Below are 72,089 nucleotides of genomic sequence, written 5' to 3'. Positions count from 1 at the left end.
TCCTAATGATGCAATAGTCAGCAGTTTATAAATGCAGTCTCTGCTCTTCTGGAACACTTAGCCTTCATGTTGCTTCCAGTCACTTTGAGCTCCAAAAGAAAAGTAATTCAGAAGGAACCAAACAGATAATGTGCAGCTTACCTGGTCATCCAGTGCGCACAGGAAATAAAGTATGTTTTATTCAGACAGCATGTAATGCAAAGCCATCAAACAATTTCAACCTCAAATCTTTTATAAGACAGAGGTATGACTGAGCAGCAGTGTTGTAAAACCCCATTTTCAGAGGCTTAGTACTATCAGATGAAAAATACCATTTGGATGCGATTTCCAATGGTTATTGTTAGCCCAAAGAAGACTTGAATTATGTGTTTGTGAAAATAGTTGTTAAAATCTATTCATTTATCCTAAGACAAACCATTTTTCAGCTGCTTTTCATCTCCTGCCTTCAATATTCCTCTCCCCAGTGAAATTACGTAGAGCATCTGTCCAAGAAAATGCCAAATACATCTTGATAGATTAAGTAGAAATAAGAGGAGGAGCTCACCCAGCACAAGGAGGTAGCTGGAAGCATGAGAGAATTGCTTATCCAAGCTGCAAAGAGGAGGTGAAAGAAGTGATTTTGGTATGTTTAAAGTAAAATGGTCACAAAACAAAGTAATAAGTACTTGAAATTTAATCCATATGCACAGTATTAATTTTCCTGAGAAGTGTTTAGTAACATACACACTCCTGCCAGTTCTTATGATAGATATGGTATGTATGTTTTACCATTAAGTATAAGTTTATAGAGTTATACAAAAATAAATAAATAAATAAATCCCAGTTTGCTTCTTTTTGCTGTTGGCAATGGTGGTTTCTATGCTTGCAGCTAGAGAAACTTAAACCCTAGCACATCAAAAGCAAGACAAAAAATAGATTTTTTTCAATGCAGTTTCATGGTTTTCAAATTCTGAATGATAACTTTGCAAATCTTGTCAGTTGTAGGTACTACATAGTATATGTCCCTGTCAATACTAACAGAAAAGTTACTCATTTTATGCTAACTCCATTTGGCTCACCTCCTGCAACATGAGAAACAAAAGCAATGTCTTCTGCTCAAAGGAGGGTAGGTACAAGATAACTGACTACTAATGTGATCATTCCAGTCTGCAGTTAGGCACTGTGACTTTGGCTTGCCAGACATTATCAAGACTGTCATTATCCTGATGGTTTGTCTCCGTTGGAGTGAAGATGAGATGGCAGAAAAAAAGAATATTGAGACATGAGAAATTGTAGTCAGATATCTTATCTAACTAGGTTCAGCTATAGCTACAGTCAGGGAGACACTTAGAGGAGAGACACTTAGATGAGGGGAGAGTATCCCTGTAAAGTAATCCATTTCATCATGAAGACAGTATCTAAGATATGCAGCTCCAGAGCAATTTCTTGTGGATAACCAGCTTAGAACCATAGAACCATAGAATGGTACAGGTTGGAAGGGACCTTAAAGACCATCAAGTTCCAACCCCCCTGCCATGGGTAGGGACACCTTCCACTAGACGAGGTTGCTCAAAGCCCCATCCAGCCTGGTCTTGAACACTTCTAGGAATGGAGTTTCTCTGGGAAACCTATTCTAGTGCCTTACCTCCCACATATTAAAGAATTTCTTTCTAGAACTTGAAGGAGACACCTATTTTCACATGGCAAGAATTGGACAAAGTGAGAGCTAGTCAGCCTGGACAAATTTTCAGTGTAATTTACCTCAGCTGGTGTATGTTGAAGTCTCTAAACTGCCATGACACAGTGTTATCTGGTGTGGTTAAATTTTGTTCAGGTATGCATACACATGTTGCTGTTGTGTAATTGCAGCATCATTCTATCCAACACAGACCCCACAGAAATACATTTCACCAATCTTATGAAAGAGACCATTCCAGTAACCTGACTGGACTGGCATTGAATTTAAAAGGAAACTGGTACTTGAGAAATAAGAATAGCACCTAGTGATTGTGAGACTCTTTCATAAATGGTTACCCTAACTAAACAAGATCTGTGTTGATTTGAGTGGACTGAGAATATAGCTGTTCCTACAAGCCCAAAAAAAAACACTTAGCCAAGACTTTTGGAGGTACTAAAAATGGACTTCTGAGCAGTTAAGATATAATTAAGCATTAAAGATCATTTATACTAGAAAGCAAATGAAGGTACACTGGAAACCTGGAAAGTGGCCAGCAAATCTTTACTATTCCCATGAGATATTAAGAATCGCTTTTAGATTCGTAAGGCACATACTTAAGCCAGTGAAAAAACAACAGGTAAAAAAATTGTTGGTGACTTCTAAACAATATTCAAATGTCCATAAGAAACCATGGTTAAATCAGTGAAGTTTCTGTTGTCTCTTTCATGTTTTCCAGAAAATGATATTCAAAAGATGTAGCTTTCTATGTCTTCTACCTACAGAGCTGAAAGTGGTTGTTAACTGACTCTGCACTCCAAGTTAGAAAAAACCTTGCGGCAGAATGGAAAGAAATCTTCCAAAAGCCTTCAAAATTTGCCCTTAAAGCTGTGGAGAAAGTGAAAACAAATGTTTTTCTTTTCCTTGTAGGACTTTTCAAACATCTTTGCCAGTCTCTGTCATGCACTCAACAGTGCTGCATGTTCATTATCAGTGAGAAAATGTTAATAAATTACAAGTTAGTAAATATTACTAAATTGTCACATTAATAGTAAATGAGTATTCTATATGAGCAATTGCTTACAATTATAAAACAGTTCTCTCCTCATTTTCTAAGTTGTAGCATTGGCCAGTTTTGGATATGTGAATAAACTTCAGGTAGAATACTTTGTTACTGATTGCTGTATTTTTCTCCAACTTTGTAGAAATCTAATGAGCTTATGACAGGACTGTTGTTTCTCTCCTGACTCCCAGTGCAATTGGAGTATTTTAATATTCAGTTTCTTTTTGTAATTTAGACTGATACCATTACATCAAGGGCATGTATGGGTCAGTAGAGCATCTGAAGCTAATTTATAGCCCCAGGAAATGACTGACTCCTAAGGTTTCATACTAGTGCCAAATTTCTGTAACACTTTCTTTTTCCAGCCACCTTCATTTATAAGGATTTTATAATATGTTGTAGAAGGTCATTAATTTTAACCATTGTGTCTATTCAGCAGGTCCAATTATTGGTTGTGGCAAGTTTAAACTGGTATTTTACCAGGAGAAAATAAATCCTTATCCCTTGACACTTACAGCATTATGATCTTACAGACACAGAACAGTAAATTCTCACATGACTCCAATCCTGCTCTCCATATAGACATATCCTAGAATTCAGTTATAGAAAGAGTCCAACTTGTGAGGTAGCATCTTGGCTCCATTAAAATCAATGGAAGAATTCACACTGGCTTCTGTAGTGATTTTACTAATACATTTCTTTATCATTGTGGTAGCTCTTTATGTGCTGCAAGACCTTGTCCTTCAACAGTCCTAGACCACACACTGTTTTAAGAATATTAGACTGCCTTTCCCAGATTAAAAAAACATTGCATATTTGTTCTTTTTAACATTTTTTTCCTATCTCTATTAGCCTACTGTAGCAGCATCTGTGCTCATAGAATCATAGAACCAAATTGTAGAATGGTTTGGGTTGGAAAGGACCTTAAAGACCATCAAGTTCCAACCCCCCTGCCATGGGCAGGGACACCTTCCACCAGACCAGGTTGCTCAAAGCCAATCCAACCTGGCCTTAAACACTTCCAGGGATAAGGCATCCACAGCTTCTCTGGGCAACCTGTTCCAGGGGCTCACCACCTTCATAATAAAAAATTATTTCCTAATATCTAATCTAAATCTACCCTCTTCTAGTTTAAAACCATTTCTCTTCATCCCATCACTCCACTCCCTGACAGAGTCCCTCCTCAGCTTTCCTTTTTGTCTCCTTTAGGTACTGGAAAGCCACTACAAGATCTCCTCAGAGCCTTCTCCAGGCTGAACAGCCCCAGCTCCCTCAGCCTCTTGTAGGAAATGTGCTCCAGCCCTTTTGTCATCCTTGTGGCCCTCCTTTGGAATCATTCTAATACATTCATGTCCTTCTTATACTGGAAGCTCCAGAGCTGAATGCAGTACTCCAGGTAGGGTGTCATGAGAGCAGAGTAGAGGGGGAGAATCACCTCCCCCAACATGATTTTGGTGCAGCCCAGGACACAGTTGGCTTTCTGGGCTACAAGAACAAATTGTTGGCTCATGTAGAGCTTCTCATCAGCCAGCACACCCAGGTCCTCTCCAGCAGCCTCCTCAGGGCTGCTCTCAATCAATTCCTCGCCCAGCCTATATTTGTGCCTGGGATTGCCCCATTCCAGATGTTGGACCTTGCACTTGGCCTTGTTGAACTTCATGAGGTTTGCACAAGCCCACCTCTCAAGCCTGTCCAGGTCTCTCTGGATGGCATCCCTTCCCTGCAGCATGCCAACTGCACCACACAGCTTGGTGTCATCAGTAAACTTGCTGAGGATGCACTCAATCCATCTGCCTGGGATGTTAAAGAGCAACAGTCCTAACACCAATCTCTGAGGGACACAAATCATTACTGATCTCCACTTGGACTTTGAATGAAGATCGAAGGAAGTGGATCGTCTTAGAAGGTATAAATAAAAGGCAGGGAAACACAAAGGATGACAGTAGGACCACAGAACACAGCTAAGCCATGGCACACCTGGTTGACTCATAGGTTCCTGCTGCCTATTACATCATAATCAACTTTGCACTTTGGCCAAAGGGCACTATACTTTCTTTCTTTTCACCACAGTACAAGCCTAAACTTTTGTAATGCTTTTTCAGCTCCTATCTGCAGTATGTGATTTAGTTTTTAGTTTGTCTCAGATCATATGTACACTTTGAGAGTCCATTATCATAAATATTTCATTAGATGAAATAACCAGGAGCCTATACTGCACGTTTCTGATGAGTTAAAGTAGTAGCTATTTGAAGAGAAAAAGAAAGAACTTACTGAGATGCACCTTTCTGCACATATGGAAATATTTAGTTACTCGTTGCCACATAGGTGTTTTCTACAGATTTGGCATAATACACAGTAGTAGAGTTGCGACATTTCATAAAACCTGTAAGCAAGTAGTTTAAAATATTTACAGGATATACTTTTAAAGCTCCCAGGAGCAGGTAGGCCTGATCTCAATATATCATTTGTAGGTTTTTTTTTTGTTTGTTTCTTTGGGCGTTTGTGTTTGTTTGTTTTGTTATTTTTGGTTTGTTTGTTTTTTGATTTTTTTTTTTTTTGTAATTATGATTTTTTAAGCAAAGTATAAATTTGAGACGAACTGATGTCATAAAGATGGCCAAGTAAAGAATTAATTTATATAAACTTACATACCACATATCAAGCATCTGGCTCTTGCTGTAAAATGCATAAAAAACACCTAAAAACAGTACTTATGTGGGACACTAGAGATTCAGTTATCAAGCTCTACAATGATTGCTGTCACTTTATTTTTAGCTGCTCTTTATTATATATTCTCCACTGAGTACTTTTTCCCCAGGTAGCTGGAATTCCAAGATTTTTGGTCATCAATCAAATCTTAAAGAATGATAGAAAATAAAGAAAGACTCTTTAGGCAGCTAACATATATCTCATTTCCTGCAGTTCTCACATAAAATTTCTTTAAACAGATAAACGGATTTAAGCAAGGGAAATGGAAGTGAAGAGTTACAGCTTTGGTCCTACAATGACATTTCTCTGTGTGAGATCTTGGCAAGAGTGGAGCCTAGCTCATAAAATATTTGGAACAAAAGGATACAGAATTGTCAGTAAAGTTAGGGCAATGAGGTAAACTCTGTAAAGCTGAGTATTCATTTAATAATGCTCATATTTTAAAACGTGCATTCTGAATATTCTCTAGAGATTTAAATAGTTGCCAGGATGTACATCATGATAAAATCCTCCTCCAAGCCACCCCCCTCCCCCCACCACACACACAATTTTGTAACTGAAACAGAGTAATTCATTTGTTTATGTATTTTTTCTAATAATTATAAATGTAGGTAAAATGTAATTTGCTACAAAGCCTTAATTTTTGTTGATTATACCAAGTAGTTATATTATTCTAACTTTGTCTTCTATTATTTTATGTATGCTGCACCTACAGGGTCAACTTCAACCAATATGGCCCAGTATAATATTGCTTCTTCATGCAAGTATTCCTTTATATAGTAATTCTTTTCAGAATTGTGGTGCCAAAACAAATAAATTGTTTTAAGAACTCATTACTTCCTAACACAAAATTTTAAAACTAAAAAAATAAAAATCTTATGAGAATATATGTTTGAATTTTAAACGTGTAAATGTCTAATATGACAAATCATTGTCATATTGCCCAGGCAGGGTACGTAGTTATGTTTTTTTAGTGATTTACATTCTGTTGTACATTCTACTTCTGTTATTTTTGTCCAGACTGTGATCCTCAAAATCAATGAGCTGACTACCCCTTAAACATGGGAATTCCAAAATACCTGGATTTTTCAACTTCTACCACTGAAAGCTTAGAGATAACTTATTTCTAGACATCTCTACATGCTCAATTGTACTCCATTCCTGCCCCCCCAAAATTCACTATTTTTGATTCTCTGTAGTCCAGAATCATGATTTATAGCCTGGGAATTGTCCAGTGACCCCAACCGAAACTTCTCTCTTTGTCAAAAAAACACTGCAAATAGAAAAGTTTTCCATCAACCACTCTGTTGAATTGCAAATGAAAACTAATTCCATTTAAAATATGGAAAGTTTAGCGTTCCTTAATTGGCATTTCCCCTCTCTCCCCCACAAAGCAACAACATAAAATCATATTGTCAAATATGTCCCCTAACAGTGTTATCATTTCTTTGGGGCGAAATGAAGTAGGAAGAAAGTAGATACTACCCTAGTACTGACTGACCTCAGCTCTGACTGACTATAGACTCATGGTCTTTGCACAAAGTAGGCACAATCCAATATGATACACAGCATTTCTTCAAAGGATCATCCATTTTAAATATGTTTCAATCTATCTCATCTGCATTAATCTTCAGCTGCTGTGGCCATTTATAAGGGGAGTCTTCAGATGGTGATTAGATTGCAGGGAATCTTCAGATGATTGCTTACCTGACAACAGGCCAGAAGTTTTTGAGGTCATGCACCTAGATTTTCTTAGTCCAGCCCAACCTGGCTGTATTCTTCATTAATCCATCTTTTCTACTACATCCAACTACCACTGTATCATTGAAATGGAATCCCTAAGGTAGGGAGGAGACGTTTGGACAACCTTTCTGAAAACAGCCAAAAGAAGCATGAGAGATTATGCATTTGTTCTGCTTTAGTGACCAAGACTCAGAATTTAAAATAACAGGCACATTACCTTGTGTCTGAGCAGGCTTTGTAGGTGCATAACTGCATGGTGATCCAATGGGTCACTGTATTTGGAGTATTAGTACAGAAAGTTCCCAAAAGAGTTTGTCAACTTCTAGTTGTAGCTTATACTGGCCTGGTTAATAAAAGTGTTGCCATGTCTTAGAGGATATCCCATTCTCTCACACTGTCTAGGTTTTTCACTCAAATTTGGAAGCTGTTTCTTCCTTTTGTATATGGCTGCTTGATCATCCTCATCTCCAAGAGGTTTGTTGCCATCCGTACTAACCAACCTATGCCTCAGCCTACCAGTGTGTATACATGGATGAACCCATATCCATTTTTTAGTAAGAGCATGAATCATGGCTTGAAGAAGAGTTCTATTTCCAGATGGACTTTCTACCTAGAAAGTTTATTTTTCTCCCTTTTCAGCTTTTTTTATTATTATTATTCTTTTTGTTCCCTGTCCACTGTCAGGTATTGTATAGGGGTAACAACAATAGTCTTTAAAAAAAAAAAAAAAAAAAAAAAAAAACTACCAAGACACAACTTTAAAAAGAAAATGAGAAAATGCAGATTATAGTGGCTCACAAGCTGCACAAGCTAAACATATGCTTACAATGTTATGCTGCTGATGCTGAAAAAATTAGTAAATAAATCCATAGATCATGTTGAAATATATAAGCAGGAGGGTGGCTTGCAAAAAGCATATGTAGTAAGGCAAATAGAGACAGAATACCTCAAAAGAGCTTCCTTTACTGAAGAGCAATCTTAAAGAAAACTTACTCCATATGTCTGTTCTCAAAACAGAAGCTCCTACTGGTCTACTGCTGCTTTTTCTGGGAATAGTCTTGGGAGACATCAAGCTAAAATTGCCTATAGTTTCAGCAGATCTTGTTAACCATTCTCTGAGTATACTTGATTTTTAATTCTTGAAATGCAGTTCTTCCTTTTGCCAGTTTCTGTGACTGATGAATTCTTACTGTATTTGTCATCACTCTTGTCCAAACTGCTCTCACCTTTTGATTCTCAGCCACTTCTAACTGACTTAAATCTTCTGCAGATGTAATCTGTCAATATTCTGTACCTCAGATGAAGTGTTTGAACCCTTGATAGTTCCTTTTCTCCCACCTGTCATCCTGAACAAGCTATACTTTTTATATGAAACAGCCACTCATCAGAATTATCTCACCACGTCTTTGCTATGCCAATTCAGTTGCAGTTCTGGCCATGTATTAAGCATCCCAATGCCTTTTGCTTATTTCTCATATTTCTTGCATTACTATTCAGGCATTTAAGTTTGGTGTGTAAACTGAGCAGGAGAAAGAAGACGGAAACAAAAACAATGATGACAACAACAGCAACAAACCAAAAGTAAAACCAAATGAAAACCAAATAAAAACAAAAACAAAAAGGACAGTAGCTCGATCTCCCCTAGTTTTAGACCTTTTGCCCTTCATGCTGCTGTATGAACTTTCAGCTGTTATTTTCTGCTCTTAAAATAACTCACTAGATTATCAGACAGCAAGCCAAGTTGTTTTTCTCTTTTCTCATGGGGCAGAATACACCCTCGGCTACACACTAGCACACGTTCAAGAAAGACAAAAGCTTATTGGTGACACCATGTTGCAGCATTTATTTCCAGAGCTCATTTTTCATCAATATCACCTGTGAGGAGCAAAGTGAATATCTCCCATGGTCTCAACCTTTTTCCTAGAGTCTAGTAACAAAATTCAGTGACTCCTGAAAATATGCAACTGGTTAATGTGCAACTGGGAAAAACAAAACAAAACAAAACAAAAACATAACATACATATTTATAATGCATGTATCATGAAATAAGTGCATAAGGTATATTCAATAATATAAGCCTATTCAAAACATACACAGTGTCCTTTATGTTGTATATGCATAGCTTGTTCTGCCATTTCCTACTTTGGAAAATGTAAAAATGCAAAGGTAATAAACATGTTTAGTATGGTAATGTGCAATGGTACATCTTGTTAAAATAATGTATTTTCAAAGACAATTTCAGATCTTTCTACAAAAATAAAAATAAATGTGCAATATTATGCTGACAGTCGAAAGACTCTTTTATATGGAGGTATTCTCATTCATCTAAAAATTTTATATATTCTGTGTGCAGTTTATACTAACAGAAGTGATAGCATAGTGGAAGTTGGCCAGTCTAATACCACAGACTTACTGTAACACCTTTGTATTGAAAGTCCTTTATTCTGTAAGGGCAATTTTGCAAATGTGCTCTGTAGCAACATTTGCAGATTTAGATACTTTTGTTTATAAGACAGGAAAGTTAAGCAAATAACTTGTTAATGAAAGTTAATGTATTGGTTGAATGGATATATACACAAGATATATACAAAAGGTATATTCAAGGGAGAAGTTAGTAAATTTTGAAATTTTGGTCCTTAATGTTGTGAAAAACAAGATAGTAATGGGTTTGTCAGGGTGTTAGAAGGGGACTATAGTACCATTTGTATCTCTGATTTGGATCCATTCTGGAATGGCCAGAAGGTCTTCATAAAATTTAACAACATATCACAAAGGGCATCAAAAAGAAATCAGAAATTTCAAGGCCCAAAGTATTGGTTTAGATGTGTATTTTTTAACTTAATAACAAGGATCAATAACGGATACAAAAGAGAGATTCAAGTATCATTTTCATTCAATATAAATGAACCAATGTTAGTTTAGTTTAAGATAGTGCCCTGCCAGAAACGCTCCCTGCAAAGATACAGTGGATGAGTAACCAGCTGTATAAAGTCACCTGCTAGGCTAACAGAATTGCAGGAATTTATCCATGTTGGCATTTAACTATGCAGATTCCCAGCCTCCACTTATGATGACTCTTGCTCACTTTAACAGTGCATGCTTCTAACCCATTAAAGCTAACAGTCGCAGATGGTTTTGCAGAAGTTTTTCTGTTATACTGGCTACAAAAGCTGGTTTGGATTGGAATCAAGCTGTTTATTGCCGAGTATGATATAACACACTGATGGTGGTGAATCAATTAGGTGTTTCTGCAATAGCCTCCACAGCAAAAATAGCATTTACTGCCAAGCAGTAAAATGATTAAGTAGAAAATCTGGAATTTATTTTTTTCAGGTGACTAGAGAGAACATTACATCTTAAAATCATCTGGAGTTCCCAGAAAGCAATTCAAATTTATGGCAATGTAGGTGGGGGACTCATCAGCTGATGGGGTTTAATGGATGAATTATGTGCTAGTTCTAGTAAATCTGGATGTATTGTCATATTCTACACTCCAGTGACCAGATTGTCACATACTGTTTGCATACCTTTCCTCTTCCTCAGGCACAGGCATGCTTTATCTTGAGCACATAGCTGATGCAACAACAGCATGTGCTTCTCTCTGAGCTAGGCTACTTCACTCTTTTTCTGTGGAGAGCAATCCAAAACCCAGTGAAGTTAGAAAGATTTTCTTAGAGCTGCAGTACACACTCTTGATATTTTTTTCTACCGTGTACACTCAGTAAATTTTATCTATATAATTTAATGGTTTTGTGACAAAATAATTATTTGTTTAGTTCTTTATTTTTCATTACTTCAGAACAGAATGAATTCAGTCCAGATTCTATCAGTGTAATTCAGTGTTCGGCTGAGTATTGGGTTCAAAACTTAGTGATATTAAGAATATTTGCATATTATAGAAATCATAACCCTGAAGCCTTTGTTACCAGAAGAAGAAGAGAGAGAGAGAGAGAACAGTGACCCTTCCTTATGCCATTGTTATACTTGTTATATAGATTCTACTAGTAGGATACAAAATTCAAGCCCACTCCATTTAAATATTTTAAAATATTTCAGAAACCATTAAAATGCTATCTTACACGTTTATAATAATTCCATATGAGACTCAAGAGGTTCTAAGGCATGGATAAAAGTTGTCACTCTTTATGTCCTTTGTACTGCTGAAGAATTTAATGGAGTTAATTAGAAAGTAAATAAACAAATGATCAATCAAAATTGATTTCTTAGATATAGCCAGCATGTAAAAAGAAAGCCAATTAAGAGCCCTAGATGGCTAGCAAAATGAGAATGCATAAAGAAAATCTCTTAACATATGTCCACTTATCCAAATGGGATCTCCATGATCTCATGATTTAATGTAAGCATATTGATTAAGCTTAATGATATAAACGTACGCCTATTACTTCTTTTAAAGATCACAGAGCACTTTCTCAATGAAGATGTGATATAGAGATTGATTTTTTTTTTTCCAGTTTGGTCAAATTTGTGGAAGAGATCAAAGGGAAAAAAAAAAAAAAAAAAAAAAAAAAACAATGCCATTTGCTGCATACATATTCTCTCCAAGCACATCTACCACATTTCCCTCTCCTGAGCCCACTATGTACTTGCAGTCTATATCAGTCTATATACTCTATTCTTTTCGTATGCTGGCTATTTGACAGAAAAATTCCCTTGGCACAAAGTCTTAGTGCAGCAGCCAGATATACTAGTGAGTACTAATCTGCATCAAACATTACTTAGATTCAAATAAAATTCAACTAAACAAGCTTAGGTTCCAAATTCCCTTCCTCCTACTCATTAGTGGCCTGATTCCAAACATGTTGATGGAAAAACCCTCAAGAGCTTTAGTAGTCTTTGGACTGAGCTGTCAAATAACCACATTATAAATTCTATTCTTTTTTTACAGTCTCTTTCCTCTTGACCCAGCAGTAGAAAATCAGGCTATTCAAAACGTTTACCACACACAGCATACATTCTGTGGTGAGAGTGAATCTACATTTCAGATACAGAACCCCAGGGTAAAAAGAAGGGATAGAATTCATAGTCCTTTTTGAATAGGTGAACCAGGTCTTAGTTATACCTTCCCCCATTAGAGAAGATGCAGTCTTTCTGGGTCGACTCAACTCCCTTAGCCAATGTATTTAGGGAACTCAAGGGCCTCTGGAAGATGATCCAGACTACCTAAGGTAAGCATCCACCTTTTTCCCTTGGCAGTATATGAAATCTACTGGAATGTTTGTAGTGACTGTATCTACATGGGATCCAAGCTATCCTATCTAGTGGTACTAATCCATTCTAAAATTACATCTAAGGTTTACATGGTTAACTCTTTCAGTAACACAAAATGATTAAGACTTTCTCAATAGTTTTGCAATTAGTAGACTTAGAGAAATAGACCACAGCTGTAGGACCTCCACTTGTGGGTAGTCATGTCAAGCCAATGTCTCCAACATCCTAGTATCCATGGCATTCAGATAGGAGCAATCCCTTTGCTGTGTACTGTTCACTTTTGGACTCATGCGTGTTGTAGTATCTCCTGAAACTGCTCTTTGTGCATTTAGTGTGGAAGAGTTATAGAGCCTAACTTTCACACAAAATCAGGCAGAATTGGACACCCACACAGCATTTGTTGGAAAGTTCATTCATTGAAAGGCTGATGGAATAAAAGTTTAAAAACCTACTAGGAGCAGGACAAAAATTAAGAATTTCATCTACCTCATCTAACAACCCTGAAGAAAAGAAAAAATATGGGTGTTCCCTTTCCCGCATCCCTGATCTATGATTCTTATATTCCTGGTAACACAGACTAGCCCATCAGATGCTCCATGTATCCTCGCATCAGTGACTAGCACAATTTCCTGGCAATGTGAATACCTTCTAAGCTTGAGATATACTTAGATTTCCTCTTCTCAGACAAGTGCTTCATTTAATGTCATTGTATAAAGTGTGAAATATCCCATCACTATTAACTGAGATGCTTATGCAGTACAGAAGCACCGGAAAATATGTGAAAAGTATCCTGTGTCTGCATCTGGTCTATTAAGAGCAGATTCAGCCCTGAGCTGACTGGGGAGGCTGCACACCTTTAAAGGAGTGTCTACGACCATGGCAGAGAAAAACTGTTCCCCTCAACATGCTCCCCTTCTCCCGTGTTTTGCAGAAGCCTAGACTAAAAGGTCACAGTGTCCCTTCTTAGTTTCTAGATATGAAGTTCTTATGTGAGCATGCTGTACTCTTGTCATTTCTGTTATTGACATCTGTGCTTATAGGAGAATTTTTCGTGGAACATGTAAAGCCATGATAAGTTATACAATACATCAAATTAATGTGAGACAAAACATCAGGTGTCACACATTCTCTAAATGAAAAGTACACATGATGTTGTTCAAAGTCAGGTCTTTTGTATTTGGTTTTGTGTTTTTGTTTAGTTTTGTTTTAAGAGAATTTAAAAACTGCCACACTGTTTTCTGTATTTATCTCGTTATTTTGTCTGTCTATCTTAATATTTAACCTAAAATGGTATGTACACATCTTGAAGGTGTACATACATTTAATGCCAAGGCTGCAATTAATTTATTGTCATTTCTGCTGCCATGATTATGTTAAGCTTTGAAACTGAAATTAGGATATGCCAATTAAAAGCTTGATCAAGTTATAATGTATCAAATTGTAGGTCTATAATAAATTATCTTCCTTTTTTGTAACTATGTTTAGTGGTTCATAAACTACAGGGCTTATTGTAATTCCTAATTATGAAAAGGTTACAAAGTTTGGCTTAATCAGCCAGTGTCACAGAAAATTTACTGCAGTAAGTTATGTCCAGGCTGTATTAGTCTGCATATAAATATATTTCAGTATTCCATGAGAAAATGTTGTGGTTTTGAAAAGTGTCTGTTGTATAACAATTTATTTCTCCATTATTCTTAATCTCAGTGGCCTTCCCCGTGTTGTTGAAGAACATATTATTAACATTAAATTTGGCTATGATATTCCATTTGAAGAAAACACACCAGTGGCCACCGTGTACATTTTGAACTAAGCAAGGAAGTAAAAATTTGGAGCTTTGCTCATCTGAAGTTATGGGAGAAACAAAGTTTTCTCTGCTATCCCTAGATTGTAAGAGATGATCAGACTCATACTTCAGCTCATTCAGTGACCACTGGAGAGATTCCCTTGTTTACCTTCAGCACTGAACAAATGATTATCTTTACAGAGGAGGAGTATTACAGCTTTCAAAATGCCGTCCTTTCCTAAACCATTACTAAACTCAGGACACTGGATTAAATTATCAAATGCTTACACTTTTTGATACCTTTATTCTCATGTTTGTTTTTTTGTTTTGTTTCGTTTTGTTTTGTTTTTGTTTTTTTTTTGTTTGTTTGTTTTGTTTTACATTACTGATACATACGTCTAAGGGACAGGTTTGGAGAATGAAATTCAGAGTACTACTAGAATGTAGACTACTGAAACTAAAACCAGTTTCCTGAAAGCCCTCTCTCATAACTGCTTTTGAAATTTGAAATTGAATTTCTGAAACTTCTTTGTTTGTGACTGAATATACCCAGAAGCTACTCAGTTTTGGCATGTCTTAGAACTAATAGCCAAGCTCAAAAATGTCTTAAGCTCCAAAAAGCTACCTAATCCTCTGACTAATGTTTTGGAGATACTTCATCTTGTAATTATTTACTGAAGATAATACACTGAGAGGCTCAATATCCCTAAAAAAAAATGTGCCAATAGTCTCATTTTTCTTTTAAATCAGAACCAGAAATAAAACCACACTCTATGGAAGTCACCCACAAAATGCAGAAGATGCTTTTGCAGGGATTTAGGTACATGTCTTCTGTGCCTATGAGAGCATTCAGAGCCTTCACTAGTGATTATCCTGACATATGAGGGACAAGGGAGGAAGAAACGGAGGATAGTTTCACTATGAACTGTATTGTGGGATAAGAACTCCCTTATCTTGAAGAAGATCACAAAAGCAAGTTTAACTCTAAGTTGTCTGTGCTTATTGTATTACAGCCAACCATTTTCAATAGCATGTGCAGACAAACAGCCAAACAAAGCTCTAGAACACATACTAGATCCTCCTGAGGGCATAACGTCTTTGGATTGATGGAAGAATTGGTTTAGCTTACCACTATCCTAACATGTAAAGGAGGATGCCTATGGTAAAAACAACAGCAGCAAAGCCTGCTCTATTTCAAAAGATCAAACCTCGCTGTGTCTTTTGCAAGAAAGTACCTCTAGGACTGGATGCTAAAGAGGGTGTTCCCCTAAAATAACCCACCATTCTCTTTCTCCTTCATTAATTATGAAAAGCTACATGTAGGCTTTACCCTGGCATGATGACTACTGCAACCTAAGGTGCCTACTTCTGCCCATGCAGTATACACAAAGGTTTACTTGGGCTTTTCTGATGGTTCTGGATTCAGCCTCTCTAGCACACCAAGGCTTGAGACCAGACTCAGACATGATTCTCAACAGAAACTGCTCTGCATAAAGAGTTTGTAAAAAGCATTGATATATATGTCCTGCCAGACTTAAAAGTTCTTCAAGGAAGCAACTGAATTATAGAATTTGCCAGTGGCTCGTGATTAGTAATGAAGTTGTTTAATCATTAAGAATACAGAAATGTATGAAATTCTCTCATATGAGGCTCTTTTCAACTGAACGGAATTACATGGGTCATAGGACAAACCCTTTGGTATGAAGCAAGCCTCATTCTAGTTCTAGTGCCCTACCCAGTAACACCAGTTACCAAACAAACTTGTGGATCTCCAAAGGAGACAGTCCAAGGATTATTTCTACCCAAATAGTCCTTGGTTTCTTACATTCTTTACTGACAAACAGAAGACAGTCATTTGACATCACACATCACAATAGAAAAATCTTGTCCAAATAGGACACTGTTTATAATTAACTGTTTCTAATAAACTTAATGTATAGATTGGCCTTTGTGTTTTATAAGCGGACCTCATTCAATTTAGTATAATTCACTTTTTTTTTTTTTTTTTTTTTTTTTTTTTTTGTTAGAGTAGAATATTTACACCTCACTTAATAGACAGCACTGGAAAGTTAAAATATAGAAATCTAGTTTATTTTGAACTATTTCAGAAGTGTGTAGAATAATAACATCATTGATTGCTTTAGAGGTGAAATAATCCCTCTAGGATTGTTCCAAACAGAATATTTTGTACAGTATACTTTTCCTGTTCCCAGTAGCTCCCCCCTTTCTATTCCATTCTGCACCATTAAGAGGACAGCACACATTGGGCAGGAGGGGGATCCACAGAGGGCAGTTCAGCATACAGCAGCAAGCATGAGACAAGTTTGAAAAACATGGCCAACAAGTGAAAGAACCAAATTAGTGAAACCAATGAAAGAGAGTATACTTCATACAGTTCTTCAGATATGTGAAAGGTTTCTGAATAGGCTTATTTCCCCCAGTAGGCAGATATTGCAGTATATAAGGAAAAATCACCATTATAGAAAGTAGGTGACAGTGCTGGAAAATTAATTTGCTTTTCAGTAAGATTTTAAATCTATGGTACAAATGTTCTACATTCAAATGTTTCTAAGGCTTAACAGGCTACTGTAAGGCTAGTAAGGATAGCATCTTAGTGCTGATAGTGCTGATCCTTCAGCATTTGTCATATTCTTCTAAAACAGCTACATAGTTTAACAACCATATTTGTTCATATTTGCTTGTCCTACTTTATTCCATTTTAATGCAGTAGGAGTTATAAGAATATTTTTAGTTGCATAGAAAAATTAAAACTAATTTAAAACTAAGTTCAATATTCTATATAAGTAACTATTGCAATCTAAGCTGCCAATATATTTGAAAGGAACTTGAGATATCATAACTTTAAATTCATATTTTAACATTACAGTATGAAAAAGTTATGTTTTATCTGACCTGCTATAAAGAAATTGGGATGTTAACATTTCTTTGAACTTTAAACTTTCTAGAAGGAGTTTGAAAAGCTGTGAGAAGTACATATTCTGAATATTTCACAGTGTCATTTCTTCAAAATAATTCTGATTTCCAAAGGTTTGTATTTTAAGTAGTCTAAAGAAGAAAAAATAAAAATGCCCCTGAACAGAAATAAATTACCTTCTTCTAGAAGTGATATGAATTATCATTACTAGATTTATATATAATCTGAATTTCTTATTAAGGAAGTTAATACCCATCAGCAAAGTTAAATGACTGCAGAGCTATACAAGCATGTACTACTTGTTAGAAGTTTTTTTACTGTTCTTAAAATAAATTTTCACCACAGGCTTGAAGAAATTCAGAGAACTCAAAAGAAATACTTTCCAGTTTCCTGTAGATAAAAAACTAAAAACTTATTAACTGCTAAGACTTATGGATTTCACATCAAGATGGAGTTTGAAATGCAATTATGATTATGATTGCATTTTATCTTTGATGGCAGTTGCCAGAAACTACACAAATGGAGATTTTCTAGTGAAGTACTTTTCCTGTTCTCATTATTCAGAAGATGCTTTCAATGTTTTTCCTTAGGACCGAAGATCATACTGCAAGTGCTTAAAAATATCTACCAGTACCTAATAACCAGTACCTGATTATTTCTTCTGACTAAAGAGATCATATGAATGTTGACATGATAACATAATGATATGCTATCATTAACTTCTCTTAAAAAAAAAAAAAAAAGGAATACAGTCTGCCTACAATTTCAGTGAAGAAAACAATATGGCACATTGTGTCCAGCTAATTCAAACTCTATATATCTTTGTGTATATAACTTTACCTTTTCCTACCATGGTATAATATACCATACCATGTGGTATACTGTTGTATTTTAGGGACATGGTTTACCGGGTAATGTTGGTGGTTGGGGGATGGTTGGACTAGGTGGTCTTAGAGGTCTTTTCCAACCTTAATGATTCTATGATTCTGTTCTATAAGAAAACAAAGCACATGGTCTATTAACTTCTGAGTGACACCTACCTCATTTTGAGTTAGCCTTTTATCCTTGTCCTATTTGCACACATGGAGAACTCTGATTCTTGCTTTATTCTTTTGCTTGAGAAGAGCTGGCTGTCATAAACCAAAGCTACAGAGTATTAGCTCTCAGTCCTCCAGGCCCCTCTGCTACCAGAAGTGAAAATGTGTAGACCCCTTGTCCAGGAAGAAATATTCATATCCCTCAGATCTTTCAAGGTGATCTTTTAAGAAATAATTAAGGAAACACTTATAAATTCAAAGGAGAAAGAGATTCATAAAACAAACATGCAGGACAATTAGAAGGACACATTTGCTTAACAGGTTCTACGGTCAGATATCAAGCATACATGCTAGAATGAGGACCTAGAGGTACATTGGAATTTATTGCTTCAGCCACTCAAGTGAAGATGAAAAAGATTAAATTGGCATAACTTTATAGTCTTTCTCTTGGCTCAGATAGAAATCTTTCCCTTCATGAATTTGTAATCTCTACTACTTCTTTCATTGTCATTGGTGCTTGTTACATCAGTCACTGGAAAAAGAATGTACCTGCAGCATAGTCAGGACAATGGTGTGACCACAAAGAACAAAGCATTGTTCCCTTATAATGTGGCCAAGGACATACCCAAAGGATTTGATTGGAAATATATATATATATGATATAGATATATAAAAATATATAGTATAGTATACATATTAAAATATATATAATACTATATATACTGAAAAGACTCAACTACATGTATATCTTGCTTAGCAAAGCAACTGAACCCATGAATACACATTTGACCTTGTTCACATGCATAAAATACTTGTCATACTGGTTTCTATCAAAAAAGGTTGCCTGAGTAGAGTGTCTGAAACCTGTTCCACGAATGTTCTGATGCTGTGAAAGGTTAAAATTAAGAGGCCAAATCATAGATTTGGTCATAAAGAATTTGCTCACCTGCACTGACACTGACACTGTGGTTCATTGGATTTTCTCATCACTAGTACAATATTGTCATGGTGAAGATGTGGATTCATTAAACTTGTGAAGAGGTTGAACATGCTTGTGCGCTGTGATTTTTGGTGTAACCTGAAGATGTTAGCTTGCTGACACAATCTGGAGCCAACTGGTCAGATAGAGATTGTGCCCCAAAGCTGATCTCATTTTCATAAAACAGTGTGAGTAGTAGGAGAGATGGCTAAATAAAATGGATTCCAACTCCAGGTACTTTTCTTAGAAGCTGTAGACCTGTTTCTCCATGACCCTCTTAATTTCCAGGTATGCTCTGATTTGTCTAGCAAGAAGTGCTGCCTATTTCTGTAAGAATCAATATTAAAATGAAATAAGTGAAATAAATAAATAACTTCTCTGAAGGAATGTCTGTGAAACTCCCAGACAGAGACATAATGAATGAAAAAATAAAAAATTAAATTAAATTAAAAGAGAGAGAGAGAGAGCTGGCAAAGGGGAGGAGATGGTTTTCAGACACAGCACCAGAGTGCTTGGCTCTGAAGTTATATTTTATATACATATATATATATATATAAAATATATATATATAATACGTATATATTTGCTGTTGTGCAGGAAAGTATGTAAATAAATGCTGAGGATATTTCTTTGACTCCGTGTCAGCAAAGAAAACAGCTTCATCAAGTCTCAAATCATGCCTTTCCTTGCACATTCCTACAAGTCCATTGGCTGTAAGATCATAAATGATCTGAGGCATAAATGAGTCACCTTGAAGGAAGAAAAAAAAAAAAAAAAAAAAGAGGAAATAAATACCTAAATGACATTTTATATTTCTCTCAAAATGTTATGGATAATACAAAAATGTTTCTTTTAATGTCTGAAACCTTTGCTCTTAGAAAAGATCACTAGAAAACAATTTATTTTTTACATAATGCACTCTTGCTTCTAACCAACAGTAATATGAAAAACTCACATTCAAGCAATAAACAACTGCTTACTGTAAAGAATATTACCTCAAGGAATCTACAAATGAGCCAGGATGTTTTGAAGTACCAATTTATTAGCTAAAAATTGTAAGGGCACAGAGGAATTTGTTAACATTTGGTACTGTAATTTCCATAAATATTTCTCATCCTGTATGCTACTGGTGTACACTTCAGAACTAATAATAGCTCTCTCCAATTAGATATTTTGCAGACATAAAGTACCTGGGGAGCAAAACAGATTTATTGTGTAACACCAGGATTATATTGCTTTTGTAGTCTTATGCACATTGGAACAACAGGCATATCGAAAGAAATCAAGCAAGAACGTAGAGTCAGAAAAGCGTAATCTGTGCTTTTGAATTCAAAACTATTACCTTTACCCTAATTCCTCCAGTTTTACTTTAAACATATCTACCTGGAACATTGCTATCTGGGTAGGAGAAGCTTATTAAAAAGTTTTTTATTATCCTTTTTTTTTTTTTAAATTCAGTATTCAAATTCATTGCTACCCCTGACTCTATGTGAAAGAAAGGGTGATGGCTGGACCCTGCACTTTGACATGGCTTTGCAGTGGTAGTGAAATGTATTAATTTTGTCTGGCAGGTAGTTGTCAACATGCACGCACAGTTTCCATCTTTTAAACATTTCAGCCCAATAAAAATACTCATGTGTCAGGAATTATTCTCAGGTCCACAGGCAGAGATGACACTCTCCTGTTCTCCTCCCCAAAGAGAATGGCTTCTTTATTAAACTGACCAAGCTTGAATTAGCTTCTGGGTAGATCTTTAGACTACTTCACTTCGCTCAGAAATAAAAAGGATGTAGAAAACTGTTTCGCAGCACCACCTCGTGGTATTGACTTATTATTGGTGTAGCCCTTTGAAGCATCCCAGCTGTGTTGTACAGGTAAGAACAGAATAGTAGCAGGGCACTGGATGGAAGCAGTGCAGAGTTTTATCACTGTTCATAGCAGTGCCTTTTCATGGGGAAATGGGAGAACAGACTAGGCATTTGAGGCTTTGCACTGAATGTGCCGTGAAACCACAAAGCTTCCTTCTGATTTGAAATGCATTTGCAAAGAAACAGGGTGTCAAATGTTATCCTTTATGAAAATGTAGACGTTTCAACATGATAAAGAAATTCTGATCAAGAAGGGCGTGACGTTTTTAGAGAAGTACAATCTGGACTCTTTCAGCACCTTTGGGTTGGGGGGGATACATAATAAGCAACATAAGCACCTGTGAATTATATATGAGGTTTTCCTTTGGCATCTAAAATGCCAGAGCATGAGAACAACAGACTAGAACCAAAATTATAGAAACTTCATTTTCTCTCAGAGAAAGTTTGTTTTAAGGCAAACTACTATGAGGGGAAAAAAGAACTTGTAACAATAAGCCCAAATAAATATGCATCTGTTAAGTTAATATACTAACCTTAAATAAAGTACAAGGCTTTAGTTAAACTTCAGCCACCGGGAAAATTCTAAGTCAAACATTTTGTTGTTATTGTTGTTGTTATTTTAAATTAACTTTCTTCTTAACTATTTTCAGGCAAATATATTCATAAAAATGAATTATTTACAAAAAAAGTTGAAAACTCCCTCATAAACAATCCTATAAGATTTCCATATGACGTGTAAGGAAAGGTCAGTACCTAAAAAAAAAAAATCAAAACCTGCAGGAGTCAGAAATGCTACGGAGGAGGATTTGTGACCTGTTTCTGCAAGGGAATGAGGCTCCCAGCACCTAAGGGAGGGAGGCAGTCTCCTCTCCCCAGTCAGCATACCCTTACTGTCATCTGCTCTTCTCCCTTCCCATTCCCACCCCTGAAAATTTCCAACTTTGCCTTTCTTAGAAAGCGTCTTTCCTTTCTTAGAAAGTAAAGATGATCATGACATTTATTCTGATTTATCCAACATCTCTACAGATTTGGTTGACTGGGAATAAATTAATCTGTGCTGCCCAAGGGAGTTTACAATAAGCATGACCTAACCATGGGCACTCTGGGGAACTCTATCATCTCTTCATGCTCTTCCAGTTGTCCTGAAATACTTATAACTCACTGTATGAAAAAGAGGACAAGAGAAAGAATGAATACACAGAGTCCAGAGTACCAGTCTCTGCTCCAGTTAAATCTTAATTCAAAATACTTATTCCTCTTATCTCTCTATTTCAGGTAAACATCTCCCAAATCAACTGAGAGCCATTCTTTTTCTTTCATTACTTGTCCCAAACCAGCCATAGTGAGTTTTGTGCGGCTCAGAGCAGCTGAGATTGCAACATGTCACTGGTTATGAGACAAAGCTGTTAGTCATAAACTACCAGAATTTCAAGGATTTCCATTCTGTCATTGTATCTGCAAAGTCTGAATGTATGAATACGTACCCAAACTTTGTCCAAAGGGATAAATACTACACTTCCTAACTGTGGCATCAGGTTTCTCATGGATTAGAAAGGTAATAGATCAACAGAGAGCAGTTGTTTACCTTCCTGCAAAATAATTTAAAATATGTTATTTGCAATTAATTCCCATTTGAGTAAGGAGCTATATGTCAGAAAAATATATGAACTACTTTAAAAGTTGTTTCATTGTTGCAGATCATACCTGTAAACTCAATAAGTTGTTCCTATGGCTTAGCTACAAATTGATGTCTTATTACTATTGTAGTTTTTCTCTAATTTTGTCTTCAGACTATCAGTTTAATTGCATTACTGTTTGCTGGAAAAAAAGCTTTTTCTTCTTTTTTTTTTTTTCATTTTGTTGATATTCATAAACTGATGACATGATAAGCTTCTAATCTTTTCCTTGCTAAAGAAAATCTCTCCCCTTCACCCCAGATCTCTCCCTCAATGTGCTCATTTTCTGGGTTTAAAGTTGTCGTTCTGCTGTTTTGAATCTTCTGGATAATGACTATATTGTAAAAACATGAAAAGGGCATAATGCTCCTTGCACCAAATCAAGATAGTATCTCATCTCCTTCTGTTCTTCTTGTTATTAATGTTAGTATGTCTAAGGACTGCATTGGCTACTTCTTTACACTCTTTCTTGAAAGCTTGTCTCTGTTTTATTTTCCACAGTGACCCACATTCGTCTCTCCCCACCCCCTAGCATGCTTCCCAAAGATTCTCCTTCCTGACACAGATGCCTCCACCATCTAAATATGACCTACAGTCCATGTTATGGGTTAGCTGTCTCTACTTTTTCCTGATTTACTTGGACTTATCTTCACAGAGTACTCTGACTGATACTTTGCTTCCCTCCTGTGCCTACAGAGTGCCTAAAGCATGCTGATCCTTCCTGCTGGAGCAGTCACCACTTCAGCTGCCTATTGCTTCCCTCTTTCCAGAGGTTACTTTTCTCACAGATGTGCCAGTGATATGCATATTATTTACCTCTCTAACCTGGTTTTGCCAGACTGACATAGATTCATTTAATTTCATTTAATGGTAAACTTTTTTAGCCCCGACCTTTTGACAAGAACCAGGGAGCAGTGAGCTCCAGTATAAGTGCTTGGGGCAGCTAAAAGCAACTAGGCTGGCTACATTGTGGGCATGAAAAGGCAGCTGGTGGCAATTTGAGAAACTCTCCTTTCTAGAGCTATAAAGGGGTATATCACCAAGGAATATAGCCTTGAGACTTCTGCTTGTCTTTGGATGTAAAGCATTTGGTATTTCCCAACTGACTTTTTTTTCATAGCAGCCTTTCTCATGTGTCAACTCTACTGAAACAGTTTGTGTTTCTCATACTCCTATGTGAGCTGCACTTCTCTGAGTGGGTATAGAGGGATCATATGTTTTTTAAAGGCAATTCAAAATGTTTGGGTAAGGTTTTTTCCTACAGAAGCTGAGATGGTAATCCGAATCAAATCATCTGAGATGTGTCTTTTGAAGTGGGAGAAATCAGGAATGTTTCAGCAAAAATAAATTCCAAACAATATTAAATATTTTTGCCAAAATTGCATCAAAGTGTGAAAAGCAGTTCTGAGAATAATCTGTCAGCGCTATAGTGCTGCAATGTCCTAGCTTCAGGAGTACTCAAATCATGTACTTATTGCATATAAACTATGAAAATTCACTACCAAAAATAAATTTTAAAAAAATGGAATAACTCTATCGGTTGAGCCAAAACATGCATTCAAACACTCCTGTGAAGAAGAATTAAAAAAATGTTTAGGTCACTACCTTAGCTTATCACAACCAGAAACAGATGCCATAATTTGAAAAGCCTGAATCAGATCTGCCCAGTCATCTCTGGTTTAGTATAATTCAGCAACTCTGCCACAGTTCTTTGACAACTATTTTGATGTTAGACAGATATGGCTATTTCTCTCTGCTCTTCTTTCTGATTTCTTATGAAGAAATCCCTGATATTTCAGGGAGGTTTAAAACTGCATAGATATAAGTGCTGTGAAACAGAGTAGATGGTGAAATAAGCATCGTATTTTCCTTTATATTTAAAATACATTCACAGAGAGTGTTTGTTGTTTCATTTGCTTGTTTGTATGTTTGTTTCTCCAAGGTAAATATTGTGCTGGGGTTTTTGTTTGATGTTTGGTTTTGGTTTTTATATATATATATTAACATTCTGTGCAAGCGTTCAGCAATGGGCACAACCTCGGGCCGCGCACTGGGAGCAAGGCGCTGCTTCTTCCTGTCGTGCCAAAGATGACTCTGCCAGACCGCAAACCAAGGAGCACAGCACGAGAGGTGAGTTCCCAGCCGGAGGGGGTCACAGTGCGGCAGGGTGCAGCAGGAGCGGGGCGTGCTGGGGGACACTGCAGCCCCTGGGACATGGCAGGGAAGGTGCCACAGGATGAGCGGGGGGGGGTACAGGGATGGAGGGGTGGGGAGGTGAAGGAAGGTGCCCCGGGGAGGCTCACAGTGGCACGGCCACGGTGTGGGGGCTTCCAGACCAAGGTTGCTACTGTTTCCTAAACTTGGAAGGATTTATTTCTTTTTCCTTTATAATTAAAATCAACCAATCAATCCAACTCTGTCTTCAGGGAAAAGATGTGTGTGCCTTTAGGAATCATTAGAGGTTAGTTGTCTGGGAGAGCGGCGAAAATCAGTGTCTCTCTAAATGAAAGCTTGTACTGGAGAACAAGATGCTCTTATACTATTTAAGTCAAAGTGCTTAGGATGATGGTTTTACAAAGAAGAATACAGTAAGATGAAGAAAATATTTATGAGATGTGAAGGGTATATTCAGGAGTTCAGCTTTTTAAAGGAATTATAATTTACCATTCCTTTCTACTCATTGGAACAAATCATCATGACCTTTTCTGTTGGTCATTTATTGCCTCTTATTTACTGAAGAAGAAGCAAATTTTTTACAAAATAAAACAAGTCAAAAAAAAAAAAATGTAGAAAGTTTTTGCAAAGGCCATTGTGCAACATAACTGCATTCAAATCAGGATTAAAAATCAAATGGGATTATTATGCTTAAATATTTTTTCTTCTGTCATGTTGCCTTATTTTGTGTGCATTTTGATATCAGACTCACATGAAGTCAAGTAATATTGTGGGAAGAAAAACATCTTCCCTTAATAGTTTAACCCAGGTTAATTTATCAGAACTAGAGAAGTAAACATCTGGTTTGTAATGCCTACCTACTAATTAGGGATTTATCGAAAAATTATATGGAATCATTTCTTCTGTTGAATTTATATTGGTCTTACATAGAAATCTCCAAGCATCTTTTGCTGGAATGTCGGTAAAATTCTGTGACTAAATGAAAATGTCATATACCAAGCAACATTTTCTAATCAGTGCATTCCTCTCCACCTCCCTGCCCACCTCCCACCCCCCAGTAAATAAATAAATAAATAAAAGGATCCATCAAAAAAGTATAAAAATGTTTGTCCACAACAAAGAAGCTTGCTACTCCAAGTGGGTGGGCAGTATACTGCATGAGCAGCCAAGCAGAGACAAAAGAAATGCATTTTACAGGAGAGACATCCAGAATGCTTCTTCACTCTCCTAGTGGTAGGTAATGTACCACACACAAAGACCAAGGAAGATTACATTTGATAAGGAAATGTGATATCACTTAGCTAGGATCTGAATTTGCATTCTTCATTTTCCTTATATGAATCAAAAAATAAATTGGAGCTGTATGTGTGATGCTGGGGAACAGGGGGATGCAAAAGTAGCAATTCTCCTGGCTCTGTGACCATCTCAGTGGGTTAAAATGGCAGGATATTCCCAAGCTGGCCAGAGATTTTTTCTACCTTCTGATTTGATCAGTGCCCAGTTCATTGCTCATTCTTAAACTCTGTACTATGACCAGGTAATAGGTAGTATGCAGTTTCCAGTCATACCTAAACAGTTTACACATATTTTTATATGTGCTGCTTCATACATTTAGCCTCAGCGGTTAAATGTAAGCAGTAATATTTACCTTCCATTTCCAGCCCTGGTCTTGTCAGCATGGTGCAGTTGTGCTTACTGTATGAAGCACATACCAATGTATGTTCAGGAAGGGCCTGTCTCAACTATGCTTTACAAAACTGCGACAGATATGGTCCTAATTTCTTCTTCAGTTCTTGGTCCAAGTAGGTAGGTCTCTGTGTAATTACTTTCCTTCTCCTTTGTTCTTCATTTGAACAAAACTACCCACACCTAACCCATTCCTGATTATGAAAAATCTCATGTTTTTTCTTATTTTTCTTCACAGAAATAAGAAAAATTACATCACTTACAAGAATGGCACTGTTGATAAACAGGTAAACTGACATTTCTCTCATGCCTGTACCAGCAAGTTAACTTGACCCATCCCACCCTCACAGCTGCTAATTACTTTAACTGCTTAAACTATAACTTCTTGCCATGTAATGTAGGGCATGTTGTTCACATCAAAGAGGTTACAAAAATTCAGGGGAAGCATGGGCAAGAAAGACAAACATAGTAGCATCCCAACATCACCAGAGTCCTACCATACCCATTAAAATTGGTTTATAATACAAGACAACAGTTTTACTTAGGCGGGAGATTAGACACTTGACAGTGCTCAGATCATACTTAATTTGAATAATTCATAGGCAGATTTTTTTTAAGAATCTTTAACAATGAAATCTTCACAAATGCCAGAGGAAGCATATGAAAAGAAGCAATGAAGGTGTTTCAATATTTCAGAAGTAAATAATGAAATTCTGTCTAATCAGAGTAGGATGAATAGCTTATTTCAGTGCAAATGATAGTCATTTCCTTGGAAAAAAAAAAACTCTGAGAAATAACCAGCTAACTTTTCTCCACCTTTGTTGCCACATCAACAAAAAAAGAAAAGATATTTTTTAGCCATTGTAAAGTCAGAGTTTAGAGATCTCATCTTGAAAACAATGCAGTAAAGATCATCAGAATCCTCACTTGCTTCCTTGTGCAGCTTTCTGGACTGATTCAGAAACCCGACATATTTCTGGATTTCACAAATTCATATGTATCTGCTTTAAACAAGTTTGCATAAGTTTCAAATTTCTGCTCTTGAATTATGGTCTTTAGACTTGTCAGTTAAGGGCTCTTTCACTTTTCCAAAACTGCTCCTTCCTTTCTATTTACTTTGCTCTCTTTTAAGTTTTGTTTTCTTTTGTACTGTACAAAATTTCTTTCCATGATAATAAAATGTATCTTATCTTCACAATGTTCTTATCTTCACAATGCTAAGCATATAGGTTTTGCTTTTACGGTTGAACTTAGGTGTGCTGTTTTCCTTACTAACTCAGATTTTGCATGGTAATAGCATGTCAGAGGAAGTATGGATACAGAGCACCTCTAATCTAAATCTCCCCTCTTTTAGTTTAAAACCATTCCCCTTACTCCTATCATTATTTCTCTGAGTAAAGAGTCCTTCATCCTTTTTATAAGGCCCCTTTAAGTACTGAAATGCTGTGATGAGGTCACCCAAGTGCCTTCTCTTCTGTAGGCTGAACAGCCCCAGCTCTCTTAGCCTGTCTTTGTAGGTGAGGTACTCCAGCCCCTTGATCATCTTTGTGACCTTCCTCTGGTGCCACTCTAACAGCTCCACATCCTTCTTGTGCTGGGGGCTCCAGACCTGGACGCAGTACTCCAAGTGGGGCTTCACGAGGGCAGAGTAGAGGGGGACAGTCACCTCCCTCGACCTGCTGGCCACACCTCTTTTAATGCATCCCAGGATGCAGTTGATCTTCTGGGATGCAAGCACGCACTGCCAACTCATGTTGAGCTTTGATCCACCAGAGCACCCAAGTCCTTCTAAGCAGGGCTGGTCTCAATAAGTTCTTCTCCTAGTCTGTACTAACATCTGGGATTTCCCCAGCTCAGGTGCAGCATCCTGCATTTAGACTTGTTGAACCTCATTAGGTTCACATGGACCCACTTCTCAAGCCTGTCCAAGTCCCTTTGGATGGCATCTCTTCCTCACTTACTGTAGTTCACTCTTACTGTTCACTCAACTTACTGTTGAGGTTTAACCTCAGCAGGCAAATGTCACACAGCTGCTCACTCACTCTCCCCAGGCGGGACAGGGAAGGGAATCAAAAAGGTAAAAGTGCAGTAACTCATAGATTGAGGCAAGAATGTTTTACTAGATAAAGTAAAAGCTTCAGGTGCAAGCAAAGCAAAACAAAGCATTAATTCACTATTAAGCGATGTCCAGGAAAGCAGAGCTCATGCCATTGAATGGTTCCTTGGGAAGACAAACACCATCACCCCAGTGCCCCCCCTTCCTCCTCCTTTCCCCCATATGTTACTGCTGAGCATGGCGCCACATGGTGTGGGACATCCTTGTGGCCATCCTGGCCAGCTGTCCTGGCTGTGTCCCCTCCCAGCTCCTGGGGTGCTGCAGACAAACGTCATTCCCTCTCTGATTGGGATTATCTGTTCAGCAGGCTTAGCTGGAAATATCCTCATTGTGTACACAATAATAAGGTATAGAACTGAGTACATTTGGTAAAATGATTTATTGCTGAACAAAATAAACAATGACCACACTAATCGAGTGAATTGCTCTGCAAAGACATGTATTTTAAAATAAATAAATAAATAAATAAATTGACTATAGACAGAACAGATGGAGGGAATATAGGCTTGCTTAGCCTTTTCTGTTATAAGAAAACACTTAAGTGCATGGTTGACTTCAAGAACATTCAAGGAAAATGAAATGCATGTCTTCTGTGGCTTTCGTTGTAGTTAACAGCAATCTTCTTACTGGCACCAGAAAAAGCTAGACAAAACTTTAAACTTCGGTTACAGTGCTAGCTACAATTTTTAAAGAATTTTTTTTAAGACTGAAAACTGTACTTCTATCTCAGATTATTTCAATGAAAGATCTCCATGTACCTTTTGCCCATTTACTGCAGCTTCCTAGAACATAATACTTTTTTCCAGCATCTGGCTTCTGGAGACAAGGGACTTAGTGCCAGTCAAGTATTCTCACATGCCAAGAATTCATACCTCAAAATATTTTTGATGTATTCTGAGAAGATAAAGTTGCTGAAGTTGCTAAAGATTTTTGGGTCATAAAATCTGACCCAAACATCCTTTATATTACTAAAAAAAAAATCTTCTGGTCACATAATATTAAGAGGAGATTTTTTGTATATAATAAGTAACTGTCTTCCAACTGGCACATACAATCACAGACTCTAAAGCCACAAGCATGAATCATGAAGAAGGGGCTATTATCTGCAATGAAAATTTAACATAAAGAAATATGAGAGGATAAACTAATAAATGTCACACTCAGCAAGGGATGGACTCCAACAGATAGACTCCACTCTTACATAACAGGTTTTTAAAGGAAAGATTTCCTAAGGCCAGCCTAGGACTGGGTGTCTGTCAGCCCCTGAGCTTTAGTAAATTTCCCTTGAAACTACCAAAAATCTGATGATTGGTGCAGTTGAGAGTACTAAATTCATGATCTGAACACTGAAGAGAGCAAATATGGAAACAGTATGTCTGAAATGGACATAATCGTAATATGACTTTTAAAATGCATGAATGAATAGAGAAGAAAAAAAAATCATTGAGTTTCTAAAAAACAGTCTTTAAAGTAATAGAATGGAAGGAAACTGAGAAAGAACAAAGATATTTTCCCCTGGTGAAAGGCCTTTGTCTAACTTAAATTCAAATATGAGAGACAGAGGGAATAAACACAGACAATGACTTAAAAAAATTTAATTTAAACCATATTTGCTCAATAAAATTGCAAGCATTCAAATTTATGGACATGAACATTTATACATAGAAAAAGAATTTGAAAATAGTGCATTAAAAAGTTAATGTGGTAGTTACCAGCAGTTAAAAGGACAACCACAAACCTCATACTCTATAGATGAATATATATTTGAAATGCAACTGCAGTTTGAAAAATAACTGTGTCAAATTCCCACCTTCCATCATGCAGGTTTGATTCTACTCAATGACTCTGCTTCAGAGATGTCTCTTTTTTCTTTATTGAACATACTTTTTCATGTATATATTTCAAGTTTTTTAGCATTATAGAGTCAGCACTTCTAAGAGAGAAATAAGCTAAATTCTTTCTCTAGTTAACAAGTTATTTACTTACCGGTAAGAAATCATAGAATCATTAAGGCTGGAAAAGACTTCCATGATCATCTGGTCCAACCATCCCCCCACCACCAATATTACCCACTAAACCATGTCCCTAAGTACCATATCCAACCTTACCTTAAACAGCCCCCAGGGACAGTAAGTCCACCACCTCCCTGAGCAACCCATTCCAGTGCCTAACTAATGCTTTACTGATGGAGGTATGTGAAAAAGAATGAACTTTGGAAATTCAGCTCCCCAGTTTGCAGGTCCACTAGCCAGTGACAAGCATTTTAAAGTGTGAATTAAAATGATATTATCTGCAATTTACTGTGAGAGAGTAACTAAAAGACGTAACAAATCTTGCATGTAATATATGCCTGTGCACTGATATCTAATTTAAAAATTAATTCAATGACTGGCCCTCCATGTGTGAATTAATTTAATCCCTAGAGAATAATAGAGGGAGTTGAGATATGTTGCTATTAATTTAAAAAGAAAATGGTGGAGAAAACACGGCAAGAGTTCAGTGTCAGCCAGTAGGCTATGATAAACTTCATCCCAGCAACCTACAAATATTGGCCTCCCAAACTGCAGTTCTGCTAGCAAGTGTTTTATATAAATCTACTGACTTTGGCAGACCAGCTGCTGGGAGAATAGCTATGGTTTTGTTTGGAGGGTGGAATGGGATCCAGACAAACCCAATCACCCACATTAGTCTAACTTTAAATTTTGAAGAAATAGTCTCTTGCAGAAGAAAAAAGGGATTCAAATACAATTTGAATTACCTATAAATAAAACTTTTCAGATTAACTTGATTTTTAATAAGATATCTAATACCATTTCTTAAAATAACATTTCCTGAAATAGAGATTGCAAATAAGTCTTACAGCACTTATTACTTGCATTCTGAGTCTTCAGTTGGAGTTGTACTCACCACTGGAAGTAAAGTAATGACCAGAAAACTTATGAAAGTGCTACAGCATGACTAATCTACTCAGATCAGAGATTTTGTTATCAGATGTTATATATTATCATGCTGAAAAATATTGATTTGGCTAACGAAAAATCCAAGCAGTTCAAGAATTACAAGATGAGAAAAAAAAAATAGTTAATGTATGGATGGTACTTCAAGATGTTAATAAGAAACAAGTTTTCAGAAAAGATTTTCAGGGGAAATAACTTGGAACTTTCAGGGACTGATTGTAGGGCCAGTCAGATTTCTTATCTTCCCTCAGAGATCTGGAGTAAAGTATATGGTTGTGTCAACGGTATTTCTAATGTCATACTCTGGAAATTTGGCTGATGTTATGGAGTTTAAGACTGTCATAAAGAAAGAATTAGATAAAGAATAAAACAGGGATGAAAGCAAAACAACTACTGCAATGTTTAATAGCACAAAGCCACAGAATTTTATTTTTCTTTTATAATAAGTAGGAAGCACTGCTGTCAGTTGGAAAACAACAGATGAAAAACTCCTGGGATTGCTGTGGGCTGTCAGTAGGCTAAAGCTGCATGAGAGGCACACACAGATGTAATGTATGTAATATAAAGGCTCTGCCTTTCCGGAGGGAAAAGGGAGCTGCTAATGCCATTCTTCAGGCTCACAACAAGGCCTGAAATACAATTCTCACCAGCTGTTTCCAGGAAAGAGAAGCCTAGTCTGGAAAAGAACAGAAAAGAACAATTGCTAGAACCAGAAGGAACAAGAATTAAGAAAATTCAGCTAAGTTTGTTTTAAAAATAAAAATAAGTCTCAGAGGTGTATGCTTGTTCTCTGTAAATCAGGACCAAATACACCAAAAGGCTTTAAACTGAAGGCCAAGACTGGTAGAAGGGCTATTGTGCAGACTGATAACTGGAAGGCAATTTCTACTCTCCAGAGCAGTGTTGTCTTGTGACTGCCTTCAATAGGATTAGTGGAAGTTAAAAACATCATTTCTACAATGAAACTACTTTGTTATGAGAGGGTCTGTTACAATTTGTTTGCCTGCAACAGTGGATAACTCTGTGCTGTGACAAGGGTTATCTCTTCCAATCTTAGGTTCTTAGTTTTCCTAAATCAGGAAAAAAAAAAAAAAAAAAAAGTTAAACAATGTACTCAGCGCCCTACAACATGCCCCACATGCTCTGTTCTTTTGCCTAGCTGAGATAGAAAAGCTAAGAGTTTCTGTAATGAAACACTATGCTGACAATTTACTCTAATTTTTGTGATTCTATTTGTTTCGGAAAAAAAATATACATATTTTCAAAAGTAATGCTAGAAATATGGGACTTCCCATGATGACACTGGCACAGTAATTCATAAACGTCTTTAAGTGATGTTATCTGGCTTGACTATGAGATTCAGTTAAGCATTAATATATTTTTGGACTAAAAATCTTGGAAAAACATATAGCTATTGTTAATCTCTGATACAACAGATTAGATAGTTGAATTACTTGGAACTATTTGTTGTCAGGTATGGTTGAATGAGAGAAGGCATGGAGTCAAACATGTAGAATAGAAAGGTTGTCATTTCTGTGTACAGTTTTTTATAATGGATACAGGGTAAGATTCAGTCTTACAAAAATTTTATAGGCCTTATGCAACTGTTCAGTGTCAATGATTTTTTTTCAGCATAACTTTGACTGACCAAGCCAGTCATCTGGGTCTCCATGGAGAGAGGGTTATTCATATCATCTTTGTCATATACCTTAGACAGACATATACCTGTCTTAGATAGGAAAAGTTACCCCCTAAGTACTGTTTCTCTGCAGCACTCATAGTGCTATAAAAGCTGCTACTTTTGGACCTGCTGTTTTCAGGGCCCAAGGGTCTCCAAGCTTGAAAGCACAAGGGAAGTGATTGACCTCACTGCTGGAAACTCAAAAACACTTCCAGCTCGAGCTGGTTAGATGGAAACATTCAGATTTTTTAGTGTAGGGAGGACAGAAGAATGACCTTACAGCTGGTGCTACCTGCTGTTGTAGCACGACATGTTCGCTCTTCCTGTTTGAAGAAAGGGTATTTGCTTGTGTTTGTAGATGTGTGATATTTGTAAACCATCTTGTCTTTGACCTGGAAGATCACTTGTAAATTAACACTTAAGCTTCTAGTTAGTGAAGAATCTGTGTCCAGGAGGAGATAAATAAATATTGATGACAATACATAATGAAGTTGGAGGGGATAAATAATGACTGATGACAACATATAATGCACTTATTATGTTCTTCAAAGTTGTGGCTGGAGTCACAGCCAGCGCACAGATTATCAGAGTGTTGTGTCTGCTCAACATTTCTTTTTGTATTTGATTGGGATCATTCAAATCTATTTTTAATTAGTTTAATCTGTAGAAGAAGAATTAAAGAGAGAATAGGACTAGCTACAGATTTGACATATTCACAGATTTTTCTGAACAGCAGCTATGGTTTTGTACATTTTTTATAGGTAGATACTTGGATGTTTCAGAGATGCAAATTATTCTTCCTTGGGTGGAAAAAAAGAATTGTCCAGTTAATATGGCTTGAGAAACTGATGAAAAGCTTTCAAGTTTGTGGTAAGACAGAAGAAATTACTGAAAGAATGAAAAATTTGAAACTGAGGCTATAGCTATTATATGACTGGTTGATTTTTTGTCTGTTTGTTGGTTTTGTTTTGTTTTGTTTTTGTAAAGGGACTGTTTTTGGCAGAACACAAGCACCCCTGCCTTAATAAAATGTAAAGCTGTTCTAAAGTACAAAATGTAGCCAAAATGATTTGATATTATAAAGTTTACTGCATGGGTTACCATTTAAATATCGTGGCTTCTACAAAATGTCTATGGCTGTACAGGGAACTATACAAAAATCTGTAAGAAAGCCCTATGCCCTATCCAGGAATAGTTTTCCAAACCTCAGTGTAAAGCATGGAAGAGTGGGTATTGCAACATTTCCCATCACATTATCCATGGAACTGCTGAGGTGGTAATTTTACTCACCCTCTGTTGTGATCTCACCTCTTGGGCAGTTCCATTTGGATGTCTCAGTTAAACACAAAACACCTAGGGAATATTTCAGCCAAATTTAATGTGTATTCAAAAACATCTCCCATGTCCATCCCTTGTACTCCCCTTTGGCAGAAGTTTGGTAGCTTTAAGCTGTGCACCAAATATTCTTTGTTGATTAAATTTAACATAAAGTCTGAGAGCATGGAATTTGAAGTTGTTGTTTAGAGTTCAAAAGTTTTTTCTCATTTTGTATGATTTACCCTATTAATGTGAATTAAATGGCATGTTCATGCAGTTTTCAGATGCTCTGAAAATTATGTGTTTGAACATAATGGTACCATTTGATGTCTTACAGGAAACACAGTTTGGGGCTTTGCTTTTCCTGGAGATTTTAGATCCTTCAATTTTCAAAAAGCTGTAGGCATTAGAGGAAAAAGATCACATATGCGTCATTCTCTCCACAAGTTCTAGTCGTCAGTGCCAACAGATATACTTTATAGATGTCTGGCTTTGGTTTCAGCATCATAACCAGATGGCAGTGAATCATGCTTTATAATTTATTTAAAAGGTTAGAAATAAATACTTTTGTCTGGCTCCTTCCCTCTTGCTTAAATTTCTGTCTTTGGAAATGTAGTTATTTCAGAGTTTATAACATGCAATGAAGGTAACATAAAAAATATGAAACGATGAACTCTTCTCACATGGTTCCTTTTAGGAAATGATGGTCATAGAGAATGCAGTATGTGGGCAGCCAGGAGGAGTTCTCCCGGCTGCAGATCCTTCTGTGTCTTTCAGTGAAAGTGACAAGCAAACTGGTACTTTGGAACAGGTTGAAAAACAAGCAAACAAAAAATAGCAAATGGATTAGAGATACTGAGAGGGACTCCAGGCAAATAACTTATGCTACATGTAGATATCTAATATGTAAATGAAGTTAGATAAGGTGATTCCTGTATGAATCTACATAGGAATCCATAGCATTCCTATATGGACACTGTGAGTAAGGACATTTTACATAAAGTTCTGTGAATAAAAATATTTTATAAATATTGATGCTTTTAAAAAATGCTTTGTGTCTCTTCCCTTGATTTGTATAAAATACGGTAATTTAAAGTCAGGAGCTCTTTTAACTGCCTGTGTAACATTCCTTTAAGCCTAAATTTGAATGTATATTAAGATAGAGATTAGAGTTTGGGAAATAAATCTAGGAAAGCACATATTTCACACAAAAACTGTATAATAAATACATTATGAAACTGGTAAAAATAGACTCAGTACTTAGGTGAAGACTGTGCATACAGTTTTAATTCAGTTGTGTTCCTTACGTAGGTGTAAACTTTATGAGACTGTCCTTAAATATTTGACTGCATATTATTCTTTTCTTGGAGGACCCTTCCTCTTTTAGCAGTACCATTTTACCTCAAGCACTCAACAATGTTCTGCCTGCATTTTTTAGTGATTCAACCCTGGATTAACTACATTTACAGATCACCTGCTCTTTCTTCCTATTTATGTTAGTTTCTATCTCCATAAAACCTTTCTTTCTTTTGAACTCTTTATAATTTTGAAAGGAGAAAAGGAGAAAAGGGATTACTGTTAATAAATTAAATAGCCCTTTAAACTTCACTGGAAACCAAAGCTATGAACAATCTACATATTATATATATATATGTATTTTAAGCCTAAAATGTTTATTATGAAATATCTTTGGTATGACAGATGTCCCCTGACTTTAAAATACTTTTTCCAGCAGTGTACTCACCTATGTTCAGATCAGTTTTAAGGTCCATTATATCAACAGCATACTTGGGAAACAATATGGTAACTATGTCAAGGAATCGTCTTCATGTCCCCCAATTTATTGCAGAACTAAGAAGAAAACTGAGAAAAAAAAAAAAAAAAAAAAAAAAAAAAAAAAAACAGATATCTGCATCTGCAATCTGGCTATAGCAGATTTAGTTCATATAATTGGCATGGCCTTCCTCATTCACCAATGGGCACATGGAGGCGAGTGGGTGTTTGGCAGCCTTCTTTGTACCATCATTACCTCCCTGGACACATGCAACCAGCTTACATGCAGTGCCATTATGACTGCAATGAGTTTGGACAGGTATGTGCTTTCAGATTTTCAGTCTATACCTTTCATTCAAGGACAATAATACCTGTGTTTATGCAAATCTGTAGTAATTTGAGAAAGAGAAGTAATGCCAGTCATGGTTAACATTTTTTTTAATTGCATGTTTCCTTTTTTGGCATTTGTGGAGGTGGAATAAATATTTTAATTCTTGCTATAGCACCATGCTATGCACAAAGTTTTGCAAGATCCTGCTCAGTACCACTGTTACTGTTCTGTGGATTCTCTTTAGATGTCCAACTTCTAGTAATGGCTTGATTTCACTGAAACTAGATTTATTTCAAACATTTCAGTGTAAGATTAAAAAAAATGGCTTCAAGGCAGCCTGCATAAATGTACTGTATCTGTTATCTTTATTAAAATGTAGTAAGAGTATAACAAGAATTTTAGCTTTGTTCATCACTTCAGATTTCAAAAACAGCTTCTCAGTGGTCTTGATCTTAAGCAAAAAATGGCCAGGATCAGGAAAGTAAAGTCTATTTTTGACCAAAGAGGTTATTTGTATGTGAGAGAGCATGAAGAAGACAATCTTCCCTTCATAGCACAAGACACTAGTCAATCATTTAAGATGACATTCAATAGACAACTTTTGACTTGCGAGCCAGGATAAATGGGAAGGATGGTTGCTATTGAACCAGCAACATATAAGACAGAATGCTTACATGGAAATGGAATGTAGTCACTAGAGAGAGGGAGAAACAATATTGTAAGACAGAGAGCAGAAGGTAGAAATTTGAAAGTTAAAAATAATTTTGAAATTGATAATATGTGGCTATTATACAGAAGCTAAACTAACGAACAATATCAGAAATATTATTTGGTTAACTTGCAGTTAAAAAAAAGGCAAGAAATTATAATTTCCTTTGAAGTGCATTTCAGAAACTCTGTTTTGTATTTGCATGTGAGTAATGTGATAGAAGACAGCCTTTTCTTATGTTTCTAAAGAATTTGCACATAATAGTAACTCTAGTCATTCTGTTTGGAGAAAAAAAAAAAATCTTTATGCAAAGGACAGGTAAGTATTAAGACAGGGAAAAGACATGGTCTCCTACTGAGAAAAGGCAAAATATCAAAACACAGTATAAAAGTTAGTTTATGTACCAAATAAAACCCAGCTCTTAAAAATGGACATTTTTTCCCCATATTCCTGTAAATACTGAGTGTAAGCCTGTGCTATTTTGAGCAAGTTTTTCCATCTCAATAATATTTGCTTAGGGAAGGCTCTTCAAATTATTTCTCTCCCAATCACTGCCCATTATGACCCATTAATACCCATTATGACAGTACTGCCGAGAGACAAAGGGTTTTCAGATAATTAGCTCCCAAATGGTTTAGTGCTTGATAAAATCACCTCTGAATCCACCTGGAAGCTGTTATTAGGTGAAAAGATTAAACCATCTGTTTTGTAAAAAATCAGCAGAGTTTATCAGATTTTGTTTGACAGTAAAATCATCACAAATTCACAATAAAAGCAAGAAACGTGATTATGCCTTAATAATGCTATAGCTAATGCATCATAAGACAGCTTCACGTTCTTTTTCACATTTCTCAAAAATTAAAGTACTTCTCAAGTAAGACAGAAGTGGGTCAGAACTGGGAAGGCACTTCCAAAAGAAGCTTGAGCTGAATAAAATGGCTACCACATGCAAATTAATATCTGTCATATTGCTGGATAATGTTTTTATTCCCCAAAATCCTCATCTTCATAACACGAGAGAACGATGTCACGCACTCATCCAACAGAGACTTTACTATTTCAGCATTTCCTGTTGAAAATCGAATTTCTTTTTAAGATCTTAAGAAGTGGTAAAAACAGCTGTTCTCTCCATGGAGCTTTAAGGGTCATTTTATAAGGGGTGCAATGGGTAAAATTTGCTTTTGATTACTCGCTTTGATATGGAAAAAAAAAAAAAAGAAAAAAAAAAAAAGAAAAACACACAAAGGATAATTGTAAAAACTATGCAAGTTTTGCATGTATATTAAAATTTATGAGAAAGTTTCCAAAATAAATATCAAATGCATTTTTAATAGAGATTCATGTTTACGTCATAGGCAAACATCACGTAAATTAAACCTGAATAAAACCTTGTTATGAGAACATTTGTCTATCTGCTAAGAGAGAAATTCCTGAGAAGCAGCTCACATCTTCTTTGCATGAGGACACATGTAGGCACGTGTAGATAACAATCCCAATGTAATTTACTGTCATGTAGACCAAGAGAAAATCTGCCTAATATCATGATACAAATATGGCCTAAGAGAAATCAGGCTTGTGTACACTGCAGGCAGCATTTCTTATTTTCCAAATATTGATTTATGTTGAAGTCTAGTGAGAGAGGAGGGATGGGTGAAAACACGGTCCAACGTAATGTCCTATACTGAAGTTGTTAACTGGAACATTCCAAGAAAGCCATTTGATATTCATTCAAAAGGGATTTAAATTACAATTAGTAATGTTAGTGTCTTTAAACTAGCAAAGGAATTTTTTACCTATGTCGTTTTGAAAAAAAAAAAAAAAAAAGAGCCAAGCCTTAAATCTCCAAAATAACTAATGCAATTTCAGAAGTCACATCATTCCTTATTCCTGCATGGCCCACAAGACATAGCTGATAAAACCCACCCTAGATTTTCTTTGTCTGGCAGGAGTCTGTGAAGCATATCTCATTTCCTGTATCATGAATCCAGTGGAGCATGTAACAGCAAAATGCCCCTGCTTGGCTCCCTTCGTACAGGCTGCACTTCCTTCTGACTAGTTCTGCAAACTTGGGTTATAAGAAAAGGTGTAAACCTCTTGGTAGGGGTTCACTTGTCTGTAATCCCAAGCCTGCTTTAGGTATAGCACAGATGAATACAGACACAGCTGAGACTTAGTTCAGTCTCCTGGGAAAACACGCTAAGCTGTGAGAAAATAGCTAGATTAGAACTATGCATGCTAAGAAAGGTAAAAGTGCATCCAGAGATAAGATTGTTGAGGTGAAAACAGTTGGCATCTCAAAGGTTCAAGAAGAGAAACACTGGCATGAAGAGGTATCAAATACTAAAAAAAAAAAAAAAAAAAAAACAGTCTGAAGATGCCCCTTCACCGTTCAGTCTGAAGATGCCCCTTCACCGTTAATGAGAGCATTAACACTTAGCCTAGGAGATCAGTAGTCCTGGTTGTCTGTTGGCTATTTTAATAGACAATAAATATTCTTTTTTTGTGAATATCCTACTTGTGAAGTGTCTCTGTGCATGGGAAATGTTCCCTGAGCAAAGATGCCTGGAGTTGAAGAGTTACATAGGGAATCAGTCAGTTTAGATAGCTGCATAAATATTTATTTAGCCAATTCTCTTAAGGTTTCAGATGTATAAATGGAGAGGTGAGGCTGGGAAGATAAATCTGGAGTAAGTAGCTCTGTGACAGCTGAGAAGAGGCAGGCAGGTGTTGCCAGTCTTTGCAGCAGCAGGCATGAGAAAATATGTTCCTGATTTGCCCATTGCTGTAATATTGCTCTAATATTTACCAAGGCAGTATTACTGGTAGGGTGGGTTATATCTCTATGAAAGTCGTGGGCTTTCAGATATTTAAAACCAGAACCACTTGATTTGCCATGGACTAATCCATTTTTTCAGTCTTCACACTCATTTCTCCTTTGCTCCTTGCTTTACTTCACAGGCAGCCATAAACACCCCAGCCGGAAGAAAAAGACATTCGCTGCATCTTCTGGGAAGACTGTCATTTGCCTTTGAGTGTGGTACACTTTGCTGCCTCTTGGAGCAGTCCAAATATTTTAAACCAATGCATATAATGCATGATTAGCATTAATTGGATTATTGATGTTAATTAGTTATATTAACAACAATAATATACGATACTGTGGCAATACATAATAATGTTAGACCATGGGATGTCACATGTAATAGGTTAAGATATCCAGAGGCAGGGAGAAAAGAAGTGAGGAAAAATCTAAGCTCTTGGATAGGTTTCCCTTCTTGTTGTTGTATGTGCATGACATTAAGTATGACCACATGCTTATGGACTTGCTAGAAATCAGACAAGATGATGTGGAGCTAGCTACATTAACTAGAACCATATGGTCCCACAAAATATTTTCTCTTTCAAACTGTCATCTTGGGTTTCATGATCATACCATGTACCTTTGGTGATGGTTGATTTCATAGACCTTCCTCCAAGCAGCATTGTAACAGCAAGCTTGGCAGAAAGGCAAAAAAAATTCAGTAATAGTCATTGGTAACAGGTACCATGTACCTGGTGCCCTGCACCTTTCTGGAGCTCTGCAAGCTCCATCACTGCCTCCTTGTCCATCACTGCATCAGAGACACAGCCCAGACACTCCTGTTATTGTTTGTTTCAGGTGAGTGCTCTTCAGACTATTCTGAACAAAAGACATGATTATTACTGATAATTACTTTGGCAGATGAGGGCCACGTGTGCCTTTAAAATCCACTGTCTGTTTGAGGCAGAAATTACCCTTATTTTCAAAACAGCATTTTTTCCCAAATGCACTTTTCACTTTTTATTTCACAAATTGATTTTATATCATCAGACAATAGGCAAGATTGAGAATTACTTCTAAACTGAAGCAGCCAATAAGAAATCTACCGAAAAGAAAAAAAAAAAAAAAAAAAAAAAAAAGACAAAAGCTGCTTGTGTTTGGGGTGATATTTATTTCTTATTGTTTGTGGAAGGCTATGATATTTCTCTGCATGAATCAGAATACTGACAGACTGGAAAAAGTCTGAGTTCTATCAAGAAAAAGAATCATTTACATTTACCCTTATATTTACCTTTACCCTTGAATTTGTGGTGGTGTTTTCATTCCATTCTGTCTAATTATTTTCTTTTCATTTTCAAGGTCATTAAAAAACATTTTTTTTCTTTTGCTCTGATGAATACTAATGATAAGAATTAGAAACCCAGGGAAAGACTATCTCTTTATAGTCATATATTGGTATGTTAAAATGTAGAGCAAAATAATTGATCCAGAAAATATGAAAAGTCATCTTACAACATGTAGGGAAATACAAGTATAATACACGCCAGATTTTAGTACCCTCACCTGCCTTTTACGTTTGTGAGAATCCTATGAAAACCCAACTGTAAACCCAGGAAGATGATGTCCACTCAGCATAAGGAACCGGAGCCAACAGACACATAGGCAGTGGCAAGTACCTCTCAAACCTGAAGACATGGATTCAGCACATATCCCAGGCCAAGAGGGTTCCTTTCCATATGCCATTTCTTTCCCTTATTGGTCTTCAATGACCCAAATGCAGTTAGTTTTCTTACTAACTTTGTTAGTTGAACTACTAGACTGCAGCCACATTGATCAACATGAGATGCATTCACTGCTGGCATGTTCTGCACTGCACTGTGCCCTGATCCTTTGAGTAAAGGCAATACCTTCTATTAAGCCACATGTCACACGGTGCCTTAAGCGCAGCGGCCTTTTGCATTGCTAACAGCCCTCTCTGAAACTCTGTAGCCAGTTTTCCACTGGCAGCTCTGCGCCCAGTCATCCAAGCTGCTGCGGCAGCCTTTCCCAGAGCCTCTGGGGCAGCCCTTTCCCTTGTTCCCACGCTGGGGATCTTGGAGTTATCCTCCCGGCCATGCACCTGCAAACCCAACAGCATTGTTATAGTGGGTTCTCATGGGAAGCGACGGCCACCAGCGTGAGAATCCTCCCTTCTTCCCCCCCCCCTTTTCCTACCCCATGGTCAAAACTTCTGGTTGATATTAGTGGACCCAAAAATATGCATGCCCCAAGCTTAACAGCAAGGCAGCATGCAATCTCAGCAGAGCATGCTCCCAGCAGCACCAACAGCATCATAGACAGAAACAACTTATGAAAAGTGGGTCCTGATAAAAACTATATTGATACTGTGGAAAAAGTATTATGAGGAGAACCACCCACTGCACTGGAGAAGATACCCAAGATGGATATTTGTCTGGAGACCCCCCCATTGTATCTCTTCCCATTTTCCCACTGGCCAAAGTTTTCCCTTTCTACCCTCTCTCCTTTAATTTTTATCATCCCTAAAATTAACTATATGTCATCATCTACAGAACCTGCTAATAAATACTGATGTATGTTTGTTCACCTACCTCAAAAATCTTTGTGCAATACACAGTTCTTAATGAAAGAACAAATAACCAATATTTTTGTGGTTAGGTACATTGTGAGTTTAAGTAGAGTGAAACAGAATGGAAACCTCACTGAAACCTTCCTGCTAAGAAGGAAAAAGATATGAAGGCATTAAGGAACTTTTGTATCATCCAGCTGAACACACCAGCTGAAGTTCAGTCTCCCATGAATGGCAAGTAGTAGGCACATCTCAGAGGCGATTGATGGGTTGTAATATGGTGTCCTGTCACCTTTCATGCAGCTATCGGGAAGAGGGGGCCTGGTTAGCTGTAATTCTTACTCCACATCAGCTAGTAATGTCACTTCTCTGTGCTTGAAACCCCATATGTCCTATCTCCATCCTACATACTTTTATTTTCTCATAAATACTTTTAATTCATAGTTTATTCACTAATGGCTTTTGTATTATGCACTGGAACTTTCTTCATTATTGATATCTGGAAATATCTCCACTGCTGATTTTTACAAAAGGGTTGTATTCTTCCCTTATTTTGCCTGGAGATGCTGTTTGCTGCTCTTGAAAAATGAAAGCAAGCTCAAAGCATACATAGTACACCATGCTTATGTGGAGACTAAGAGGTCAAATTTTGTGCAAAGCAGGACTAATCATAAGTTTTAAAAACCTTATAAGCCTGTAAATTACCCTCAATTACACTGATGCTGTAAGCAGTATCAGTGTCAGAAGCTATTTCTATGAGGCAGCCAGTGAAACAGGAGAGTTGGTGTGCCAAGAATGATACAAATCAGTTCGTACATTGCTGATACAGAGGATTTCTGAGAAGTTCTTTCTTAGTATCTTGTAGGTAGGTTGTTTTTTTTGGTGGTGGTGATTTTGTTGTTCTTTGTGGGTGTTGTGGGTGTTTGTTTGTTTGTTTGTTTTTGTTTGTTTTTGTTTGTTTTTGTTTGTTTTCTGTTGTTACAGAACTACAGTAAAACCAAGCTGTTCTTTATTACCATCATGACATAATAACAGCATGATGTTAGACATAGTTTTTTAAGATGCCATACAGTAGAAATGCCTTTTGCTGATTCTAACTATAATGGTCATTACTTTAACCTTATTTACTGAAAAGAACTTGGTTATTGCACGATTTGAATAATGAAAAAAAAAAAAGAAAAAAGAAAAAAAAAAGACTATATTTCATACTCAACCAAGAGTGAAAATAAATTCTTATCACAAGACATATGAATCTTTCTTAACCTTATGCAGTAATTCTTAACCTTCATTGGCCCAAGAGCTATAATACCAAGCAACTGAGGTTTACACCTCTTTTTCTTTCATGAAATACTTTTAATAAGGAATGATGTTATGCTGACTTTTATTCGTTCAATTGTTTAATTGTTTCAACTGTTATTGACTGTCTCTTGCAGGCTTTTATTGTGGTGTTTTTTTTTTTTTCTGGATTTTTTTCACGATCTGTAAATAAGATAAGTAGTTCACTGATTGATATAGTCTTTCATTTGCTGTGTTACTACTTATTTGTTTCAGAACACACCAAAAATATTAGATTCTGAAAAAAAAAAGTCTTCAGCAAGAAAGTTGTACCTTCCTAATCTTCTTAAAGAGCTGAGAATGAGTGCTGTGCGATTCCATGTGCAGACAATAGCACTTTAGAACAAGTGTGCCTCCTTACATAGCGCCTGAAACCACCATAACATTGCTATTACACTAGCTTTGACTGTTTTGTTTGTCGGACAGTCAATTTATTCTGTTCTACAAGCACTAAAAATCAATGAAAAACTACCTGTAATATTTTTCAGGTTCATGCTTGCATCTTGTAGGAAATTTAAATACTCTGCCATGAAGGATAAAATTTGGTAGAGAAACTGAATTGCCAATCATAAGAAAACAATTTCCAAGTATTGTTTAGATTCTTGGTCATTTGCCTTTCTTATAAAAGCTAGTAAATCACTCATTTTCAGTTACTTTCAGAAAAAATCCATTTCAAAAGAGTTCTGTGACTATGATTCAGACCTTTCAGTCTTTTTAAAAGAAACTGAGCTTATCTACCTCCCACATGTTTCATTACCACTATGTAAAACTCTTCTGGCCTTATGCATGTAAAAATGCGTTTGTGATGTAGTTGAAAAGGAGATAATGAAATTTTTGATTCATTTTGTAGAGGCTCATCATAAAATATTTTCTACCAAAAAGAATGCCCCAAATCTTCCTCTCCCCTTTTTTGTGTAAAACTTTGACATCCAGGAGCTTTCTTTCATTTAGCTGCATTGCTTGTTATTAACTGAAGGTTTATGAATCAATAATGGGATGAAATGAGTTTTCTTCATAAATTGTGTCTCCCCCATTTCTCTTTGATGCTTTTGTTCCTTACCCACCCACCAACTCCTCTTGGAAGAGATTGGGTTCTTCTGCCTGCACTTTCCCTGTTGCAGGGGGTCAGCAACAGGGATATGGGGCTGAGATGTCAGCCTCCAGTCTCCCATGGTCTGAGTGGTGGTAGGTAGAGATGCCATTAGGAGTACACCTCTCATCACATATCAGGTGGGACCATAACTGATCTTATTGCTGGCAGCAATGTGACAAGAATCAGCTCTTTGCTAGGGTCTCCTCCGTGAGACCCAGCTGACGAGAGCCGTGTCCATTGGAGATCAACTATGCAGCACCAAAATGAGGTCAGTTTGTGCTGGGTTCTGGGAGTCTCCTGTGATTATATCACCTCAAAGACACTTCAGAACAATTCTGTACTTCTTCCCTTCTTGTTGCTTTGTGGAGTTCCATGAGCTTGAGAGCTACAAAGCAGTACCAAGACTCAGAGCAATGGACATTTTCAGCCTCTGTTGCATACTCTCTGCACCCAGTACCTTCTGGATAGGCCTACAGCTAGACCCAGCATCCCAGATTCTGTATTTGCAAAAGACAGAAAGAGAAAGGGGGAAAAAAAAAAAAAAAAAAAAACATTGTTATGTTTCTTTACTTCTGCTGAATTTATTCTAAAGTGGTCTGACACTATTGTTTCCCAAAAAAGTTGTTAATCTGTGCATCAGTCATGTTAGTCATAATACATCCCTCCCCTTAAGTCTCCTTTCTTTATTTTGGCTTTTGAATTGTTGCATTTAGTAATCTGCTTTCAGCTCAAAAATTGCTCACTATATCCACTTTGATCTGACATATTAAAGTTCACCCTAACATTTTACAAAATGTGAAGGTCGTGAAACAGAAGCTGAATTTGTTTTGTATCATAAGCTGCCACTATCTGAAGGTTACTTTTAAGGTAGAGAAGTTTTCCAGTTGGATCTTCAGTTAGGTGGCAACTATTTAAAAAGGTAGAAAATATTTAAATTACTACTGTAACAGACTTGAGCAATCCAACAGCTCAAATATATCAGAAAGTAGTATAATTGTATTTGAAAATGTCTTGCATGTATTAAATTATCTCCATTCCTTTTCCAGAACTAACTTTATCTTGGATTTTGTCTCTGTTTGCTTCTTGTATGAGTTTTTACATTATCTCCTACATTCTGATCTATTTTAATTTATTAAAAACTCTCATCATATTAATTAAAGAATGTTGTGATCAAGAGCATAATCAGTTATAACAACACTTGTAGAATGTTAAGTGAACTGCTTGAATAAATGCTATTCTGAAATGTAGTACTCAAAAACTTTAAAAAAATGCAGCTTCCTTCCCTTGCAATGGTTATTCTCTGAATTTATGTTTTGAGGTCAACAATATTAACCTAAATATTTTACTGTTTTTCTATTATATTGCTCTGTTACTTGATTTTACAGATACCTCACCCTTGTCCAGCCATTCCGACTAACCCACCTGCGAACAAGATCAAAGACATTTTGAGTCAACTTTTGTTTATGGGTAGCATCACTTATTCTGGTGTTCCCCATATGGGTCTACTCAAAAGCAATAAAGTTCAAAGATGGTTTAGAGAGTTGTGCTTTTGATCTGACCTGATGATGTTTTCTGTTAAGCCATTTAAGGTTCTGAGACCATATTATAGACCATATAATATTCTGAGACAACTGTTGCTGTTGCTCAACAGTTGCTGTTGAGTATACCACCCATTTTGTCTTTGATATCCCTGAGAGGTGGGTAGATGAATGGATGGATAGATGGACAGACGGACGGACAGAAGGACAGATGGAATAGAATTAAAGGCCAAAGCTGATCCTAGTGTCATTCATATTATAACAACTCAGATTTTATTGGTAGTATAGAGGCATCCCCCATGCAATGAGGGCAAGGCATAGTCAGCAAGACAGCTCCATATAGCAAAAGTAATTGTGAAGGATCTCTCCTTATCCTTTCTTCCAGTGTCTGGGTAACTGTTGTTCACAAATGGGATCTCTTTGCCCTTCCTTACTTGTCAGACTTTCATTTTTGAAAGATAAATCATGGAAGAATTTAAACATTCCTCAAATTGCGTACAAAACTTTCCAGTGTCTCATGGCCAAGCAGAATCATGTTTTTTTGTTGAATCCAAACCAGCTTGTTGAATGAAAGCTAGCAAGGGACATAAAGGACAATTTTAGAAGCCTTTTTGGAACAGAAAGCAAATCTGGGGAGATACTGGGTATTTTTATATTAGCATGTTCATTTGGACCAGGAATGTATTTTTGGGGTGAGTCTCCCAGTTGTATCTAATTACCATACTTGTGGTCATATTATTCATCAGTCTCAAAGCACACGATCTTTATTCTTTGCAGGTGAAATCAAACTGAAAAGAGAGATCCAGAAATTTGATGTATGGACTCCAACCACTGTTGTGTACTCAGTCCTCAATCCACAGGATCCAATTAGTGAAAATCCAAAGTTTAACTCCCCGACATGAGTATAATTTGCTAGGTCCTCAGCACCAAAAACTGCACTCCATAGATTAGATTTGCACTACTCAGTTGTACTACTAGCCAATGTAGACAAATCCCAGGGGGGGAGGGGGAAGTAAAAAAAGTGTTCAAGCCTCTTTTGTTCCAGCTCTTTCTTTCTTCTCCCCCTCCCCCAGTCCTGGATTTTTAATGGAATGAATTCTAACTTTGGAACACCAGAAAAATAGGGAGGAAATATGTAGCAGTACAGAAGGTAAAATATTTTACTGTCAGGAAAGCTTGATGCAATTCACTGGTGAAGATTTAAGGTATCAGTGAAAACACTGAAATATAAGCGATTATTTTCAAGAACTTGTGAAGGACATGAGACCCCCAATGGCCTGAAGAAATCAGATAAAATCAAAGGAAAACAGGGATGAAAGAATTTGGGGAATTCAGCCTAGTCCGTCCTCTTTCGGATGGCATGACCAATTGTCAGAGGTTTGTTTAATTCTGCTTCAGAAGTTTTAACACAGAAAAGTATAAAGATGAGTTAAAAGAGTCTCTGGTGGATTGAAAAACATTGAACTTAAATTCAATATCCAGAAAGTTTAACAAGTTATTAAGCTGTCAATCTGTAAAGTGACAAGAAAAAAAAAAAAAAAAAAAAAAAAAAAACTATGTGCACTTGTCAGGACCATATTAAAACAAAAAGATATAATTTCCTTCTTTAATGGAAATTCTCCAGTTTATAAAGCAGAAATAGAATCAAAATATCTTAAATTTTAATAAAATGACTGGAAAAAAAAATAGGAAAGATGCTGTAGATCGATGCAAGAATGGTTGAAAACAATTAGTGCTACATCACCACTGGTTTACTATCAGGCTAGCAAAATACCAGGGTGTACTGGGTCTGGCTGGAATGTTAACTTTCCCGGCAGCAGGCCATACGGTGCCATACTCTGTACTTGTAGCTGGAACAGCAGTGTTATCACACCAGTGTTGTGTCTACTGCTGAGCAGCAGTGGCACAGCATTGGGCCTTTCTCTAACCCTCCTAGGGGGTGGGCAAAAAGTGAGGAGAGAAACATCACTAGGGCAGCTGACCTAAACCAATCAAAGGGATATTCCATACCATGTGGTGTCACACTCAGCAATAAAAGGTGGAAACAGGAAGAAGAGGGGAGGGGTGGGCTCTCGTTGAGAAGACATCGGTCCTCCTCTCGAACACCAGCTGCGTGCGTTGAGGCTTTGCTTCAAAGACGTGGTCAATCATCGCTCATTTGTGGGAAGTAGAGAGTAATTTCTTTCCTCTGCACTTCTATATAGCTTTCATTTATTTTGTTTGTTTGTTTTCCTCCCTTTTTCCCCTTTCCCTTTTATTTCCCCTTAGTTAAATTGTTTAGTTCATGGTAGTCTTTATTTAATTATTATAATTATTTCCTTTTAATTAAATTATCCTTATCTCAACCCGTGAGTTGTTCTTTGCTTTACTTCTCCCCCTCCTCATCTAAAGGAGGGGGAGTGAGAGAGCGGTTGTGGGGTTTAGCTGCCCAGCATGGTAAAACCACCACACAGGGGACTAAGAAGGTTGTGTCTTGCATGGAATTTTGCAATAATTTTCATTACAGGTGCTGAAAAAAAAGCACACACATGCAGAATTTGGAAAGCTAAGGTGTATAATTTGTGGTTGCCTTGTTGTAGTTAACAGTATTTCTCAAACTGCTGGGCATAGATTTTATTCCTAAATGTACTTACAGTTCTGAATAACTGCTACTACCTAAAAACAGGTTCCATGTATCTCTAATAATGAATCACAAAACAGAGATCACTTTATGAAAAACGTAATTTTATTTCTTTACATCTATGAAATTTTCTTCATGTAATCACATTGTTCTTTCTCTTTTCATTTTCTTTTACAGGTATACACTTCATCTTACTATAACAACTTTCTTTTTTCCTTTGCCACTTTATTTGCTACATTCTAATTTTATGTTATACATGGGATATGTATCAGCAGAACAAGAAAGCAGAAAGGTGAAGTGCTATTCATTGTTCTTCCTATTTCAGATTCTCTGCGCAGGCTGTAAAGGTTTTGTAGGTTTCTAGCCTGTAACGGGCTAAAAGGAATAGCCCTAAAATGGCATGTGGGCACCGCACCATGTGACTTTCCATGTGACTTGATGCTGCATTATGTTCCCTATAAGGGATGAGATTCAGTGGAAGAAGCAAGATAACCCAGCTTGAAGGAAACTGATTAAAATTAGAAAAGAAAATTATGGCAGAAGTCCTCAGTTTATCTGTGGAGAGCACAAAGGCATGGCTCAACCCTATACTTCTGGCTGCAGGAGGGCATCTGCCCAACAAGGTCTCAAGAAATGCTGAGAAGAAATGGCTTCCAAGTCTAGTAGCAGCCACCATACCACATTTCACAAGGAGGCACAGGATGCCTGAGGAAGCCTAGATAACACAACAAAAATGACAGATAAAACAAAGCTGAAATACAGTTTCCAGGCTCCTCGTCAGCAAGTTTTGTTTCTGGGACTAAGTGTTTTGGATCTCAGCTTTACCAATTTCCCATGAAAAAGGTAATTCATTTACATTTTAGTGTGGTTTTTAATCCCTCAGGCAGGGGTATTGTTTGCTTCTCTTCTCCATCTCCTTAAGCTCCTAATAGCCAAGTTTTGAAAAATGTTGCAAAACTGTACAGTTTTCATGTTGAAAACAGACAAACATTTTAAATGAAGTAATTGTCAGTGTTTCATCAATTATACATAAACAATTCTGCTGTATTTGTGTGGCATAGCATCAAATTCAGCCTTAACAGAAAAAATAATGAGCAAATAAACAAACAAACAACAACAACAAAAGTCTTTGAGAACTGATCTTTGCTTGCACTGCAGGTGATTTTGGTCTCAAATAACTGCCATTCATCAGTATGTTCAATCCATGACATCATTTTCTCACTTTGAATTTCCATGCTTAGCATCCTTTTATTTTGCAGTTACAACATCAGTATCCCCAAACAAAGAGTCATGAAGATGGTGCTCGCTCTGGTCATTATGTTTGTGGTAAGTGCTGCCCCATTCCATGTGATCCAGCTTGTGAATCTTCAGGTTTCTCACCCAACTCTAACCTTCTACATGAGCTACTACATCTCCATCTGCCTCAGCTATGTCAGCAGCAACATTAATCCATTTCTCTACATCCCTATCAGTGGGAACTTCCAGAAGCGTCTCTGGAGGTGCATAAACATGGAAGTAAGGATGGCAGAACAAGATGTCAAACACATTGAAAATATACCGAAGTCAAGTTTTTGAAAAAATGTGTTATCTATGTGCCAATTTTATTGGTCACTATAGCTAGGCCTGATTTCACTTCCTTCATCAAAGTGTAACTCAGAAGTGACTTTGTCACTGGAATTGTACCAGTGTAAAGTTGGTGTGATAAGATGATCTGCTCCACTATTTGAAAGGTTATTGCTTGTAGAGGAGGGATTCTCTGCAAAAATATTCTTCATTATTGTGCCATTGCCTTTCTATGGTTATTTGTACGTAGACAAACCAAATGTACAGAGACAGAAGTAGATGTTAAGAAAAAATATAGTCCTCTGGTAGTAAAAAAAAAAAAAAAAAAAAAAAAAAAAAAAAAAAAAACTTGCTGCAAACATTGAGGACATTGTGTGTGAAGTCATGGAAACTGTTAATGACCACAAGAGACTTAGTTACTGATGACTCAGAAGGGGGTAACTTTCAATTTTTATCTGTAGATATACAGCTGTCTCATCTGGCACTCATTCCTGCAGCTATTGAAGGCAGGAGAGAGACATAAAAGGCCTATTCAGAGGAAAACTACTTTTGAATTAACCTTTGTACATGTCCTTGCAAATAAAGAAGTGAATTCACAATATGCGTCATTGGAAATTATTAAACCTAAGTGTTTGGTTTTTTTTAAATGTACATTTCAGGGATAAGCCTTCATTTTTCTTTTCTCAAAATCCCTGCATCCAAGTGCAGCCCTGTGAAGCCCTGTGAAGGCTCTCTAGTCCTTGAAGAGCTCAATACTGTTTTCACTACATTGAGTACTGGGAGGAACTTGGTGCATGCCCAGGATGCATTCTTACTTGTCTCAGGAAGGGAAGAAGTCCTGCACATTGCCAGTACTTAAACCACAAGATTTCCAGCACCAGGATGTAATCAAACAATATTATTAGAACACTGACAGCTAATAAAGAAAATCAGGAAAAAAATGTTAAAAAATCTAATGATATTGACAGAATTTCACATTTGGTGTTCACCATACTGTGGGCTCATATTTGTCATATTCTCTCTTCAGACCACTTGCTTTTATCTCAGGAGTTTCACTAGGACCAAACATTTCACTAGGACCATTTATGATTACAGTCTTGTTATTTTGAGGCTCGGTGAATCTGGAACACTTAAAATGCACCTCCTCACACTTGCGGTTAGTCCCCATCTTCTCATCCTATCCCAATTGGCCTATTATGCACATATTTACAGCACTTTGGAGGTTGCACTCTGTGATCCTATTCTGTGATCTTTGAACACAATATGGAACACATGACATAGGAAAGATGACAACTTCTTCACCAGGGGAGGGCTGGGCTGCCTTGTGACTCCCATTGAGCTGCAGATGCCCAGACTGTGGATGAGATAATGCCCTGATTTCTCCTGCCATCACATCTTCAGAAGAGGCCACTTCTGTACATAAACCACCTTTCTTCCAGGAGCTCTGATGGAAAAACCTCTTTGGCTGCACTGTGGAGGGGTCAAGGCACCTGAAGACATACATTCAGACTACAGTGAGCAGCAGTTGGACAGTAAATCATTAAGCATGATAGAGAGATAAGTAGATAGACAGATAGATGGATAGATGGATGGAGGGAGAGAGAGAAAGGGAGAGAGAGGATGTCTTTTAACATGGACCTTACTATCATGGTCACTAAATTCTCCATTGCTTAAAGGAAGGCAGTGAAGGTTTTTTCACATGGAAAAACTGCTGAATTAATTTAGTTTAACTCATGTGAGAACATAAAAATTCATTGACTTATTAGTGCTGTATATTAATTGGTAATCTATGAACTATATATTAAGGACTAACATCAGATCTAACACAATACTAGGCTCTTAGAAATGTTAGCATAAACATGTATAAATTTCTAAACACCGATCTATATCTTATTCCACAAAATGCTAGTCTTTGTAAGTCCCTGCTTACTGTTTAATCTGGTCATCCTTCTCTTCATTATTAACAATTATGAATCGTTATGGACAAGACAGTTTTGAGCATCCTTTTCACACACACTGTCTGCATTCACAATACTGTATTACCAGCCATTATTATCCTGGCTAGAGGAAGGACCTGTCAGGCACCTTCTCAAAGTAACAAGAGCACATATGCTTATTCTCCAATCGTACTGCTTCAGTCAAACATCTATCACACAAATTTCATGTCTAGGGAAGTCAGTTTACTGAAGATACTTGAGTTATTTTTGGATTTCTTTTTCAAAAAAAAAAAAACTCTGAAAGAGAGGAAGAAAACTCCAGATATAGACATCAGTTATGCTCAGTTGGTAACACTTTATTACCAGGATGATGAACAATCAAAAGGCACTGGTGGGTCAGTTTTAGGGACAACAGACATGTGAAAAACAGACTCCAAACTTTACAATCTTTGCTTGGGACATATGCTCTGTGACTTTTCCACAGCAGTTCTGTTTTCATGCAAGGGTTTGGTTCCAGATGGCAGTGGCAGATTGCTTGTCTCCATCTGCCTCCCAAACATTACAGGGTTTGGTGGTGCTAAGCTGGAAGCACTCCTCCAGTCAAAGCACATCTGAGCCCCGCAGTATGTGGCATCACTCCCAGCGCCTCGCCAAGCTTCAGTTTAGAAGTTGCTGTCATTCTAATGCATTTTGGTTTTGAGAAGCCGGCTGGTTACCATCGTACTTTCCTATTTCAAAGGATGCAATTGGAATTAATCACCAAGACCTGAAGGACGCACACCAGAGAACATTCCTGATACTGAAAGAAGTTTTAGTTTTGTCATTATGCAGATTTATTTTTTTACTGTTGAGCCTTTATCGTGTTGCTAACAATGACCCACACCTACTCTGATGCCAAATTATATAATATATAATAATAGAATATATATATTTTTTTTTTTCTGTTTGAAAAGATGTGAGAGAATAAGAATATCTTGTAATTGGTACCCTACAAACTGAAAAGAAGGACTTCTGAAAGTAATAGCATAACTATGAATTGTCTGGGCCACTTGCTCCAATCTTAGTTCAAGCTCTAAACTTCATCGATGTGTTTTTTTTTTCATAAAATAGTAACAGGACGGATAAGAAGATTAGCATGCTTGTGCTTTGCTTAGGCCATTTGTACTGAAAAGGAAAAAATAACAAAAGCCTTATTTAAAGTATTTTTATAAGATCTTTAAGACGAAAGTAATGGTTTCTTCCTTTTATCATAAGTATTTCTGACATTTTGTTTCAATGAGGATTTCATTTTAAAGAATTCTTTCCACATGGGATTTGTAAAACAATGTCTCCACGCTTCCTTGTCTTCTTGAGCAGTGCAACAAGCTCTGCTGGGGAATATTCTGTGTTTAATAAATCATGTTAGAGACCATATAGAGATGTCCTTTACCTTCCTGTGGACACAGTCATTTTAGAAAAAAAACAGATTTTTCTATATTGCAAACATTATCTTTTCTAAATATACTGCAGTTGCAACTTTGATTCAGCAAAATACTTATGCACCTGTTTCTGCCTATTCAATTCATCTGGATTTAGGAGTATGCTTGAACACTTTGACAGGCCTATCTTCTGGTCTCCTGTAGAGAAATGAGAATATCAGAGTTATTTCCTTAGCTTTTTGTAAATCACTTCTTGAAGACAAAGAAACATTATCTTGGCTTTGTGATGTAGTGTACTGCTTTGTCTCCCTCGTGGTTTGAGATTTGGAAGGGCTTTGGCCAGGTCTAAAGCTCCAAGCTAAGTGGGAGGATTGAAGACACTTAAACCTGCACCCATCACTGCAGGAAATTGGTCAGATAAAACTGAAATTTCAGCAAAGATTCTCCTGACTAGATTTCAAGCCATTATCTGGCTTAAGATACGGGATCAAAATATACGGGAAGTCTTGCTTGTGAGCCCAGATTTCCTAATTCTTTCACGTCTGAACCATGAAGAGAAAGAAGAGATTGGACTGTGCACTTAGGCACATGGTCTGAACTTTTGGGTAGACCTGTGCGGTGTCAAGAGTTGGACTTGATGATCCTTAAGGGTCCCTTCCAACTCAGGATATTCTATGATTTTATGATTCTATATAGGATTAATTGTCAATAAGTTAAAGTTGTTACTGAGGGGTAGGGAGAGGAAAAAATTGGAAATAGGCTGCACAAGTAAAGACCCACAGTACTAAGTGTCCCAGACAGACAGTCATTCCCAGTGAGGGGTTTCTGGGCTGGGAATGTGGAGCTGGACAGAAGAACTTGGTCAGCCTGGCAGGGAATTGGGGGCATGCCAGCTGCCTGCAGCTGTCCCACTTCCCTGGGCTCTGGGAAGGCAGCAGAGAGAAATGCCTTCTCATCCTGTTCAGACCTTTTGTAGCTTCAGCCCTTAGAATCCATCCCTTTCTGCCTTTAGTCCATTTAGGAACAGTGGCAGAGGACAAGAGAGAGAAGGTAACACAAAGAAGAAAGGAGGAAAATGCAGTTCTTCAGTGTTTGAAGAATCTGAACATGGTCTTCTTGAAAGTGTTTTCACTAAGGAAGAAGGAAAACACAGAGAGAAAATAATTAACAACAAATGGATTCATTTAAAGTTGAGGAGGATTTTTTCTATTTTTTTTTTCGTTTCTGATGCTTTTAACTTCTGCCATTCATTAGACCAACAGCAAAAGAGAACAAAAGTAACTTGAATAGTCTCATAATCTGCTCTATTTAAATAAATAAGGCTCACAAACAAGAAAAATAAATTAAATCCTTGCTTTTAGCTGGAGAGAGAACTAACAATTGCATTACTGGGAAATATGCCATTTTCTCTAAAGTTTATATGTAAAGTCTAAAAATTCACTAAGCACTAGTGGCATAAAGAAAATTGAGAGGAGGGGTGAGTCTGTTTTTTTCACCACTGATTTCAGCACCTTCTGATTTGTGTGGTTGGGAAAAAAAATATATATATGAAATTGTGATAGACCTGCTTTGGAACTAGAGCTATACAAGCAGAAAGAAAGACTCACTTTTTTTTTTTTTTTTTTTTTTCCATGCAATCTTGTTCAGGATTGAAAAGAAATGTGCAAGGATCTGGACTTTAAGGACTAATCGTTTTAAATCTACAATTACATTAATTAAATATTTAACCTTGCCATTTTCCCATCTTATTTTAGAAGATACAAAATTAATTGATGAATAAATAAAGTTTTACTTTATTTTACTGTGCATTAAGTTTTGAAGAAACCTGCACGCTTCTAGGTATTTCCTCACATGTCCTTGACTTTGAGTTTTGCTACCAGTAGAGATAATTGGATTAACTTGTGTACCAGCTCTAGCCCAGCTGTAGCAACATGGATTATGTACTTGTCAGACATATTTACTGTGCCTTTTGGCCTTCTGCATTATTTTAACAGCCAACTCTCTAATAGAGCATATTAGGCAAAATTCGTGATTTTTCTGTTCTAGCTGGAACACTTTTAATGTTGTTTTGTTTGTTTGTTTGTTTTAATGTTTTTACAAATTAAAGGGTAACTCTGAATTTACCCAACTATCTCCAGCACAAAGCACAAATTAAAATGTTCTATTAATCCTTTCTCTAAGTTTCAATATTTCATAGGGAATTTTGAAATACAAGTTTTTTTAAAGTAAATCATTGTGGCAGCACATTTTATACACCACTAGGAAGCTAACTAGCCACTTATCAGAGATACATTTAAATAAATAGGAATGGAGTACCATGCAATTTTAGAAATTCTTTGCAGATTTACATATTGTGAGCTTAAATGCCAGTTTATACTGGCATTCTTAAGGAAGATTGCTATTATAAATTGTGCATTCATTTTCTCTAGTGCAGGATCCTTCACATAGCAAAATCTCAGGGTACATCCCTCTAAGTTATCAGTCATTATCTCCAAAACTCAACATTAATTAATTTATTTCAAAAAAATAATGTATTTTCAGTGAGTCAGCTCAAGATTCCAATTAAGTGAAAAGTTCACATTTTATAGTGTAACAGGTTCAAAAACTTTACTAATTATTTTTCTGCTGAAAAATACCATCTGTTTCTTGGAAAAGAAACAGTTTGTAATGAAATCTGCTGTGAGTGAGAGCTGTAAGCAACAACAATGAACAGTCTGATGACAAAAGCACTCAGTGAGTCTGTGAAAACCTTGGTGCAATTCCAATCTTCAGGCAGGTAGAACGTCTGCTGTGATGGGCTCTAAAGGTTGGGCAAGGGAGTGTGCCTCTTGTACTTCATGTTTAAACACTATTTAAACACTTACTTTCTCCAAAGGAAACCTGAACTTGTAATTCAATACCTGAGATTCCCTTGGGTCTGCAGGAAAGCCATCCTTAGTTTGTGACCACCATTACACTGCAGAGACTTGAACCACTGCATGAACCTCATAAAAAGGGTGACTAAACCCTTTAGCAATAATGATTGCAGGTATGTAGCTTATTTCCAGCTGCAACTGAGAATTATTTTACGAGTAACCTGATATAATACCTGATCATAAACCCAATCATACTGTACTGATTGAGTGATCCTATTTATATCAAAGGGTCTGTTCAATCTACTACTCAAAGTCAGTAACACTGGGAAATCAGTTTGCTCACATAGATATTTCTGGTACAGAAAAGTAGCACTGGGTTTTGAATCAAGCCACCATTTGTTATTTCATGCTTCAGCAGAATGTAATTTACCACACTATAGTAGAAGATTTGTGGCAAAATGGGCAACAAGGTTTTGTCATTCTTCTGCTAACCTTTAGAGATATGGAGGGAAAAATCTATGTCTGGGACAATTCATATGATTTATTGTAGACATCTGTATTAGAATGAGATGAATCATACCCATTTACTGTTCTTCCACTGATTACAAAACGAGTCTAAGGGGCCAGTTAGGATTAGACACGTGCATCACAAATGTGACATTTGATTAGATGAATCACACCTAAAGTCTGAGTGGAACATGTACAGACTACCCATATGTACTAAATAACAATTGTGCCATTTACAGTACTATTACAAAGCATTCAAATATTATCTTAATGACTCTGAACTCAGATCAGAATACAATACAATACAATGCAATACAATTTATATTAAATAGGCAGTTATGATCATACATTGCTACGATGATTCAAGCTTTTTAAAATCAAATTTTGGGGTCCTACAAAGATCTAGTCACAAAGCAAAAACTGACTTATTATCTACTTGAAATACTTCATCCTTAAAACTGGGGTTGGAATTAATTTTGGAAAAGTGCATCTTAATATATTGTATAGCACTTTATGAAATGCATTTCAAATTTCACATAAAAAGGATCAAGCAAATAGCTCTGAAACTGATACAAAATCTGGTAGTTTGAGTGAGCTCATGTGTGTAGCATAAAAGAACTGTTTAAAATTTATAAAATGGATTGAACAAAATGTACATTTAGGAATTAAACTAAAGAAGAAAAAATCTGTATATTATTACAACCTTGGTTCAATTTCGGTGCATGTAAGCATAACAGAAGGAAAAGCACATGTAATTCCTTTCTACCTTTCTACTCTAGTAATACGCAGGCTCTTTTAAGTGGATAACTACTTAAAAATATATTGACTTTAAAGAGCTAATCATTTACTCTAGCATTCTAGCACTCCCACATCCACCGGGGGGAGCCCTTCATTTCCCAGACCCTTTGTCCTATTGTCAGGGGCAAGGAGTCCCAGGGGAGTGTCCCTGGAGCAAAGACTGAAGCAAAGAAAGCATTCAGTATATCTGCCTTCTCAGCGTCTCCCATGACCAGGACTCCTCCCTCATTCAGCAAGGGACCCACATTATCCCTAGTCTTCCTCTTGCTGTTTAAATACATGTACTTGAAAAAACCCTTCTTATTATCCTTTATCACTTTCGCAAGCCTCATCTTTAGGTGGGCTTTAGCCTTCCTCGTCGTGTCCCTGCAGGCCCTGACAACACATCTATACTCCTCCCAAGAGGACAGGCCCTTTTTCCGCATTTCATAGACCAATCACTAAGGGGAAAATGGATCCTAGGCCAGGAGCTGGCAGGGCTTATTGAGAAGGCTTTAAACTAGGTGAGAAGGGGGACAGGGCTGAAACAAGGCTTGTTAGAGCTGTGCCAGGGGGAACAATGGCAAGGCTGGGAGAGAAGGCAATGGCCCAACTGAAATACATCTACACTAATGCACGCAGCATGGGTAACAAACAGGAGGAGCTGGAAGCCATTGTGCAGCAGGCAGGCTACGACTTGGTTGTCATCACAGAAACATGGTGGGACCACTCTCATGACTGGAGTGCTGCAATGTCTGGCTATAGGCTCTTCAGAAGGGACAGGCAACACAGAAGGGGTGGTGGTGTGGCTCTCTATATCAGAGAGAGTTTTGATGTCATGGAACTTGAGGCTGGGAATGATAAGGTTGAGTCCCTATGGGTTAGGATCAGCAGGAAGGCCAACAAGGGAAGCATTCTGGTGGGGGTCTGTTATAGACCGCCGAACCAGGATGAGGAGACTGATGAGGAGTTCTACAGGCAGCTGACAAAAGTTGTGAAATTGTCAGCGCTTGTTCTTGTGGGGGACTTCAACTTCCCAGATATATCCTGGAAGCACAACACAGCCCAGAGAAAGCAGTCTAGGAGGTTTCTGGAGAGCGTGGAAGATAGCTTCCTGATGCAGCTGGTTAGTGAGCCTACCAGGGGAAGTGCCCCGCTAGACCTTCCCTTCACAAACAGAGAAGGACTGGTGGGAGATGTGGTGGTTGGAAACTGTCTTGGGCAGAGTGACCATGAAATGGTAGAGTTCTCCATTCTTGGAGAAGCCAGGAAAGGGACCAGTAAAACCGCTGTATTGGGCTTCCGGAGGGCTGACTTTGAACTGCTCAGGACACTGGTTGGTAGAGTCCCTTGGGAGGCGGTTCTGAAGGGTAGAGGAATTCAGGAAGGTTGGGCGCTCTTCAAGAAGGAAATCTTAATGGCACAGGAGTGGTCTGTCCCCACTTGCCCAAAGACGAGTCGTCGGGGAAGAAGACTGGCCTGGCTGAAAAGAGAATTGTGGCTTGAGCTTGGGAGAAAAAAACAGGGTTTACATTCTTTGGAAAAGAGGGCGGGCCACTCAGGAGGACTGTAAAGATGTTGCGAGGCAGTGCAGGGACAAAATTAGAAAGGCCAAAGCTCATCTGGAGCTCAATCTGGCTACTGCCGTTAAAGATAACAAAAAATGTTTTTACAAATACATGAATGCTAAATGGAGGACGAAGGAGAATCTCCAGCCTTTACTGGATGTGGAGGGGGAACTTAGTTACAAAAGATGAGGAAAAGGCGGAGATGCTTAATGCCTTCTTTGCCTCAGTCTTGATCGATGATCTGGATGTGGGGATCAAGTGCAGCCTCAGTAAGTTCGCAAATGACACCAAGTTAGGTGCGTGTGTCGATCTGCTCAAGGGTAGGAAGGCCCTGCAGGAGGATCTAGATAAGCTGGACCGATGGGCTGTATGAAGTCAACTGTATGAAGTTCAACAAGGCCAAGTGTTGGGTCCTTCACCTGGGGTGCAATAACCCCAAGCTGAGCTACAGGCTGGGAGATGAGTGATTGGAAAGCTGCCTGGCGGAGAAGGACCTGAGAGTATTGGTGGATAGTCGGCTGAATATGAGCCAGCAGTGTGCTCAGGTGGCCAAAGAAGGCCAACAGCATCCTGGCTTGCATAAGAAGCAGTGTGGCGGGCAGGTCTAGGGAAGTGATTGTCCCCCTGTACTCAGCTCTGGTGAGGCCACACCTCGAGTACTGTGTTCAGTTTTGGGCCCCTCGCTACAAGAAGGACGTCTTGAGCAAGTCCAGAGAAGGTCGACGAAGCTGGTGAGGGGTCTGGAGAACAAGTCCTACAAGCGGCTGAGGGAGCTGGGCTTGTTCAGCCTGGAGAAAAGGAGGCTCAGGGGCAACCTTATCGCTCTTTATAAGTACATTAAAGGAGGCTGTAGCGAGGTGGGGGTTGGTCTATTCTCCCATGTGCCTGGTGACAGGACAAGGGGGAATGTGCTGAAGTTGAGCCAGGGGAGTTTTAGGTTAGATATTAGGAAGAACTTCTTTACTGAGAGGGTTGTTAGGCATTGGAATGGGCTGCCCAGGGAAGTGGTGCAGTCACCAAACCCGGAGGTCTTTAAAATAGATGTTGAATTTAGTTGAACTTAGATGTTGAACAACATTTAGATGTTGAACTTAGTGATATGGTTTAGTGGAGGACTTCTTAGTGTTAGGTCAGAGGTTGGACTCGATGATCTTGAGGTCTCTTCCAACCTAGACAATTCTGTGATTCTGTGATATTTAGGCATATTTCTGTGTATAATATTTGAAAATCTCATTTTGAAAATATTCAAAGTTTTTTGCACAACATTTATCAACGGTCATTCTCTCCCTTTAAAATATTGATGCTATTACTCACTAGCACACTCTTAAAAATGCTCACCTGCTAGGAAGTTAAAAGCATGGTTTTTCTCTGTCTGAGGGAACCCAACCTACAGTATCCTCTTCCTACAGTGTGCCTTAGCTCCTAGTTGACTTTAATTTTCCTTAAATTCCCCTTTAAGTGCAGTCCGTTGACAGGAGTACATGGGTCATGTCCAGTGTGCCAGGAGAGTGCCCTAAACATTGCTGGGGTGACAGGGCACCAGGCAAGTTCTGCACAGCTCAGCTTGCTTAGGAATTAAGCATCAATGGACATGTACAGAAGAGATGTTTGGAAACTTCCATGCAAAAAATGAAGTCAAGGAAGCTGCTGACTCAGTCATTCCAACCGGATATTCCACTTGTATGGCACAGTTAATGCTACCATCCAACAAAAAGAAAAGTGGGGTCAGGTGTTTAGGGACCTGTATTGGAAGGGGAATCTTAGATTCTAGCATAGATTTCTGGGACTGTCAATGCATTTTGTCTAAGATGGATTTAGAAATACATCATCCCTAAACTGTTCTAAAGCTACCAAATTTGGTGCTTGTGTTCATTTTCTTTCTCTCTGACGTGATTAATTCTGAAGCTTCACTTTCTCCTCCTCTCACCTAATACTTCATGATTAGGGCATTTCCTTTGAGGGAAGTTTGACAGATCTCAAGCACAAGAATTTCAATTCTTGTCTCTCGTGTACTATGTGCGTAGAGAGGCTCATGAGCAGATACCTCTTGGAAAGAAACAGATATGCTCAGCCTTTCTAAAATAAAACAACTTTTTCTGGCACTTTCTTTTTTTAAAGAAAACTTGTAATTAAATCTCACTTTGTCTGGTTATAACTGCATAGTGATGTTTTTCCATAGTGATTAAATAAAGTTTTAGATAGGATGCACAAATTTTGACACTGTGCTGCCTGGCCTAGTTTTATGGCATTCATAATGCCCCTCAACCTCAACCAAACAGTGCTGTATGGTAGTAGAGCTCTCAAGTGGTAGACCTAAATACTATTCAATCATGATCACTTCTTCTGGAAGAACTCAATTTTTGAAAAATTATTTTGCAGAACAGATCAGCATTTCAGAGGCACAAGTATGAGGAAAAAAATAATTGTGAAGCACTGAAAGTACATTAAAAGCAATAATTTTTATGTCAAGACCTCAGTTAGCCTGAGCTTTGCACTGAAGAGCTAGCCAAATATCATTTGTCATATTTTTAAAGACCTGAAATCATTATTTTATGGAAAAATATTTTAAAAAACAAAGCAAAAGAAGCAAATTGTTACCTGCTATATATTTAAACTGCTTTCAGCTTAGTTTGACAAGGTTACAGAGGAATGTTTTCACAGCCTAAGGGAAGGGTTACATGCCAAACAGTCATAACCTAGAAAGACTGCCTTGAAATCAACTGCGGCAAAACAGCATATTTGCTTCATATTCATACCCTCAGGGCCAAAAACACTAACTTTAAGAATAATACAATTTTTTAGATACAGAAATTTGTTTTGAAAATAAAACTGTTTTAAAAAATAAATTAACCATTTGTCTCTGCTGACAGCTTAATAGGAAGGTGAAGTAGGTAGCAAATTCCTCTCTTATAATGATAAGTTTAGTTATATACTTCCATAAGTTGTTATAAAAATGGACTGGGGACAAAACACCTGGAAGAAATTACAGTGACTTGTGTCTATAACACTGTGACCAAGAAGCATTTCAAAAACAAAGTTGTCTGTTTAAATGTTATTCTAGTTTTCAGTCTAGGATTTCCTACACACTATAATAAGCACATTGAAGCACATTCTTCCAACCAACACTCATATGGGAACAGAATCTGCACAACCAAAATCATTTCTGCCTACAATACCAGCATGGCTATCATCACAAAAGATGTACAAGAACTGCTCTATGGCCAGAACTGAACAATCATCAAGTCTCTACCAAATGCTTACAGCAGCTATTTGAGAACATTAATACTGCAAATACTGTGACAGTGGTGTAACTATGCTTTTAGCAAGCCCTAAGTTGTTACTTTCGCCAGATGTATAAACACCAGATAAACACCTTGACACAGTGTTTATCCATAAGAAAACTGGCATGAGCTTTATGTTCCAAGCTAATACCCTTAGAACTGGCAAGGAAACTGCAAAGTTTTAGCATTTGTTTTTGTTTTTCAGTGAAAAAAAAAAAAAAAAGCTTGGGGTTATACACATTCTGCACATAATGGAATTGTGTGGCATTTGTCTTCTTCAACATACAAGGACCATTGCATTATTGCCAAATTCAGTTAGGATTTTCCTGGCACCAACACTGTTCTGAACTCTTCCCAGTTCTCCTGGATTTCATTAGTAGCTATATCAGTTGGTACTAGTCTCTTTGCTGGGACCAGTAATGTTCTGCTAGACTTTGTTACCCCACCTGAATCAGTCATCTCTACCCACATTCATACTGGTGACAGTCACCTCACTCAAAGTGCAAATCATTTTGTGTCAAATCATGTTTCAGAGGTCTTCACCCCTGCAGGAATACATGCCATACACTGAGTCCTCAGCTGCCATTTTGGAGGGCAATTATAGATTTATTTTTTGCCTTCTAACAAACAATGCTTCTTTATTTATAATGCTTTTTAGATATTTGGCACTGCACGTAGAAACTTTGATTCTCTTTCCAGTGATCACAGTAACAGCATTACAGCACAGAAGATCTGACTTCATTTTGTTTGACTGAGTGGCACTTCAGTGATCCATCAGGTTGACTGACAACACGGATATCTACTGAAGACAAACTGGGTGTGAAATCCTGCCTGGAGTCTTCCACAGCATGAATATGAACATTTAAAGTCCGCTACTTACCAATCAGCTAGAGCTCTCTGAGCTGTGTCAACTGCTGTATATTTATTACACCCTTTATGTTGCTTCCCCTCTTACTCAAAGTTTCTTGCATACTAATAAATATAATTCTGGAAGACCCATGCAACATGTTTCGCCTCATCATGCAGATGAGGATGATAAATTCTGGGGGGGCCAGGGGAGGGAAGGGGCAAGGAACAAAAAGAAAGAAATGGAAGTGAGAAAAATCTAAGAACATAAGAACATTTGACTTTTGTTTTCAGAAACCTCATAGATTCACAGAATAACAGACATAGAGGCTTCAAAAGAGTTCTTGAGACATCAACACACCCACTCTCCTCGGGATAATGTAAAAGCTTATGTCATGCCTGACAGGTATTGGTTGGGAGTCATGTAGTAATAATCTGCAACTTCTTAAGGAACCTTATTTTCTACTTCATTATTCTTACTGCTACTTCATATTCCTAATATCTAATCTGCTACAATTTAAAAACATTACTTCTTGTCACCTCCTTCTCAAACATGGAAAACAGATTATTCCCTTTGTCTTTACAACAGTGTTACGTAATTGAAAACTGCTCTCATGTTCCCCCTTGGGCTTTACTGCTTTGGCTGAACACCATATAATTACATTTTTCTAGGCTTCTGTTGATTCTGATTTCCTCAGGACTCTTTCCATTTGGCTCAGATTTTTCTTGGACTGCAGTCTCCATTGCTGAGAGCAATGAAAGTATTATTTCTGACGCCTTGCAAGTTACACTCTTGTTTATGCACTGGAGAATGATGTCAGCTCTCTTCAGAACAGTACAATATTGCTGATGCATATTTGGCAAACATCAAAATCTCAGTGGAAGAGCTGCTACCTAGCTAGCCATTCCCCAACTTGTATATGGGTAGCTGGTCATCAACTATCAGTGTGTGCTTTATTGGATTAGACCCTGTAACTTTTCAGATAATTTCTTCAAAATGTCTGCCTAATGAGCATATTGGTGAGGAAACACTTATGTCAGTGAATCAGATTATTATATTGTATTCTGGCACAGACCAACCACCATAGGGGGCATTTGAAGGGGATACAGCATTATGAATGAGCTGTATGACTTCTTTACAGACACAAACATTCCACCTTTACCAGGAAGATATCAAAGGACAAGTGCCAACAAGGGATTTCTTGAGATTACTCTCCAAAATTCTCTTATTGGAGAGGAAAAGGGGTACAGATCTCTCTGCCTGATTTTTAAAGCATAATATTGATACATGATGGATTTGGCATATACCCTTGGAATATGCAGATCACTGAGCAAGACTGAGATTTCATGTCAGCAACACCTTCTCCCAGAAAGTAAGTATAAGTATATATTTAACAGTTTAATGAATCACTGCAAAGTGGTTTTGCACTTATCTTTAAAATCATCTTTGTTTTAATCTCAGTCTGGCAGAATTCCTATCATTCTTACTAAGAGTGGGGTGGCAGATGGGCTTAATGTTAAAGTTGACATCATGGGTCTTGCAACACTTTTTTTTTTTTTTTAATTAGGATAAAACTATGCTTCCTAAATGTGCAAGCAGTTTAAACAATCGCGCTTCCCAAAAATTCTTCTCCACCCTTCCCAAATGCTTCTCCACCCTACCCAAAAACAGTGAATGGCTACAGACTGAAACAATAGAATTTACCAAGACCTATAACAAAGAAAGGCAGGATTTCCATCCAAATCGCCTGCATGCAGTCTGGGCTATCCAAAAATAGTTAAAATATTGCCTTCAGAAATCCTTTTTTTTTTTTTTTTTTTTTTTTTTTTTTAATCTCATAAGTGTGTTAGAATCATGGAATCACAGAATATCCCAAGTTGGAAGGGACCCACAAGGCTCACTGAGTCCAAGCCCTGGCTCCAGACAGGCCCACCCAAAAACCAGGCCATGTGTCTAATAGCATTGTCCAAACACTTCTTGAACTCCAGCAGGCTCAGTGCTGTGACCACTGCCCTGGGGTTCCTGTCCCAGTGCCCAACCACCCTCTGGGTGCAGAACCTTTTCCCAACCCCCAGTTTGACCCTCCCCTGTCCCAACTCCATGCCGTTCCCTTGGGTCCTGTCACTGTCCCCAGAGAGCAGAGCTCAGCACCTGCCCTTCTGTTCCCCTAGTAAGGGAGCTGCAGGCTGCTCTCAGCCTGCTCTGCTCTGGGCTGAACATACCAAGGGACCTCAGCCACTCCTCACAGGTCTTACCCTGTAGGCTCTTCACCATCTTTGTAGCCCTCCTTTGGGCTCTCTAATAGCTCTACGTCCTTTTTATACTGTGGTGCCCAAAACTGCACACAGTACTCAAAGTGAGGCCACATCAAGGCAGAACAGAGCAGTACGATCCCTTCCATCCACCAGCTAGCAGTGACGTGCTTGAATCACCCCAGGATATGGTTAAGAATACTTTAAAAAATAAAAATAAAAGACTAATTTTATAAAGGAATCTGGTCTCAGACCTTTCCTATTGTTTAAAATGCTCATGTCAGAAGTGTACAGGAATTCCAAAAAAATGTTAAGTTGCAGAGTCATTTAATATTATGTCGTCTTAAGAACATACCCAGTCTGCTCTGTATTCTAATAAATGAATAAATAAATGTAGCTTAACAAAAAGACAAACTATTAAATTTGGAAAAACATGACTGAGAAAAATGTCCTAAATTATATCCCGAAATTTAAAAATTGAAAGCCCAAAATTGTTTGTTTTTTTTTGTTTGTTTGTTTATTTTTGTGTGTGTATGCCTCTAGAGGGTTTTAATAATATGTTTAAAAATGACAAATAAAAAGAAGTGTTATACTAATCTTCTGGTGATAAAAGAACAAATTAACAATAGCGCACTGTGTTTTTCCTCACATTAGTTTATCTTCCACGAGAACCAGTTCCAAAGCAATGATAAAGAGAATCTAGTCAGAGCTAGAATCTTCTTTTGTTCAGGGCTCAGTTTGGCTTCTTTATCAGAATTAATACAATTCTATCTGAAAAAAATAAATGTCTGAAATATTAGAAGTGACGTGAGAAGACAGATAGATACAAAGCAGAACAAGTTTATACAACTGAAGTTGTTTTCATTCAACATATAAAAATAATGCTGGCTTTGCCAATTACTTCAACAGAATGACAATTTTATCTGAACAATCTTTGCCTCTCAAAAAATATGAGGGTAGAAACTGGTAAAATATTTATCTGGGTATGTTTTTTTCTGACTTTGCATGAATGAATGCAATTACTAGTAGAAGAATTAGTGGAGGAAATAGTGCTACAAACTTTTATGGGAGAAATTCATTCAGGTTATGCCAGAATCACCCCCCTGGCAAGCACTGGCCCCCAGTTAGGTGCAGAAGAGGAGCTGGTGCCTGCATTGCTCAAGTCCACCATGCCCTTCTGAGCTGAGTAGCTGTGCACACACAGTGCAGCACATCACCCGTGTGCCTCTTGAGCATGTGTGGTACTCATTCTTCTTCCATAGAATACTTTTTGTTGGTAGGTGTCCCTTAAGTAACACAGAGGCTGCACACCACACTTATACAGGATAATAACACAGTTAGATGTTCCAAGTGTTTGGACTAGGCATGTCTGAGCATGGGTTGTGTGAGGGAGGCTTTGGGGATAATGCAGGAAAAGATGAAGGGAATCACACAGCCTATACTGTTCTCCAGCACAGGACTACCATGTCCCTAGCCTTTTTCCTCAGAGACATTTCGCTGACTTGCTTCAGGACATGGACTGAGAGCAAGCTGTGTTCATACTGGGAGGTGCATTCTCAATATGTCACTGACATGCAGGGGTGTAGGGACAAGAAAAAACACAGACAACTAATTTTTCTTAGTATAGACATTCGGTCCTTCACAGATGTATTCAAGTTCACACAGTTTATGACATCATTCTAAATTCATTGTTACTGCAAACTCTCTCAGCTTACAGATCTGTTTAAAATGCAAGCAAAAACAGTACATTTTCTCTGACTAACTTCCCTGAAATGCTCTGTTAGTGTCTACAAACAACATAAGTATGGGATTACTTTTAATCGACCAATTTTTCCAGTGGCTGCCTTTAAATCTCATGTGATGCATGATGTCCCAATTCTGCTAAGCTCTGAAAATGTAATTATTATTTTAATACTCAATATTTTTCACTCTCTAAGCATTTTAAACAGGATATATTCTTCCCTTCAACCACAAATGAATACAAAATACAGACTGCTGTACAAAGGTTATAGCAAAAAAAGAATCTGCATTAATGTTTTTATATATTCTATATTTTTTAATATTTAACATAAAGACATATTGTAAACCAAAGTTTAGGGAAAATTAATATTACACTTTTATCTTAATATGCATCCTAGTTTCATGTTTTCTCATGCATTTATTATGACATTATGATTTCACACACAAAATGACTTTCCACTCACCTTAAAACTGCTTATAAAGGGTAAAACTCGTTCCTGTTCTAAGTATAGAAGCACACGTAATTTAAAAATGAGGTTTTTAACAGCAAGTTAAGGACCTACAGGACTTCCACTGGCTTCCGAACATAGGGAGTCTTCACTTGTTTAGAATACACGGTTTCTGAAGTAACATATTATACATGCTCCATTCAGGCACAATATAAAGTCCAAACATCAGTATCTATGAAATAATAAAAATTGCTTTTCTTTATTTTCCCTAAGTTACCTTTTTCTTAAAAATAATTTTTAAAAATGTTAATATCTAATAAACAAAACAATAATCGTTCAAAAACATACACTACCTTTCTTTGAAATATTGAAGTCCGTGCTCCACTTTTACATACGGAAAGATTCATGATCTGTTTTTCAAAGTTGGTTCCCTTAGTTTGATATCTCTGATTTTTCAGCTCAGTGTGCTTAAGTTACTAAGTTATTAAATTATTAGCTTTGGACTTTATCTGTCTATAGCTAATTCACTGAGTGGTCTAAAATTACCCAAATTTGCCTGAATTTTTCTAGAAAACAGTAAAATTAGTTGTTCAAGGTTAGCCAACTTAGGACTGAGTATATTAAGATTTCATAAATGTTGAAATAATTAGCAAAAGTAAATTGCCAAAAGCAATACAAAGAATAATAGGGCCTCTGCTCAGGAAGGGAACATCTGAAAGATGCAATTTCTTTCCAACAGGAACAGCACATCTAAAAAGTTTCTCTGAGATATCGCTTATCCCGTCATTAAGTTCCTGCAAGATCTTTTCTAGTTTTGTTGAATCAGCGTTTTCAAAGAGTAAAACATTATGCCTGAAAATTCCTACCCATATGAGATCAGAAGCGGAACTCGTAATCCATGGAATAGCTACCAGACCCTGTAAGATAGTCATTTATTATATGACTGTGATATATATTAACAAAAATATCATACACAACATGTGACAATCACATGCAAGACAGTGGAAGTTAGCAAGATGATTCCTGTTTTCTTTTTTGATGAGTCAATTAGAAAAGAAAAGAAAAAAATAAAACTCTAAAAGTGAAAAGAGATCAAAATTCTTCCTATCCAGGATTGTGATCTAACACGAGAAAGTATAAACAATTAAAAAAAAAAAAAAAATCTGGGGGTTTTCCTCTTCCCACTGAAGTCCCCAGCACTACTTTTGTGAAAGCTGTGGGAAGTCCATGTGCCAAAACTCTGTAGCCAAATGAGAGATTCTGCTTATAGTAATTTGAAGCTTTATTTACCCTGATTTGTGGATATTTTCTTTGGCAGCTAAAACTGTGCCACCTGTCAAGTCAAGTTAATTAAAGAAGACACTCCAATGTGGTGTCTACCACCCTTCTGCCAGAAGGTTTCCCCTCAACCCTTGCAGAATCAGCAAAAACAGATCTATGCTCAGTCCTTTGATGCCATGCTTCTCAGTATTTTCATCACTATCAGGCTGAGACCCATGGAGCATTAGGCATTGACACATATCTGTTTCCTGTCCCTCTGCAAAGGAAGGCAAATTATGGGATCATAGTTTCTTGAATGATGCTGGCATGATTTGTGATACTTTGTCTGGAAGCTTCCTTAGTCACCCTTTTAAAACAAGGCATCATACAGAGATGTTACAACATCTTTTCAATTTTCAAATGCAATCAAAGTGGGATCTAGATAAAATAAATGCTAAAACACAGTTAATGCTGAGGAAAAAAAAAAAAAAAAAAGTCTCCTTGAAGGAATTTCAGGACCTACTGCAACTTCTGTTCCAACGTGCTTAAAAGTTGGTGGCATGTCTTTCGTTGAATTTGTATTTCCATAAAGCACAAATTCCTGGTAACAATGCATACTGCTTGCTCTAAAACAGACATCTCTTTACGAAGAATTTTTTGAACACCTGCATTGAAGGCATCTTCAGCTTCAAAGAGCAAACCACTGACCTGGGTCAGAGCAGAAAATTTGAAGGATTTATTATACAAGCCTGCATAGCAGCCTTAACTGAGTAGATTTGCAAACTCTTTTTTCTGGAAGCCAAAACAATTAAATCTCATATGATTAAAATCTCCATGGCTGAAAATTACAGGTGTGGAACATACCTTGTTCTTTGTTATACATCTGACAAAAAGTTTGCCAATTTTATGGCAGTGATTCTTTCTTATAGTTCTTCAAGCTGCTAAGTAAAATCAAAGCAGTAAAGATTTTCTCTGGCAGCAGGAAACAAATGTAATATTTTAGTGCTATCTGCATCCCATAGACACCTATTCTTTTAGGTCTTGCTTTGGTTTAGCTTTATACCTGTGAATTAGCTCTATTTTTATTTTTATGGTATAAAAATGATTGTTACATATCTGTTATTTTTAGTGCAAATTCTCTTTCTAAATGGCTGTGGGGAATTGTAACTTTTCAGACAAAAAAAAAAAAAGCCTCAATTATTATCACTTTCTGCAGGAAGAAGAGAGGAGGATGTTTAAATAAAAACATTACAAATAATTTTCAGTTTTCAAAAGAAGAGACAGAAATACCCTGCTGGTTTCATATATATATATATATATATATATATATAAAAAAAAAAAAAAAAAAAAAAAAAAAAAAAAAAAAAAAAAAAAAAAGGAGGTGGAGGGGAGGGGAAACTGGAAAAGTTGAATGAAAAGCTATCAGGGTTTCATTTGAAACTGGAAAAAAAAAGTTTTGACCATCTATTTCTATAGGGTCCCCAGTGGCGTCTGAAATGCAGACATCTGCTGCAAACATCCCTCTTTAATTATGTTTCAGTTATTTTTAACTAGACAAACTTATCTCAGACATTCAGAACCATGCAAAAGGCTTTCAATCTTAGATTTTCATTCACATGCACACTTTGAAGGAACTGGAACACCTTCCCTTTTTAATACGCTTAAGTTGCTGTTGTGCTGTTATGCAGTGGTGAAATCTTCCTACCTCTTTTGGTAACTGCCTTTAAAGGAAAGATTTTAAAGGAAAAAGCAGATGCTAACAGAATAAGGTAAAGAAACACAATGTAAGCAAAGGATGCAAATATTGACATGTTCTTGCTTTTAAGTACTCCAAAGTTAGTTATGAGAAAAAGAAAATCTATCTGTTTTTCAGACTGTTGTTGTTAGTAGCTGGGATTCACTGCCTTTATATAGCTCTATAAAACATCAGAGCCCAATCTTCTTTCCTGCTGTGATTACAAAAGTACCTGAAGAGGAGAAAACTAAATACTTACAATATGTGCCGTCCCCTTAAGGTTGTCTGTTATCCATGGGTCTCTTTTACTATACTTGCCACTTTTATTAGTCTATTGCTACTATTGATATTATTATATACTACTTTACTCCATTAGTGTCCCTAGAAATTCATGGAAGACATGAAGATCTTCCATGGATTCCCAGGATTAGTAGTTTAAGCTTTTTCACACAAGTTCTAAGAGGGAATTAACAGAAAATAAAGTGCTGAGAAAGGTCAAGCTTAGC

At 37.2% G+C, this 72,089-nt stretch overlaps 1 protein-coding gene across 1 annotated transcript; it reads left to right on the top strand.

Annotated features, from left to right (window-relative positions):
* Positions 1-28,830: 28,830 nt before the first annotated feature.
* Positions 28,831-50,969, top strand: MCHR2 (melanin concentrating hormone receptor 2). Its single transcript, XM_032184457.1, is given in 6 exon segments — positions 28,831-29,000; positions 36,458-36,700; positions 46,622-46,825; positions 49,572-49,619; positions 49,621-49,686; positions 50,654-50,969. Coding segments are annotated over 6 exon segments (1,047 nt in total).
* Positions 50,970-72,089: the final 21,120 nt, after the last annotated feature.

The sequence above is a fragment of the Aythya fuligula genome, chromosome 3 (assembly GCF_009819795.1).
Source record: "Aythya fuligula isolate bAytFul2 chromosome 3, bAytFul2.pri, whole genome shotgun sequence".
NCBI lineage: Eukaryota > Metazoa > Chordata > Aves > Anseriformes > Anatidae > Aythya > Aythya fuligula.
This window is presented reverse-complemented; position numbering and strand designations above follow the sequence as displayed.